At 45.8% G+C, this 62,432-nt stretch overlaps 1 protein-coding gene across 1 annotated transcript; it reads right to left on the bottom strand.

Annotated features, from left to right (window-relative positions):
* Positions 1-20,966: 20,966 nt before the first annotated feature.
* On the bottom strand, positions 20,967-54,817 carry LOC128331291 (semaphorin-6A-like). The gene is made up of 16 exons (XM_053264641.1): positions 54,709-54,817; positions 51,124-51,244; positions 47,741-47,801; positions 47,048-47,110; positions 42,237-42,338; positions 41,089-41,179; positions 40,466-40,585; positions 38,677-38,765; positions 34,408-34,625; positions 33,518-33,649; positions 27,938-28,093; positions 26,710-26,886; positions 24,351-24,491; positions 24,160-24,234; positions 22,832-22,890; positions 20,967-21,143 (listed from the first exon to the last, which is right to left on the bottom strand). The coding sequence occupies exons 1-15, from the start codon at positions 54,815-54,817 to the stop codon at positions 22,833-22,835; spliced, it is 1,713 nt and encodes a 570-aa protein (XP_053120616.1). The 3' UTR covers positions 20,967-21,143; position 22,832.
* Between the last annotated feature and the right edge of the window lie 7,615 nt (positions 54,818-62,432).

Here is a 62,432-nt window from a genome sequence, read left to right as displayed (position 1 = left end):
GGCGCACGCACATCACCAACCCATCACGACGGCGCAACTGCAAGGGGAGAGGGCACAATTACAGGCAGGAGGAGGAGGAGGAGGCGAGGCAATCCTAGCACAGATTTGAAAGTTTAAAATCCACCAGGACATCTTCTAGAATCTAGACTTCTGTTTTTTCTACCACCAGCTGTAGTGTCTAGTTAGTCAGTGTGCTGTGCAGCTGAGCTGAGCTGAGCTGTGTGTGAGGAAGGATGATTGTAGCTAGTTCTTTAGTTTCAGCAGACTGAGCATTGAGCATGGGCAGTGGCCTTGGGAAACAACACAATTACACGACACTCACCTGCTGCTGCTGGTTCTAGAAGTTGCCTCTTCTCGTCTTTTCACCTCTTTGTGTGTGTGTGTGTGTGTGTGTGTGTGTGTGTGTGTGTGTGCAGTGAGTGCATGCCTTTTGCCTTGCTGGAAAGAAATGCTTCTCTGGTCCACCACCACATATTTGCTCAAGGACACAGAGGCCTAAGGCAGAGGTGGTGGCACCAGTGTGAGTGCATGTGTGCTGGTGGTGTTTGCCACCACAGGTGTTTTGTGTGTGTATGTGTGCGCTGCTAGCTAGGAGGAGGGAGGGAGGGAGGGAGGGAGGCAGGGAGGCAGGGGGGAGGAAAGGGGAGGGGGAGAGGGATGTAGAGGGGATTGAAGGGGGGAGAGTCTGGCTCAGAGTTGGTCAGCCACATATTTGTGCACACATGTGCTCACGTGTGTGCTTCGGTGGGAGAGACCAGACTCTCATCATCTGCCAGACTGGGGTTGGGGGCAGGTGAGGCGGTGGTGGGCTGGAAGGGAGGGAGGATGGAAGGTGGTGAAGAGGAAGGGGAGAGGATGAGAGGGGAAGGATGGAGGGAGGCATGGGGGGGAGGGAGTTGGGGGGAGGAAAAAAACATGTAGACAGACACACAGCACACTACACACAGAAAGCATCCACACACAGAGACAGTGCTAGGCATCCATTCACACAGACAGAGAGACAGACACACACACAACAGGAAGAGGCAGACTGAGCCTGCACACCACACACACACACAGACCCAATTCCCCCCCTGCACAGTTATCAATCAATATGTTGTGTTGGCAGCCAGTTCATTGCTATTCTGATGGTTTTGGGTTTTTTGCCATCAGCCAACATCAACAGTGACCACAATCAAGATGAACATAAGATGATAATAATTCATTCGTTTCATTTGAAAAAATCATCCAATCATTTTCTCCATGTAAACCAAGCCCCCCACACATGATTTCTGGTAACATTTTCAATAAAATCAATTCATTTGGCATTCATCATTTTGTTCTCCCTTTGTCACCTTTTTTTCTTTTTTTGCATAATTTTGAGGCTTGATTTTAACATGGGCTTTTAAAAGAAAAATGTATTTACATGTTTATTTACATACAGTATTTACATATCTACACTGCATTTTAGAACGTATACCCGCCGCTGCCGCTAAGTCTAGTACTCTGTGGGCTGTGCTACTTTGGGGGTGTGTGCCGTGCCCACGCCAGGTCTCCAAATGCTGACAGGTGGATAGATAAAGGGCCTGTGCTGGTCAGCATTGGGTTTCTTTTTAGGTGGGCGTGGGCATTGTAAACATCTGGCCAGTCGCAGCACTACAACTACTACTACAACTGCATCTCTGTGTGGGCACACTACACGCTGCGACTGGCTGGCACGGCTCAGCATCTGTCACGTCAGCTCAGCTAGAGGTGGAAGGGGGGAGGGTAGGGATAAGCACAGAGGTCGAGCCAGGCAGGTGACCAACCATGGGGCAACCCACGGTAATCACTCGCCCGGCTCAAACTCCAGCTTGGGGTAGCCCAACAGGGGGAGGTTCACCTTAAGGAAGACCAGCTGCTCCACCAGACCAGGGTCCAAGCGGGAGCGAGAGGGTGTCACCACGTCCCCGGCACGTGAAAACACCCGCTCACTCTGGACACTGGTTGGGGGGCAGGAGAGGAGGCGCACAGCCACCACCGCCAGGTCTGGCCAGACTTGGCGGCGGCTCGCCCAGAACTGTGCGCAGTCCACGCCGTCTCCCTCCACAGGCTCCTCCAAGTACTGCGCAATGCATTGCTCAGCACTGGAGGGGGGCCTGGCAGGTCGAGCCTCCCGCATACCAGGCATGGCGCCATAGCAGAACCGCTGAAACCACTGGGCGGATCTCGAGTCGGTAGCAAGTGGCTGCTGAGATGGCGCCACCTGGGATGCCGCGCTGCTGGACTGGGAAGAGGGAGGGGAAGGGGAAGCTGACGCCGGCTGGCCGCCCATGCTGCTGCTGGGTGTGGGTTGGGCCGCGAGGGCTGCCCCCGCACCACTACCAACACCCTGGTCTCTGCGGGCCCTAGCGGCCTCCTCCTCCCTAACCTTCTCGACCAGGATGCCCCTCCACCTGGGCAATTCGTTGGCACTCACGGCATTGCCCTTGAGGGCTGGGTGACAGAGACAAGTGAGGACATACTCCTCCCTGTCTCCCAGCACATCAACGAGCCGCTTGTCAACCCCAGACCTCAGCCTCCCAGCCAGAGCACGACCCTCTGGCGTGGTCAGAGAGATATGGAGTCCACCCATCAGCTTCTCGAGACCAACAGCTGTGGGCAGCGCCTGGCTCAAGGGAGTGGTGTCGCCACACAAGCCCTTCGTGGCAAGCTGGAAGGGCTCGAGTGCCGACACCGCCTCGGACATCTGCTTCCACTCTGCGTTCGAGAAGTCGCAGACATCCAAGGACTCGTCCCTCGCCAGGGCGACAAGGGCTCTCTCCTGCTCCAACAGGCGCTGGAACAGGAGGAAGGTGGAGTTCTACCGCGTCTCCACATCCGTAGGGATGAGATGGCGAGGAAGGCCAAGGTCATCCTGCTTCTGGCGAAGCAGTCTCCTGGACTTCTCGCTGCGGTGGAAGTGGGCAGCCAGCTTGCGAGACTTATCCACAAGCGTGGCCGTGGCAGCAACAGCAGCTGGGATGGGGCGGGCCCCCTTCTCCTGGGACGCCTTCAGCTCCTTAAGGCCAAGGGCGTCCCTGACAGTCAGATGGAGCGTGTGTGCCATACACCGTATGTTCATACAGTCCATGACTGTCTCGACAGCGGCGGTAACGTTGGCTCCATTGTCAGTGACAATGAAGCCGCGGGAGAGGTGTGGACACCCGCCAATCCACTCCTCTATCTGGCGGTCGAGTACGGTCGCCACCTCCTCCGCGGTGTGCCTCGTGTCCATCGTCTCCATGTGCAGGACGGCCCACCTGTGCCGTAGTGCAGCGGGAGCCGCGCCGGACCCGGAAGCATCGCCTGCGGAGGTCCCCTCACTCTCCGGTCCCCACCAGTGGGCAGTGAGGGCCAGGAAAGAAGCGTGCATCCCACTGACACTGGTCCAGAGGTCAGTCGTGAAATGCACGCTTGTCCCAGCCGGAGCTGCACGCAGCTCGGCCGACACGAGCTCCCTGCACCGGTGGTACAGGGAGGGGACCACGTTCCGGCTGAACGTGGTCCTTGAGGGGATGACGTATTCGGGAGCCATTTATTGGAGAATCCAGCGGAAGCCGTTGTTCTCGACCACCTGAAACGGCTGGTCATCGGTGGAAATCATCTCCCCTATGAGGCGGGTGAGGTGATGATGGTCCACGTGAACAATACGCTGGCTGCCCGAGGACTGCGTCCACCGCTGGACGGGCAGTGTAGCCTGCCTGCTGGCTGGCACACTGCCGCTGCCCGCCCTAGTGGCAGATGCACAAGGCGCACTAGCGCTGCCAGCCTGTCCCCTGAGACCTGGGTGGTGACGCTCTATGTGTCTCCACATAGGCGTCGTACCCAGGTGCGCAGGGTCCCTTCCATGGCTGACAAGCATCCTGCAGTGGACACAGCGGGCGTGGAATGGGGCATCTTGAGGGACCTCAAAATGCACCCATACACCACTGCCCTTGGCCTCCTGCGCCCTGGGCGCCGTCCTAGGCCGTTTCTCACGGGGTGGCTGCAGTCCTGGGGGGGGGAGGCCGCCGCTGCCTGCCCACTGCTGCCACCCAACCCGCCCCTTCCGCCCTCCACAGCGGAGGAAGGGCCCGGCTCAACTGGCATCGGAGAGGCAGGCCACTCCTCCACCACCTCGCCAGACCGCTCCCCACCAGAGTGTCGGGCTTCACGAGGGGGGGCCCCACTGAGCGGCGAAAGGATAGGGGGAAGGGGCCCCAGAGGGAGGGAGAACCTGGCTGCATCGCTGCCAGCCGCACGGTCCTCACCGCCCTCTACCTGCTCTTCCACCTCCACAGTCTCCTCCACCACAACAACTGGCGGTACCTCAGCAGCACCTGGTGCCGCCGGCGAGGAGGGACCCGCCACAGCCCTAACGGTGCCTCTGCCTCTGCCGCGATTGGCGGCAGCAGGCGGGGGGAACTGAATCCTGCGCACCAAAGATGGGACCGGAGCGAAGAATTCTCCAATGGGGAGAACTGGGGTGTCCTCAGGCTCCCCGCGTCCTCTCCCTCCCCGTGCCGCAGGCGCACCCCGCACCTGGCCTCTCCCACCTCTGCCTGCCAGCCTTGAGCGATCCCTGCCCGCCACACGGCACTCAGACATGCTGCTAGGTCAGAAGGAGGGAGACTTTAGGAGGAAGGCCAGACAGGGTCAAAAAAATAATTTGGAGGGGCTTATGGGCCAAAAAAAAGGCAGCTGATTTGGAGACGGCGGGGGGGAGTTTGTTTTAAAAAAAGGAAGCCAATTGGGGGGAAAGGAAGACTTTTTGATAATGGGGGGGGAAAGCCAATTGAAGTGAGGGGGAGGGTGTCCTTTTAGAATTTGGGAGTCAACCAAGCCAATTGGGGAGATGGGTCTGGGAGGGTTTTTTTTAAAAAAATAGGGGGTTAAAGGGTGGACCCCTGGTGTGGGTGGCACGGTCAGTTGGGTGGAGTAGTTGTGGTGTGGGTGGCAAGTTTTTAACTTTTTTTTGGGTGGGAGAGTGAATGGGGGGAGGGCACAGCACCTACCGGGGGTGGGGGAGGGATGCAGTCAACGCTTGGGAACCTGCAGATCAAAGGAGGAAACCCTTATTTAGTGAACTGGAACACAAAGTGTGGGTCCTGGGGGGTGGTTCTCAAGTAATGCTCCTGTGGGGGGAGCATCAAACTCAATGCAGCCTATTTAGTGACTCTAAATTGCACACAACCAAAACCAGAACCCAGTCACACCTACACAGAGGTTGAACCCACCCACTCTGTGACTCTGCCCGCCCAATGCCATGGCAAGCAAGCAGCAGCAAACACTTGATGGCAGCCTCATGGATTGAACATCATGATCATCATCATATGTGTGTATTGGCCCAGCATGTAGTGGCAGCATCAGAACCCAGGACCCCACTCAGACTGCCCCAGAGGCAAGGAAGCACTCTGGCATGGCATGGGCCCAGCATGTAGTGGCAGCATCAGAACCCAGGACCCCACTCAGACTGCCCCAGAGGCAAGGAAGCACTCTGGAAGGCACCTGTTCAAAAACCAACTGCAAGACGCATGCAATGCAACGCAACACACAGCAGCAATTTCTTTATTGGGCATGAAGACACAAGTTACAACAGTACATCTCCTCTCCAAGGTTCCCTCCCTCCTCCCCACACCCAAATGCATTTCAAAATAGGGGTGTCCCTATTTAAAACCGCCAGCTAGGGAGAGAAAGGGGCAACAAAAGGTGCACAATCGCACACGCACTAACCCCTCTTCTTCCGGTCCTTCTCCTGCCGCTCACTGCTGGTCACGGATGCGCCGCCACCAGCCAGCCACCCTGGGCTGGGACACAGCAGGGCGGCCGCACGAGGCACACAGGCAACCGGGGTAGTTCAACGATGGAGGGGCAGAAGTGAGGAGACAACACTATTTGTGTCGCTCAACTCACCCCCAAGCAGAGACAAAATCAACCAAAAACTATCAAAAGAAAAAAAAAAACCGATGGCAGCCGCCAGGTGGGTAGGCTACTGTGTGTGGCTGCAGCTGTGGGAGAGGAGGTGGAAAGTGAAGGGGAGCAGAGAGAGAAAAGACTAAGAGAGAGAGAAAAGAGAGGGGGGGCAGGGACAAAGAGAAAGAGAGGAGAGAGAGAGAAAAGAAAGAGAGAGAGAGGAGAAAGAGAGATGAGAGAGAGAAAGAGGAGAGAGGAGGAGCGCAGCGCAGCAGGGAGGGGGGATTCAGGTGTGGGGGAGGACAGCAGTAGCAGCGGTCCAAAGAGGTGGGGGGAGCAGAGAGGGTGTCTGTGGTTGGGGGCTAGTGTGTGGCAGGGGGCCTGGGGTAAGTGGAGAGAGTCAGGGGCAAGGAGAAAAAGAGGTGGGGTGGGGGGAGCAGAGAGGGTGTGTGTGGTTGGGGGCTAGTGTGTGGCAGGGGGCCTGGGGTAAGTGGAGAGAGTCAGGGGCAAGGAGAAAAAGAGGTGGGGTGGGGGGAGCAGAGAGGGTGTGTGTGGTTGGGGGCTAGTGTGTGGCAGGGGGCCTGGGGTAAGTGGAGAGAGTCAGGGGCAAGGAGAAAAAGAGGTGGGGGGAGCAGAGGGTGTGTGTGGTTGGGGGCTAGTGTGTGGCAGAGGGGTGTTGGGGGGAAGGGGAGGGGGCAACAACAAACAGCAAAGGAGAAACTGGAACAACTCGGGCAGCAGCAGCGATTAGGCTGGATGGGGTGGTTGGGGCGGGGGAGGAGCTGGGCCTGGGCTAGGGTCTGGGAGGAGGGAGGGTGGGGGGGCAGGCAGGGGGGAGGAGGAGGAGGGGAGCAAAATATATAAAGCAATATATATCAAGAGAACACAAGCCAGAAGTTTAAAAAAAAAACAATGAAAAGAAAGACTCTAACCAGCAGAAAAAACTCGTGGGTGGGGGTGTGGGGAGGGGGAACCAAACACAGACTCTGAGGGGGGCCACTAAGTGAACAGAGACAATGAAACCACAATTGGTGCAAATTAATAGCAAATAAATAAGTGGGACTGCAAGCAAAGAAAACTGGACTCTGGGTAGCAGCAGCGAAGGCTGGATGGGGTGTTGGGGGGAGGAGCTGGGACTGGGCTAGGGTCTGGGAGGAGGGAGGGTGGGGGGGGCAGGCAGGGGGAGGAGGAGGAGGAGGGGAGCAAAATATATATCAAGAGAACACAAGCCAGAAGTTTTAAAAAAAACAATGAAAAGAAAGACTCTTTTTTTCTAAATCAAAAACCACCAAGAAGAAGAAACTCGTGGGTGGGAGGGGGAACCAAACACACAGACTCTGAGGGGGGCCACTAAGTGAACAGAGACAATGAAACCACAATTGCTGCAAATTAATAATAGCAAATAAATAAGTGGGACTGCAAGCAAAGAAAACTGGACTCTGTTTGGCAGCAGCAAATTTGGGAGAAGGCTGGATGGGGTGGGGTTGGGGTGGGGTGTGGTTTGGACTTGGAGGGGCAAGTTGGGAGCAGGGAACCAAAACTGATTATATGGGACAACAAGAAACAACAACAGAATCCTCTGGGGGTGGGGGGAGGGATTCAGGGAACCAACTCGCAGGGTAGCAGCAGAAACAAACAAAATGGTACAATTTAAGCAAAACCAGCAAGCAATATATAAATGAAACCAATGGAATGCAATGTGAAAATCAAAAAGTTGAACAAAAACAAGGCAGGACAAAGAGCAATAATAAATGGAAGAACTTTTAAAGCAATGAGGATGCAGTGGGTGGGAGTGGGGGAGGGTAGGCCCAAAGGATGAGAAGGGAAAGGGGGGGAGGGGGGGAGAAAAGCAGACAGACAAGGAACAGGGAAAATTGGGGGAAATTAAGAAGAAAGTAAAGTGAAGTAACACACAGTACAGACAAGAGACAGACAGAGAGAGGAGACACACAGAGAGTCACAAAGGGCAGGTGGACAAAGGATTAGAGCACACACAGAGAGAGACAGGACACAGTCAGGGAGGACTCACAGAGACACCAGAGCAGCCAGCAAAGGGCAAGCAGGTCTCAGAGATGATCCCACAACTGCAGCCAAGAGAAGTTTCCAGAGAAGAGGCTTGGGTTTATATAGGTTTGAAATTCCCTCCTTTGGGAGCCCCCACCTTTGCACTCCCCCCACGGCCAACAGGGTGCCAGCTCTCAACAGTGCAACAGCCAAGCAGCCTACCAGACCAAAGGACTCATTCTGGCCAATCAAGGATCAATAGCGCAGCCAATACAATGCCTGGAAATAGCATCACAAAATGGATGCAAGGAGGAACAAAAGTTTCGGGAAGGAGACACAAAATGGAGGACACACTTGAAACTTTTAAGAGACACTCAGAGACTCAATTGCAGGCAATGGCGTTCCCGAACCGGTTCGGGAAACCAGAGCCGGTTCGGTACCGAACCGGCTCGGATTCGGTCCGGATCGGTCCCAGAAGGGCCCGATTCGGTCCGGGATCGAACCGCCGAATCCGGACCGGTTCGGGACGAACCAGTCCGGATCCGGACCGAACCGCACATCACTACATAATGATGCCTCCAGTTCTCTGATCCCCGATTGTGTAGTCATTTCTGCAGACCCATCAACAGTCACAATACCCCACTCCACCACCACCTCTGATCAGCCATCTTTGGTAAGTGCAGACTTTAGCTAGCATTCCAATAAGAATTCTTATATGAATAATATTGCTTTATAACTGCCACTATAAAATCTATAGGGCTCCTTGTGCTGTCTTTGGAAGTATGTTCCTTATGATTTACATTGTAACATCTTTTCAAAACTCTAAATGTGTAAATGGGATAGTGCATATCAACAGGCTGAATCTAAATATTGCTTAAGGTGAAATCCAGTGACAACCCAGGGAGTGTGAAACTTTAAGAAGTTCTACAGGTCCTGTCAAAACTCAAGGGAGTTTCTTCGCTCGAACTTTCTTTCTGGTTTTTTGAGTGACTATTATCCTTTAAGGAATACTCAGTTTAAGTCCTAAGAAACAGCACTGCCCTGTCAAATTAACCGACTGCATTTCCCATGAGATTAATAGGATGTAAATGCCTCATGTTTCTTACTGCTGTTGGGGGGTGGGGGTGGAAATCAAAGATGGAGAAGTGAACCAAAGTTTTACTCCCTGTTTGTGGTATTTGGGAAAGATGCTGTGAGTGCAAAACAATAAACAATAGCCTCTCTGTGGCTTGAAAACTGGACATGTGCAGTAGTTACAAAAATGTATCTACCGTGATTGGTTAATGTGATTGGTTAATGCTGGTCTGAAGATGTACAATGTACGGGTACTCATTGTGACCAAATGTATTTGCATAAGACTTGAGTATATAATCTGTAATCACCATTTTGTGGGATTCTTCTTCTCTCTCACCTCGGTGATTGATGGAGACCCAGTACTGTGAGCAATAAAGTTTTGAAAGGGAACGGTGTGGCCCCTGCCTATAAAGAACCCTAACATTAGGTGAGAATTTTTCCAACACTGCCCAGATAAGCCTCTTGGATGAAGGAGAAAACTGTCCATTGTAAGTGCAGCTGATATATGTGAGTGAAAAAGAAACCTACATATCAGTACCTAAAACATGATTTTGAAAACAAACCAGAAAGCCTTGGCATATAGTCCTTAATCACAGAACCTTCCTGACTGAAGAAGTCTGTCCGGTTATATTTTCTTGTCTATGTTGTTATATCATTTCCAAGCTCTTTCCTTTGTGTGTTAATGATAAGACAGCCTTTATTCTGCAGACATGTCTCAAAGGTGAGTCAGATTGCTACAAAAAATGTGATTCAGATAGCTGGAAATGTTCTGGTTTTTTGCTTATTTGGGTATGAAGCAGGGAAGACAAATTCTAATGGGAAACAAAATACTGAAATTGTTTGGGGGGCACTTTTGCTCATTGCTAACTCAGTGCTAGAGTCTCTCTTTGCATGGAGAAAGTTCCAGGTTCAGTCCCTAGAATTTCCAGGAAAGACTCCTGCCTAAAACCTTGGAGAGCTGCAAGTCAGTGTATACAGCAATGAGCTAGATGAACCAATGGTCTGACTCTGTACAAGACAGCTTCCTGTATTCCTAATTATGGCAATGATACCATACCCAATAATAACAACCATGAGTATGTATGTATGTATGTATGTATGTATGTATTTATTTATTTATTTAAAACTTCTTATATACTGCTTCCTCCAAAGACTCTAGGCAGTGAACAACAACACCAATTAATAATAATAATAATAATAATAATAATAATAATAATAATAATAATAATAGCAATAGCACTTACATTTATATACCGCTCTATAGCTGGAAGCTCTCTAAGCGGTTTACAATGATTTAGCATATTGCCCCCCAACATTCTGGGTACTCATAATAATAGCGGGCAAACACTAGTGAAACAGGTGGGCCTTAATAAGGGTCTTAAAAGCAGCCAGGGAGGGGGCTGGACAAATCGGGTGGGGGGGAGAGTGTTCCAAAGAAGAGGGGTGTCCACAGAGAATGTATACACCATATATTGTATATGGTGAAAGAAGCTTGATTAGTCTGTGCAAGATGTCTAGCCAGGTGATCTGGGTGAATGTGGTTTAGAAAACTGGAACCCCAGTAGCGACCCAGACAGTGGCGTCCTTGTGTCTCTCCTGGCTGTAGGGCTTTGCGGTGACTGGCACAAAATGGGCTAGGAAGCAGCTACTCCAGCTATCTTTTAAGACACAAGCAAAAGAGGGGAAAAGAGAGAGAGAGGAAGATACAAGGCAGTGATGTCACTCAGGGCTGCAGAGTGGATATGAGATCAGTAGAAGAGATTGCAGGCTGCTTCTCCTCATACGCCTTACATGGCATTATTTTAGCCTATTTGTTTTTTTCTACCACCCCTACACTGAGAACTGCTTATTAGAAGTGGGAATGGGCTGCTCGGCAGGTTTTTTCATATTGTCTCCTACAATATAAGGTCTGATCACTCCCAGAGGCCCCCGCCAACAAAGATGATACTAATATGAATAAAAGCAATATGTAATAAGTAAATATATAAAAACAAGTGGTAGGGTGAGGTTGGCTGAATTTCCCTTTGATATAAGCCTCCTAGTTTTCCAGAAATGACTAGCAAAACTCTAAACACGGGTATAAAAATACTCCCTGCTAGGTTTCAGTCAGAGAAGTAAGAATATAATTCATTTGATTTCAGATTTTTAAAAAAGTGTCGTAAACAAGAACTTTAATATATTTGGTAAAGTGAACATTTTATTAGAGTGCATGCTCATTGTAACAAGACTGAGTCTGATGCTGATGGTAATGTTGTAGATGGAAACATAGGAATCTATGACTAGAAATAAGAATTCACCACAATATGTTTATTGTAGTTTTTAACCTTTATTTTACCACAAATGATATGCATGTCAATATTTGTACCACCCATAATCTGCTCGGTGTTCCACATGACTACTTTCATACAGGGAACCTTATCATTGGTGGTCTTTCTTCTCACCTCTTTGACACATATAGCCAAGAAGCCGTCAATGAATATCTCACCATTAATCAACTTCTTGAGTGATGGGCTTCATTTCCCCAGTAAGCTAATGATGAAACTGACTAATGCCCCAATCCTGACCATGTTTCCTCAGAAGCCAGTTCCACTGATTTCAGTAGGATGTACATTTAGCAGGGGTGCACAGTTTTTCAAATCTTTAGAACCTTTGGAATTGGGAAGACATGGAGGCTTGAGGCTTGGTATCTCTTTCTTTTTCAAGTCCCCTGCCACTTTCTTCTAAGGAATCCTCTCTAATAAAACGCTTGGTGTCCGTCCATGGATGGACACCAAGCGTGTGTCCGTGCCTCCCTGCCCTGTTCTGGGCATGCGTGAAGCACATGCCCAGAACAGGGCAAGGGAGACATGATCGCCGGCACCCGGCAGCCATCTTGGGTGGCCAGAAGCGGCCGCCCCGAAGAAGCCGGAGAAGCGGCGGCGGGGGAAAGTGACTGAGGCGGCGGCGGAGCCGCCGCCTCGGCCAAAATAGACAGAGGCCGGGGGCGGAGCGGAGGCCATGTAACTTTAAAAAAAAATGCTCCCGCTGCTGACGCCGCCGACTGCCCACCTTCCCTCCCAGCTGCCGAGTCCCCCTTACCCTGGCTGACTGGTGTCGGCCGAAGACAGCCCTTAATTTAAGAGGCAGAGAGGAGCTCGCAAGCAGAGCTCCTCTCTGTGCAAAGCCTCTTGCCGAACTGCCGCTTTGGGCGCAAGGGACGCAAGCGCCCAAAGTGGCAGTTCGGCAAGAGGCTTTGCACAGAGAGGAGCTCTGCTTGCGAGCTCCTCTCTGCCTCTTAAATTAAGGGCTGTCTTCGGCCGTCAGCAGTCGGCCAGGGTAAGGGGGACTCGGCAGCTGGGAGGGAGGGTCGGCGGCGTCAGCCGCGGAAGCAATTTTTAAAAAAGTTACATGGCCTCCGCTCCGCCCCTGGTCCCGGCCTCTGTCTCCCCGGCCTGGCGGGGGCAAGTGGCTGGGCCGATTTGGCCCTTAAAGGTAGGGGGGGCCGGATGGCGGAGGGAGGGGGAATGGCGGCGGGGGGCCAGGAGCGCCGTTACTAGCGCCCATTATTCAACGGGCCAAAATTCACTTGTGCTTAAATAAGAGATTAGAAGATGATACTCAGACATGGGAGTGCATCTTCCAGTGAGTAGCTTCTGGCTGCAGTTCGGAAGAAAGAAGCTGTAGTGGTTGGGTCCCACACACAGCTGCATGTATTATCAATCATTCTTTACATCCTGCTTTCCTTATAAAAAGTTCGCAACATGATTTACCTAGTGAAAGATATGAGATAATGACCCCTGTCCCAAAGTACTCACAACCTAAACAAACAGAAAACCCACAAAGAAGACATCAGCAACAGCCACTAGAGAGAGAGACTATGCTGTGCTGAATGTAGACAATTCTCCTCGTCCTCCTAGTAAATGTAAGAAAGCCACCACTTTAAAAGGTGTCTCTCTACCCACTTTGAATGAGTGAGCAAAATCCCTTCCCTTCCCTCTGTAGCAACTCAGTGCCAGTTACCAGAGAGGAGAGAACGAGGAGCAGCTCTCGTTCTCTCCCTTACACATTCAAAATTAAAATTCAATTAAAATTGGCCACCCTGCAAATCAAGTGGTGATGCAAATGGCCTCTGTACATGCACGGAGATCACGGAAATGACCTCCAAGTGTGAAGAGGCCCAAACCCTGGCTGCAGCTGGCCTGGAGGCTTTACACACATGGCTATTGGTTAAAATCTCCTCCGGGATGAAGAGTGTGAGTCCACATATCAGCTGCGTTTATTTCAAAGTCCCTTTGGGCTGTCAGGGACCAGTACAGACAGAAGTCTGTTTCCCCCCACAAATTAGGCTGCACATTCTGGCTTAGCCCGATTTTTGTGGTGTAGTGGTTAGAGTGCTCGACTAGGACCGGGGAGACCTGAGTTCAAATCCCCATTCAGCCATGATGCTTGCTGGGTGACTCTGGGCCAGTCGCTTCTCTCTCAGCCTTTTTTTTTTTTAATGTCGTTTTAGAATATTGTTTTAAAATTTTAAAATTGTCATGTTTTAAATTTCTTATTTTTGTTTTTAACTAATGTTTTAATGTTTTATCTTGTTGTAAACCACCCAGAGACGTATGTTTTGGGTGGTATAATAATATGTTAAATAAATAAATAAATAAATAAATAAATAAATAGATAAAGCCTACTTCACAGGGTTGTTGTGAGGAGAAACTTAAGTATGTAGTGCCCTGCTCTGGGCTCCTTGGAGGAAGAGTGGGATATAAAATGTAAATAATAATAATAAATAATAATAACTGTCCAACTTAAAATAATCCTCTATTTCCAGCGGCTTTTGAAAAAAGCCTGTTAAGCCCCACTGCTTTCCCTTGATGTGTGGAGTGGTGTTTTTCAAAACTCAGTGTTTTTCAAAACTCAACAAAGGGGCATTTGACAGCTGTTGGGTATGGTCTGCTCTCAGCATTTGCAATTGCAAGTGCTGGCGGATACGGGGTGGGGGGGGGAAAGGGTTTTTAGCAGACTGATGAAATTCTATGGAGGGAGTCCAGGGGAAGAGGAGGGAGAAATTCCAGAGTTAAATGCAAGCACAAACTGCAAAATGTGGGTCTTAATATAGGCTTTAGATATGCAGAATGACTACTACAGCCTGATGTAATCTGAGCCCTTTTTTTTGAGCTGATTCGCCTGCATTTTTCTTAATGACAGAGAAAGCAATGGTTTCTATTTTAAACCGCCCTGCCTCTGGGGTGTGTGGGGGGGGGGGGGGGGTGGGGGGTGGGGGGGACATGAGGTGATGAAGGCATTCATTCACAAAGGCAAGTTCATTCTAAAAATCAGAAAAGATTTGGGTCAGATTTGGCAGGCTCCTGTTAAACATTCTGCTGTTTGATCCCTTGGCATCTTGTCATGATGTTCTTCCGCAATGCTGTCAAACGAACAAAACAAAACAAAACAAAACAGTTCGATCACCTCCTCCTCTGTGAGGATTAGTTGGAGGAAAAACCTGGAACCAGCGGGTGGGAACACACAGGAAAAAAGATCTGCCAGGGATTGAGGAGAGGAGCCGACACTATGTGAACTGTCAATTTAATGCCCCAAATTAAACATTTTGCGAATCTGCTGAGAAGCAGATTCGCTCTTCAGATACCCCAAGGCATAAAGCCATGTGTGAGTAACCTCCTGGGCTTTTTTCCAAGAGGCTGGCAGGGGTTTGGAGGAGCCACCACCGCCTCTGCCGAAATCTGGGAAATCGCTGGATTTCCCTTTACAACTATATCTCCCCAACTGGTTTGGAACTCTATCTTTTAAAAATACATCTTTACAAGTATATCTTTTAGAACCGGGGTCAGTCCAGTTCGAACTCAGACCAGCTGAACTGGTTCACCACTTAATCCCTACCCCCAATCATCAGCTACTTTTTTGTAAGTGCAGTATTTGGCCAGGATTCTAGGAAGAATTCTTATATGACTGATATTGCTTTAAAAACAATTAAACAGTTTAAAATAAATTTTAATTAAAAGCCTGAGAAAACCAGTGTGCCACAAGCATCTTTCCAAAATAAACCAGAGATGGAGAAACTATTATTATTTTGACAGGGAATGCATTCCAAAACCATGAGTTGTTTCCAGATGAGCCAGTGGCAATCATAACCAGACCTCCCCAGATTATCTTAATAGGTGGTAGTGTTCATGACAAAGAATGTGGTCTCTCCGGGTTGTCACAGAGAACAACCTAGCTGCCGTATTCTGTACCTGTTGTAGTTTCCGAACAATGTACAAAGGCAGCCCCACATACAGTGCAATACAGTAGTCAAGCCTGGAGGTCACTAGCATATGTACTACCGTTTTAAGGTAATTTACCTCCAGTAATGGACGTAGGTGACATATCAGCCAAACCTGATAAAAAGCACTCCTGGCCAATGCCTCAGCCTGAGAATCCAGAGAGAGTTTTGTATCCAGGAGCACTCCAAGCTCTTTCAGGAGGAGTGTAACCCCATTGAGAACAGGTAGATCTAAACCATCTCTCAGGTCTTGAACCCCACAAGCAATACTTCCATCTTATGCACAATAATACTATGATGACAGAAATACTTGCCAGTATTATAGCATTAGACATGTTACTTATTGTATCGAATGTCTGTTGAGTAATTATTACATTTCAATGAAGTAGACAGTCTTCTTAAGCCTGGCCAGCAAGTGAGCCAGAAAAAGAAATTTACTGAAGTTAACAATGTTATTGAATTAACATTCAGTTCGTGCAAATTTATATCTGAAGTCTTAATATCTGAAGTTTTCCAATGCTTTTAACGTGACTACAGATATGGGAAAGCTGATAAATTGCACTAGTCTCATGAAAACCTTTTGCACTTTTCTTAAAGTTCTTTGGATATGTCGTCTGAGAATTCACTGTGAAGTTTGATTCAGACAAAATCCAGTGATAATCTGGGATGTTCAAAAATACCTTGAAAATTTTGCTGGTCTTGTCAAAAAATGTCTGGTTTCTCTCAAGTTGTTTTGATAGTGGATAAGGATAGTGGAGAGATGGTCTTGTGGTAGCAAGCATGACTTGTCCCCTTAGCTAAGCAGGGTCCACCCTGGTTGCATATGAAAGGGAGACTAGAAGTGTGAGCACTGAAAGCTATTCTCCTCTGGGGATGGAGCCACTCTGGGAAGAGCAGAAGGTTTCAGGTTCCCTTCCTGGCTTCTCCAAGATAGGGCTGAGAGAGATTCCTGCCTGCCACCTTGGAGAAGCCGCTGCCAGTCTGTGAAGACAATACTGAGCTAGATAGACCAATGGTCTGGATCAGTATATGGCAGCTTCCTATGTTCCTATGAAATGCTAACTTCACTTTAAGCAACAATTCTGTGGCAACCCTAAAGTGTAACCAGTTTCAGCTACTAAGACTTATTCACACAACTGCTGGCAGTGTAGGAGAAGAGCCCAGCCTGAGTAGGAGAGCTGAGGACACTCCCAGTTTGCAGTTGTGTGAACTCTAAGTATTCAGATAGGAGGCAGGGTGCATGATAGTGTGTGCAGCAGCAGCTGGGTAGGGAAGCTTTTCCTCGTACCTTTGTAAAATGCTGGGGGCGGAATCTGGGTAGGGCATGCTCATCTTACCTAGCTGCCTCCTTGCACACTCCTTGCCTCCACCTTAATTTTTAGAGTTCACACAACTGCCCATCCTGTGCATGCCTGGCTTTTCTACCCAGGCTGGATGCTTCTCCCACCCTGAGCACACCTGCCTCTCCTACTCAGGCTACGGGCTTTTCCTACGCTGCTAGTGGTCATGTGAATGGTCCTCATGAGTAGTGTTGGGTAGGCATTTAGAATCCAGTTACCTTTCAGCTCCATGAAAAACAGTTGAGATAGTTAGGGATCGCACAGCAGTCGATAAAGAGACATCTTCCTCAAGTATCCTTCCGTGGAGCCAACTGACGAGGAAGGTGAAAAACAGGAAATAGGAAAGAAAGCCAGTTCCCTCCCTGTCCCAAATTCTGTTTGCAGATGGGAAAGTTGACACTGAGAGCACTTATTTGCATGTTCAAAATTGCCCTGTGAGTTTTAAAACACAAATTTCAATTTAAGTTTTCCAGTTCTAATCTGATCAATTTGATCAGTTGGGCAATTTTCTCCTCCTTTTTTAAATATCTTTCTTTCTAAAAGTACAGAACAAATATTCTCAGCAAGAACCTAATATCCCAACTCAGTTCAAACTGTTCTCCTCTCTTTTTCTAAAAGGTGTTGTCTTCTTTTCATAACTACCAAGCAAGAAGCCCAATGCCTAACCAATCAAGAGTGACTGGATTCCTTCTACATGGATATGCTGATTCTCAGGAATTGCAGTCATTTCACTTCATTGCTTTTCTATCTGTCTATTTGGCAGCCCTCATGGAAAACCTCACCATAATCACAGTCATTGTTTCTAGTCATCACCTCCACAAACCCATGTACTTCTTTCTGGCCAACCTGGCATTCCAAGGCCTTGGCTCAATATCTGTCATAGTCCCCAAATCGATGGCAAATTCTTTCATGAACATCAACTCCATTTCCTACTCTGGATGCATCTGCCAAATTTTCCTCTTCCTCTTCTTCACTGCATCTCACTTCTTCCTCCTTGGCATCATGGCTTATGACCGCTACATTGCCATCTGCAAGCCTCTGCAGTACGAGACAGTGATGAATAAGAAAGCATGCATCGAAATGGCAATAGGAACATGGATTGGTGGCTTTCTCCTTTCCACTATTTATACTGGAAGCACATTCACAATACTCTTCTGTTCCAATGACATTGGCCAGTTCTTCTGTGAAATTCTGCAGCTATTCAGGATCGCCTGCTCTGATTCATATCTCACTGCACTTGGGGTTATCATTGTTGGCATGCCCATGACCTCTGCTTATCTTCCTTTAATACTTTTTTCTTGTGCTCAGATCTTTAGAGCAGTTCTAAGAATTCCCTCCACCCAAGGAAAACAAAAAGCCTTCTCAACTTGCATGCCACACCTTATTGTAATATTATTATATTTTATAAGTGCTTCATTTGCCTACCTCAGGCCACCATCTAGATCCCCATCAATTACGGATCTCGTAGTTACCATATTATATTGTATGCTGCCACCAGTAATTAACCCACTGATCTATAGCACGAGGAACAAAGAACTCAAATTGGCATCCTGGAAATTGACTGTCAGAATTTCTTCGTCATTCGCACACAGTTATAACTGGACTGATTTTAGGAAATAAATTCTTCTGTCCAGATTTTTTCATTTATCTTTTAAAAGAACATCTATTTCTTTTTTTAAAAAAGCCTCTTGCCATCTTTTCTTCTCTGGCAAAGCATTCTTTAAACTCACCATTATCTGAAATGCAAAAGAGATTCATCTGTCTAGAGACCATTAGTCCAGAAGCCTTGTGGGTCATCCAGATACCAAGAATCATCCAGAATCAAAAATTGAACTCTTTGGACACAATCACAAATGTTCTGTTTGGCAAAAGGCAAACACTTCCTTCAAAAGTAAGAACTTCATCCCAGTTGGGGCTGCTTTGCTGCATTAGGACCTGGATGGCTTGCCATCATTGATTGAATCACGAATTCAGAAGCATATCAGAAAATTCTAGAGGACGTCATCCATACGTGAGTTGAACCTGAACCAGAAGTGGGTCATGCAGCAGGACAAAGACCCTAAACATTCAGTTAGTCTACCATACCCAGAATCATCCAGAATCAAAAACTGAAATTTTTGGACACAGTCACAAATGTTTTGCTTGGTGAAAACCAAACATTGCCTTCCAAAGCAAGAACCTCATCCTGATTGTCAAGCATGGTGGTAGAGGCATCGTGGTTTGACGCTGCTTTGATTCATCAGGACCTGGATGGCTTGCCATTATTGATGGAGCTACAAATTCAGCTGCATATCAGAAAATTCTAGAGGACAGTGTCAGGCCATCTGTCTGTGAGCTGAAGCTGAGCTGGATGTGGGTCATGCAGCAAAACAAAGATCCTAAACATTCAAGTAAGTCTACCATAGACAGAAGTTCAGCTAGATAATTTCAGACCCTGGACCTAGTGGCCTTGCGGCAACGTCTGCCCCCGCCCCCCTGGTATATTATGTTTATGACTTTTATTATGTTTGTTAATTATACCGATTATGAATAAAAGTTCTCAAATTTTTTAAATAAAAAATGAATACAAGACAATTAAGATAAATTAATATGGGGTTCCCAACAAGGGGCACTAGTACTATTTGTGTTTGTATGTATATATGTGGCTGGTGTGTGCACATATGCACACACTCATAACTGTGTGGTTATGAGATGGGCTACTCCAGTCACTGGTTTACATCCAGACTAAGTTACTCATCAGCCGTCTTATTGAAATTAATGGGGCTAGATTACTTGCCCATTAACCTCAGTGGGAGTACTCATGCATAACTTACTCTGGATGTAAACCAGTGATTGGAGTAGCCCATCTCATTACCAGTGTGTGTGTGTGTGTGTGTGTGTGTGTGTGTGTGTGTGTGTGTGTGTGTATAGACATACACAGGAAAGCTCTAGGGAGTACCTGAGCTGAAGGTTTCTGACAGGCTGGGAACTCATGAATTAATAAATAATAAGTAAGAAGAGGCGATTTGACTAGAATTGGAAAGAACTGAGTTCAAATCCTTCCCCACTCAGCTATGAAGCTCACTAGAAGACCTTTTGCCAGTCACTTTTTCTCATCTTAACCTATCTCACAGGATTGTTGCAAAGATAAAGGGCGGGGGAGATAAAAACTACAATGTTTGCCACCCCATGCTCAGTGGCTGTACTGGGACAGCATGAATAAGAAAAGGAAAGGAAGCAATATAAGAAAAGCACAAAATAAAAAAGAGGAATCCATATTTGTTCTGGAAGGGCACCACCCTCACCCCTCTCAGTTGCTGCCCTAATCAAACCCAGCTTGAATTGGCAAACTGGTCCACTGCAAACTGGGCTCAGTTCAGTTCGATTGCAGACCGTCTCCCTTTCCTGAACGCCGGTCTGGTTTGCGATCGAACCACTTGAACTGGCCTAGTTTGTGGCAGACCAGTTTGCCTTGAGCAGTTCATGCACACCCCTAGTATTTACCAGTCCACAAGGACCAATGTTTACTGCACATATACTTGTAACGTTAAGAAACTTAGAAAGAAAGCTGAAATTGTGACTTTACTGCTTCTCAGAGCCTTGAAAGGGACATGAACCCCATTCTCCCTTAATAGTATTATTTCCGCAAAGCTTCAATTGCTGCTTTACATTTGGAGGTAGAATGCAAAGCACCTCTTTCACCATTTCTGAGTTGTTCTCTATTTAACATGAAACACTGACTAACATCCTGTCTAATGCTGCATTTGCAAAAGACTGTTGTGCTAAACCTTTAGCCTGTGCTAGCTCATACTTGCTCATGCTTGGACAACAAAATGCACATCCTGTGGCATGCCTCATGTGTTTTGTGTAATAGTACGAGAGCATGATTCCAAAAAAGAAGCCATGTTTTTGAGCAACTACACCATCTTCTTGCACTAGAACACCTTGGTTTGGTGAACAAGCCCAGCATTAGTTGTCAGCCATGATTCCCCACACTTAGAATAGGTAAGAGATCTTCACCTTGGACTTGCTGTCTTTTTGTTACTATACTTGCAAGCAGATGCCACTTGCAAATTTGACAAGCACTGATGGAAAACGAGTTGGTTTTTTTAAAAAGATCTGTTTGCTTTAATTTTAAATGGAATTTCTCTTGTCACAAACAGAAAAAAAGATGAATGGAAGAGGGATGATTAAAATGAATGACTTTGTTGGACCATTGCTTTACAAAAAGAGTTTCCATTTCTTATGGAAGCTTTTTTAAAAATAAAAACTATTCTTTCAGCGTAGGAGAGTGAAGAGGTAATGCATGTTGATAAATGTGGTCTCCTCACCAAACGGAAAAGTCTTTTAACTATACTGGAGCCTGAGATTTTTCTCAATATGATTCCCATCAATCAAATCAAAAGCATAAGGAAAATGGACAAGGGCAGTGTACAATTCATTAGCTGGACTTCCCCCCACACTTGTAGATTAAATGAATAAGAATTAAAACTGAATTTGTTCTGCTCTTCCCTTTCTGGAAGCCTTCGTGCTCCTCAGCAATGACATGGATTTCTTCTAGCCATGCCATTTTGGAAGCTTCATAGTAGAAAGGTGGCCTAAAATAATGATAGAATGAATACAAGATAAATGTACTGTGTCGTAGACTGTTCTTGGCTTGTTCTTTGGGTTAAATGCATGCTAGAAAAATATATACTACAATACATTATAAATTATTCAAAACGAGCAGCTTCAAGCTTCTGTTACATGTGAAATGGCAGGATTACTACATGAGGCCTAAATGCACAGGCCTTTACATACACCTTAATTCAGGGTCCCCAGATGTTGGATTACAGAACTGTTACCAGAGCAATGGCTGATCAGGGGTGCAAATAATTTACTCTTTGGAGTTCTGCAAACTGAAAATGAAGAAGGGAGCTTAGTGTGCGTTGGGGGCACATGTCCCTGCCGCATAGGCATTTTCATCACTCACCATCAAAAATCACTGAAAGGGAGGGCACATTTCATATGAGAGAAAATGTTTGTGAAATGCACTTATTGCTAAATGCTCAAATCAACTCAGGCATGGTGCAAATGTTCAAAAACAATCCTAAGAACAAAACACTCATAAGAACGTAAGAAGACCCCTATTGAATCAGACCAAAGGCCCATCCAGTCCACCATCTTATTTCCACAGTGGCCAGCCAAAAGCCTCTGGGAAGTCCACAAGCAGAAGTTGAAAGCAATAGCCCTCTTATGTTGGTCCCCCACTTCTGAAGTCTTGGGTTTGAGTGGCATACTGCCTCTGAAGATGGAGGTTAAATGTAGCCATCCTGGCTAATAGCCACTTGCTATTATTAACTCTATCCTGAGTCAGAAGCCCCATTCAGACTTCTTTTTTTAAAAAAAACCCGCTCATTTTTAAAACCGTTTTTAAAAAGCATGCTCATGGTTACAGTGCCAAAAGCAGATAGGAAGTCCTACCCCGATGCTGTCACTCACCTCCTCTAGCTGGCCTGCTTATGGTTAAGGCACCATTTGTGTGAAGATGGAGCTGTCATAACCATGATCGGCAGCCTTGGGTGATCCAGGACCCAAGATGCCTCTAAGGATCTGGGGCTTAGAGAAATTCATGGCGAATATGTCTATCAATGGCTAATAGTCTGGTGGCTAAAGGCCGCCTCCAGCCTCATTGGTAAGATGCCTCTAAATACCAGCTGCAGGGGAGCAACAGCAGGAGAGAGGGCGTGCCCTCATCACCTGCCTGTGGGCTTGTCAGAGGCAACTGGTGGGCCACTGTGGGAAACAGGATACTGGACTAGATGGGCCTTGGTTCTCATCCAGCATGGCTGTTCTTATGTTCTTATCATGGAAGTGCTGTCCATCACAGTTATGATGCTTCCCTCTTCATATAAATAGCATCTTAACCATCAGTGGACTTTTGCAGGGGTGTGTGTGAATGATAGCACCAGGGGGGTGGGCTTCCTACACACTTCTGGCACTTTAACCATGAACAGGGGGCCTTTTAAATATTTGAATGGGGCTACTATTTAGGTTAGATCTATAATTCAAGCTCCTGGATTTTAATTCTAACATGCTTGCCATTTAAACAGATAAGATCTTTTTATGTCCACTTTCCTTAAATACTTGTATCACTGTTTTTAGGTGCATTGTTCTAAGTGCAGTTTGGCACTACTGTAATGATTGTCCATCATTACCTTCACTGATTCCAAGCAAGCAGCATTCAAGCATTCATACAGAAACCCTAATGTTAGAATAAATGAAAGGTTAGAACATTATTGCCTACTTTAACAGTCTTCCAGGCCATCCGTATTGCCATTCAGAATGTCCTGCTCAAATTCTTCTCTAAAAACAGAAAGAAAAGAAAACACAGAAATTACTGAATATATAGCTATATAGCTTGTAGAATCTGCAAGTGAAAGAAAGAAACAGACAGAAACCAGCTTTTCTTATAGCACTTGCATAATGCAAATACATGTTTTCCCCCTCTCCGGTAACTTCTTTGGATAAACAATACTTGTGAATATTTTCCTACTACTATCAGATAGATACATTAACGCTTCAGACATATAAAGTCCAAAGATACAAATAGTCCAGTCAATGATCCGAACCACTGAGAAGCGACCTAAATATTGCTCACATGCTATTTCCAGGTGACATTTAAATGGCCCCTATAGTAAATACAGTGGTCCCTCGACTTACAAACTACTCGACATAAGTATTTTTCGAGTTACAAACGGCAGTTTTAGATCCGGTTTTAGATGCGGTTTTTTCGACTTACAAATTTTTAGATGGGGTTTCCTCGACTTACAAATTTTTAGATGGGGTTTCCTTGACTTACAAATTTTACATGCGGTTTCCTTGACTTGCCTGCCTGTTTACTGCCTGTTTATTCTTGAAAAGAAATGTTCCTGTGCAGTTTGCAAGCCTTACTGGGGGTCTGGGTCTTTTTTCTAGGCTCCGGAACGCATTAATCCGTTCCCAATGCATTCCTATGGGAAACCGCTTTTCGACTTACGAATTTTTCGACTTACAAATGTGCATTCGGAACGGATTAATTTCGTAAGTAGAGGGACCACTGTACTTTAATACCTGAGCACAAGCACAGCAATATCCTCACACAATTTTTCATCTCCACCTTCTGGTCAACACTTGCTTTCCATGAAGCAAGATTACTATAAAAGCATGATTAGTGTTCTGGTGAATGGTGGTTCTTCGCAGAAAGCAAAGCAACAGCTGACCTGCAGATGGTGCTAAGGAAATTACTCTAGGATTCCTGCTGCAAAGGACAATGCAAGCCTGCTGGAGTGTGTGGAAAGAGAGTAAAATCACACATGGAAAAGAGCTGCCCCAGAATGTCTTATTGTTGTCTCTCCCTAGACTTGGGATGGCATTTTTGGTGGCATCCTGTACTTAATGTAATATGCATTGCCAGCAATCAGAACGAAATCTGAGCATATTGGGGAAGCAGAGAGAATGAAAGTGAGAAGAAAGTGAATATGTATCACCATCTTTTATCTTGAAACTCATTATTGCCTATTAGTTTCCACCAAACAATAACTGAACATTAATGTTAGGAACCATCAAGGATCTTCAATGCCAATTATCACTTACGTAGCTCCAGGTGAGAGTTGTACACATGACTCATTCACCCATCCACAATATGGGTCACGAGAAGCTATGCAGGTCCTTCATAGAGAAAACAAATATGATTTATTCTAGAATCCCTTTCCAGGACTCTCTCTGCTTGGTATGATTTTAAGAAAGGAAATGGCAGAGAAAGAAACCATGTCAAAAATACCTACTTTTTGCATGCACCATGACGCTCGCAGTTTCCCAGAGGAGCCTTTATTATACAGTTTGGAAATGCTACATAAAGGGCACCTTGTTGCTTGTCCAACTCCATGGCTATAATCCTTGTGTCATCCACCCCTCCTGAGTTGCACCTGATTTGTCAAAAAAACCAAATCCATAATTCTTGGTCAGGTTGATTATAACAATATATATTTCTAAATCAGAATAAAATCAGGAAAACAATTTTTTTCAGCTCAGAAAAAATATATTTGTCTATGACATTAACAACAACAACAACATTTGTCTCATATGTATGTATGTATGTATGTATGTATTTAATTGAATTTATATTATCAGAGAGGGTCTGGTAAATATTAAAAATGCTTCTCTGAGGGAGGGCAGGATGCCTCCTTGTCTTAAGGAGGCTATTATTAGACCACTTTTGAAGAAACCTGCATTGGATCCCTTGGAGTTAGACCTATTTCTAACTATCCATGGTTGGGCAAGGTGACTGAGTGGGTGGTGGCCTCTCAGCTCCAGGCAGTTTTGGATGATGCAGATTATCTAGACCCATTTGAAACTGGCTTTTGTGTGGGCTATGGAGTTGAGACTGCCTTGGTTGGCCTGATGGGTGGTCTCCAACTGGCTATTGACAGAGGGAGTGTGACTCTGAGGTTACTTTTGGATCTTTCTGCGGCTTTCAGTACCATTGACCATGGTATCCTTCTGGACCGCCTGAGGGAGGAGGGATTGGGTGGCACTGTTTTACAGTGGTTCCACTCCTACCTCTCTGGTTGAGTCCAGATGGTGTCGCTTGGAGACTGTTGCTCTGCAAAGCGAGACCTGAAGTATGGAGTTCCACAAGGCTTCATACTGTCTTCAGTGCTCTTTAACATCTACATGAAACCGCTGGGAGAGATCATCAGGAGGTTTGGTGTTGGGTGTTATCAATATGCTGATGACACCCAAGTTTACTTCGCCATGTTGACCCCATCAGGAAATGGCATATCAAATTGAGGTTGAATCCAAATAAGATGGAGGTACTGACTGTGGGGGTTCGGGGCCCAAGAGATAGTTTAGATCTGCCTGTTCTGGATGGGGTTACACTCACCCTAAAGATCAGGTACGTAGCTTGGGAGTGTTCCTAGACCCAAAGCTCTCCCTGGTTTCTCAGGTTGAGGCAGTGACCAGGAGCGCTATTTATCAGCTTCGGCTGATACGTCAGCTATGTCCATTTCTAGAGGTTAATGACCTTAAAACAGTGGTTCATATGCTAGTAACTGCCAGACTTGACTACTGTAATGCACTCTATGTGGGTCTGCCTTTGTACATAGTCCAGAAACTACAATTGATACAGAATGCAGCAGCCAGATTGGTCTCTGGGATTACACGAAGGGACCATATAACACTGGTTTTGAAAAAACTACACTGGTTGCTGATATGTTTCCAGGTGAAATACAAAGTGCTGGTTTTTACCAATAAAGCCCTTAACAGCTTGGGTCCAGGCAATTTAAAAGAGCCCCTCCTTTGTCATGAACCCTCCTGCCTTTTACGATCTTCTCGAGAGGTCCAGTTACAATAGCAACCAGCCCGTCTGGTGGTGACTCAGGACTGGGGTTTCTCTGTGGCTGCCCCAGGGCTTTGGAATATGCTCCCTGCTGAAATAAGAAGATCTCCTTCTCTCTTTGTTTTCAGGGAAACCCTCAAGACTTTCCTCGCAAGCTTTTAATTAGAATTTTAATCATTTTAATCATTTGTTTTATATTATTTTTGTTGTGTTTTAACCTGTGGTTTTTAATATTAAAATGTGTACACGACCAAGAGCCAAGCTCTGTACCTCCCTCCCTTGCCAGCAGCAGTGGTGCTTTAGAGCAGAGGAGGAGCTTTTCCAGCCCCTCCCCAGGCCCTTATACAGACAGAAATTTCACAGCTATAAACAAATTTAAGGTTGTTATCATGGAAAGCTGAGTTGATGCTGTGGAATTCCTTTTTGAAGGTCTTTCAGAAATCATATCCCAGATTTCATTCTTTGGATTTTGTTTACTTCCAGTGACACAAGAAAGATGGCACTTGTGAACATGTTTTCTGTGTAGTTAGTGACTGTGTGTGAGAGAGAGGGAGAAGGAAGGAGAGAGTGAGTGCAAAAGACAGAGAAGGAGAAAGAGAATGAATTGTTGAGATGTGATAACTTTAAATAAATCATTCTTTCATTACAAAATTAATATTTTCCCTCCCATAAAATACATTTTAAAATGTAGAGGCCAAGTTTAAAAAATACATCACCCCCCCCCCCTCCATGAAAGCAGCACTACAGTTGAAAATGCAGAGATAAGGTTGTTTGTTCAAAAAACCAAAACAGAGAATACACACTTTTCCGGATTATAAATACTCATCTCTTCGAGGAAAAGGCCGCCATCTTGAAAGTGACTTTCTTTTGTCATGGCCAAGAACTTCATAATCTTTCCCTTCTCTGATCCAACAAAAATAACATGATAATCCTGATTGGGGCCAGCTTTACTATCTGCAATAATTTTTGTCAGGCGGTCTCTGGAATGACAGCATTAGATTTTTAACCACTGGATTCGCTTGTCACTTGCTTTATCATTCCTTCCACTTCATAGGTAAGTGTTTAGCAACCTTATAGGCAGAATGTACCTGTACATACATAATACAATTTCCCACTAAAACAGGAAACGTATTTTTACGCAGTATTTTTACACAGCATTTCTACGCAGCATTTCTACACAGTACAGAACTTTTGAAATATCCAGAACAGAGTCTATTTGTGTCATTACTCCAGATTGGGAGATGAGGTGGACAGTTCAGGAAGACCCTACTGTTGGGATTTGCTACAGACATTGTCTTAGTTCTGTGTATGGGGCATGACTGTCTATATTTGAATGTAGCTATATACTGCCTTCACAGTGGAATATGGGTTTGTTTGCTTCTTCACTTGCTGCCTCGAATTCAAACTGAGAGATTCTCCCTTTCTCTGCATAAGAGACTGTTAGTCTGTTTATTGTTTTCTTAGTTAAAGTTGGCTTCCTGCTCAATTACTTATAGAGGAAAAATAATTTCTCTGCAACACCTACAACTCAGACCCTGGGCAAACGCACACTAATGGAACCAAAATGCACACATCAGGAGAACCAGAGGACCCTATCCTGCACTTTCTTCACAAGCTGAGGACACAGGCCTGCCATCATCCTCAGACTTGGAGGAATACCCTGAGGACCTGCCAGCCCTAGTAGAGGTCCCCTTAGATGATCAGGCAAGTCTCCTTCCCTAGGGAAGGGAAGGGCTGATTCACTCTGACTGGACAGCAGCCATAGCAAATAACAAGCAGCCATCGGAGCATTGTCCCTCTTATGTTAGTAGACCCAGCTCTTCTGGTTTCTGCTTGGAGCTAGCCAAGGTCCTGATTCTTTTCTCCTTGGAAATGTCCAATGTCTACAGTCCTCCCAAATCCCTGCCTTGGCAGAAACCCCAAATTGGCTTAGAAAAGGATAATCAACAAATTGGGTGGTGTGGAGTGGGGGGGGGGGACATAAAATTTAGCTACTTTTTTAGGTACAGAAAAGGTACCAATGGTGTTTACCTGACAACTGTCCGCTGAAACCATGGCTTAGAAGTAATTGAGTTTACTGATTTATCCATGAGAGTATGTGTACTGCTAAACGTTAGAGTGTCATCTGGAAATGCATTGGAGGATGTGTATTCTTCAAGAGATTCAGAGCCAGCACAAGATCCTGGCCTAAGTAAAAGAGAGCATGGAAGGAGATGTAATTCTCAATTGTATTTGTGTCAATAATCTACATGAACTGTTTCCCCCCGCTAAGCATCTGTTATTAGGTGAGAACATGCCAGAGGCCTTGAAGCACAAACAGAAAAAATGCATGATGCCACCAGTTGCAGCACTCTTAGATATCCCCTGGATGTTGTCATGTGACAACACAAGTTTAATATTCAGAAACAGAGCTGAATGTTGCCATTCTACTATTTGGTCCTATTAGATCGGATAATTTTCAGATTATGTTTCAAGAGCCAAGGAGGTGGACAGGTGTTTGGAAATCTGAGAGTTCACATGTGTGCTCAGTCCTTGCCCTGAATCAGGGTGGTGGCACCCTTCATGTTAAAGGAGGCAGTAATGAGACCACTCCTGAAAAAGCCCGCTTTTGGCCAGCCATTTTAAACAACATCTGGCCTGTTTTTTACCTTCCATTCTTGGGCAAGGCTTTGGAGTGCATGGTGGCATCTGAGCTCCATGCAGTCCTGGAGGAAACTGATTACTTGGCTCCTTTCCAGTCTGGCTTCCAGCCTGGATATGGGACAGAAACGGCCTTGGTTGCCCTGGTGGATGACCTTTGCCAGGAGATAGACGGGGGAATGTGACCCTGTTGATTCTCCTAGATCTTTCAGGGGCTTTCGATACCATCAACCATGGTATTCTTTTGGGCCTCCTCTCTGGGTTGGGACTTGATATATTGACTCCGGTCTTATTTTGAGGGTCACATCCAGCAGTTGGTGCTGAGGGATGCCTGCTCGATCCCTTGGCCATTGGCCTATGGGGCACCACAGGGTTCTATTTTGTCTCCCATGCTGTTTAACATATACATGAAACCACTGGGAGAGATCATCCATAGGTATGGGCTACAGTGTTATCAATATGTTGATGACACCCAGCTCTTCCTATCATTTAAGTCAGCTAACAGCAGGGAGGCAGTGTCCTGAACCGATGTCTGCGTGTTGTTCTGGATTGGATGGGGAGAAACAAACTGGAACTTAATATAGATAATACGGAAGTTCTCTGGGTCGGTAAAACTGATTATCCAAGTGGTGAGGTAAATCTGTTCCTGCATGGGGCCACACTCCCCCTGAAAGACCAAGTTCACAGCTTGTGGGTACTTCTGGACCCGATGCTGTCCTTGGAGACACAAGTGGTGGCAGTGTGCAGGAGTGCCTTTTACCAGCTATGGCTGGTATGCCAGCTGCTATCTTACTTAGAGAAGTAATATCTGACCTTAGTCACTCATGCACTGGTAACATCCAGATTGCATTGCTGTAATGTGCTCTATGTGGGGCTGCCTTTGAAGATGGTTTGCAAGCTTCAACTGGTTTAGAATGCTGCTGCTACGATGTTTGTGGGTGCTGGTCACTCCTCGAGGATCACACCTATCCTGTGGGAGTTTAACTGGTTGTCAGTTTGCTTCCAGGCCCCATTCAAAGAGCTGGTCTTGACCTTTAAAGTCCTACACGGCTTGGGGTGGGGTGTCTGTCGGACTGCATTCACCCATATGAATCTGCCAGGGCTCTTCATTCCTCATTTCCAGATCCAGACACACTCTGGATCTGGTTTTTGCCGACCGGGAAATAAATGATCTGGAGGTGGGGGAATTTGAGATCACTCCCTTGTCATGGACAGATCATCACCTGGTGGGGTTTAGTTTGACTGTTCCGTCTGCCCTCTGCAGGGGTGGTGGGCCGATTAAGATGGTCCGCCCCAGAGGCTTATGGATCCGCTTGGATTTCAGACGGCCCTCGGGGAGTTTCCAGTGTCCAGAGCTGGTGACCCTGTCGAGGCCTTGGTTGATCTCTGGAATGGAGAGGTGGCCCGGGCTGTTGACACGGTTGCCCCCAAGCGCCCTCTCTGGCTTGGTGGAGCCTGTTCTGCTCCTTGGTTTTCCTCGGAGCTTAGGGTGATGAAGCAACTCGGACGACGGCTGGAGCAACGCTGGAGGAAGAGTCGTCACGAATCTGATCGAACACGGGCTAGAGCCCATTTTAGGGACTACGCCGTGGCAGTGGGGGTGGCGAAGAAACGTTTTTTCTCCGCCTCCATTGCGTCTGCTCAGTGCAGGCAAACAGAGCTGTTTTGTGTGGTGAAAACATTGCTCCACACATCCCCCCGGACAATGGGGGAGGAGTCATGTATGGCTCTTTGTGATCGGTTTGCCTGTCGCTTTGCAGATAAAGTCGCTTGCATCCGTGCTGACCTGGACTCCAGAATTTTGGCAGTTCTGGCAGACGTGCCTCTGGTACCATCTGGTCCCGTTGTTTTGGATTCTTTTCCGTTGGTGCGGCCTGAGGATGTGGACAAGATCCTGGGCAGTGTGCGGGCGACTTCGTGCGCTCTTGACCCTTGCCCTTCATGGCTAATAAAAGCTGCCAAGGAGGGGACGGGCAGATGGCTGGAGGTGATCGTTAATGCTTCGTTAAGGGAGGGCAGGATGCCATCGTGCCTTAAGGAGGCGGTGGTAAGACCTCTATTAAAAAAGCCCTCCCTTGATCCCTCCAACCTGGACAATTATAGACCTGTGTCTAACCTTCCCTTCTTGGGCAAGGTGATGGAGCGTGTGGTGGCGTCCCAGCTGCAGAGGGTCTTGGATGATACGGATTATCTGGACCCTTTTCAATCTGGCTTCCGCCCCGGGTATGGGACTGAGACTGCCTTGGTCGCTCTAGTGGATGACCTACGCCGGGAACTAGACGGGGGAGTGCGTCCTTGTTGGTTCTGCTGGACCTCTCGGCGGTGTTCAATACCATCGACCATGGTATCCTTCTGGGACGCCTCTCGAGTATGGGGATCGGAGGCACTGCGTTGCAGTGGTTCCGGTCCTTTCTTGAGGGGAGGGTCCAGAAGGTGGTGCTGGGGGACTACTGCTTGGCCTCGTGGCCGTTGGCCTGTGGGGTCCCGCAGGGTTTGGTCTTGTCCCCCATGCTGTTTAACATCTACATGAAGCCGCTGGGAAAGGTCATCCGGGGATTTGGACTGAGTTGTCAGCAATATGCGGATGACACTCAGCTCTATCTCTCCTTGTCATCTGATCTTAGGGAGGCGGTGGATGTCCTGAATCGGGGGCTGGAGGCCGTGATGGGTTGGATGTGGGCTAACAGACTGAAATTGAATCCGGATAAGACGGAGGTACTGTTGGTCAGTAGGAGAGCCAATCGGGATGAGGAGATTTTACCAGTTCTGGATGGGGTTGCACTCCCCTTGAAGGAGCAAGTACGCAGCTTGGGGGCACTACTGGACCCGGCTCTGCTTTTGGAGGCTCAGGTGGAGGCGGTGGCCAGGGGTGCCTTTGCACGGCTTCGGCTGGTGCGCCAGTTGCGTCCCTTTCTCAAGAAGGCAGATCTGACCACGGTTACCCACGCCTTAGTCACGTCGCGGCTGGATTACTGTAACGCGCTCTACGTGGGGCTGCCCTTGAAGAATATCCGGAAACTACAGCTAGTGCAAAACGCGGCAGCGAGGGTTCTATCCGGAGCTGCCCGTTGGGAACATATCACCCCCATTTTGAAAGAGCTGCACTGGCTGCTGGTTTGTTTCCGGGTCCAATTCAAGGTGCTGGTTTTGACCTTTAAAGCCCTAAACGGTTTGGGCCCGGGGTATTTGAGGGACCGCCTGCTCCCAAGGGTTGCTGCCCGCTTGACTAGGACATCTGGGGGGGGCCCTGCTCCGGGTGCCGACAATGAGGGAGGCCCGGCTGTCGTGCACTCGGGACAGGGCCTTCTCTGTTGCTGCCCCTAGACTCTGGAATGCTCTCCCGGTGGCCATTCGTTCCTCAGACTCCATCACAGCTTTTAGAAAGCTTTTAAAGACTTGGCTTTTTACCCAGGCTTTTACATAATCGTCTTTTACTGCTGTTCCTGTGTGTTTTTATTTGTTGTCTTGTTTTTATGCCTGTTTTTAGCTTGATGTTTTTACTGCTTTTTACTGTATGTTTTTAATTTTTGTAAACCGCCTTGGGGTTTTCTTTTAATGAAAGGCGGTATAAAAATGTAAAAATAATTAAATAAATAAAAATAAATTATCTCTGGGCTTAAAGTAAGCCCCTCTGCCCCTAACGTCAAATGTAAACAACATCCATGGGTCCTCCACGAAAACAACTAAAATTCCAGCAAATTGCTCAGCCCAAACCCTTCAAGCTCAGAAACTGGATATATTGTGAAAATCCCTTTGTTTAGTTAGCAGGAAATAGAAGTTAACAGTGGGCTGAACCTGATGCCTCCCCAGTATCCCTCTGCCCCCCACAAACAGAACCTTTTCAGTTACTTGCTCTGTCTTCTGTAGATGAGCAGCAAAACAAAAATGACAGAGATTTTGAATACTCACTGGAACACAAGCCATTACATAGACCATTACTGGGACATAGGTCATTAGGAGATTGGGAAGGTCCACAGCAGCCCCTCTCATCATCTACTTTCATGGCAGGCCTCGCTGGGCAGCCATGCCTCCTGCGTTGACACGAAAAGCACATGGGACATGGCCAGCTTTGGGCATGGAAGCATTGCTGGTTGGTGTCTTGTAGCCAATGAGGCAAGTGCTTAGTTTGCTGGTTGGGTGCTGTTTTCCCTCTCTTGAGAGAAAAGAGCACCAACCAATGAACTAATCTTCCAACTTGCCAGTTTGGGAGAGACCTATCAGTGGCACTTCTGTTCCGTGCTTAATGCCTGCCATGCCCTGTGTGTTGATATGCTTCTGACATCTATGCAAGGGAAATGACTGGCACTGGGTGGGGAAGTACTGCTTATCTCCCTCTTAACAGTTGGAAAGCATTTTGTTCACCAGCTGGGTGTCTGGGTGAAGGGGTAAGTGGGTGCCATGTGGGAGGGGAGGTGCTGGGTGGTCCCTAGCCAGCCCCTTGACACAGGGACATTTGTTCCCCCTTGTTCAAAGGTGGCTCTGCCACTTGTCAAGTCATGTTCATAGTTTAAGTTCCCTTCCCCCTAAATATACCTGAGTTCACAAGATAGCCAGAAAAATACTCCTGTGTACAACTGTGTATGGCCTCTCTTGTACCATTAGAATATATTCCGCAGGAAAGAATGATGCAGACTAGCTGACCAAGTTTTTAACTTTTGTCTGAGCAAACTTGTTTTCAAGGGGAATATTGACTCGTGGAGAAACCAGCAATGAAATTTATCCAATGTTTCTCCTTGTAAGGAACCTTGAAATTCTCAGTGAATTCAGTTTCTCCTAGGAAGAACCCTGACATAATCTTCTGAATTTCAATTTGGAGAAAAATTGGTTCCAACCCTAGGGTTACATTTCCACCTATTCTGCATTTGTCTCTGTGTCTTAGCCAATGCAATGTACAATGAATAATTGAGCAACCATTGCTAAAAGAACTATCCAGCTCCTTCATTGATGTGCACTTAGCAAATCAGAAAGTACCTGGGTGTAGGCACTTGATCATCAGGAACTGTTGTCCATACTGAAAGGGAAGACTTTTGTTCTTTGAATTGACCAGCAAATGTTTGATCAACTGTAGCCATATCAAAAGCGCAGACAGCAGAACCAGGGATGCTGCAATGCAACATTTACAGAAACAATTAGTCATTCTGAAGTTTAGCATACATTATTGTCTGAGAGAGTGCATAGAAGAACTTGGAAGGAAAAGATTGTCTCCATGTAGCCACACAGCCATCAGAAATGCTCCAATGGGCAACTAGTTCTTGTTAGTACTGCTTGCTTCCAAAAGATGAAAGAAATAGAGGTTGTTCATACAACTGAAAACTGGGTAGGACAAGTGTCATGCTCTGATTTGCATTTGGATGAGTGGCAACATATGAACACTGTCTGCCATAAGATATTCCCCTCAGGCGATGGAGCCATAATTCAGTTGTTGAGCATATTTCTGGGACATGCAGAAAGTCCCAGGTAGGGTTGGGAGAGAATCCGGCCTGAAACTTTGAAGAGTCGCAGACAGTCAGTGTAGACAATACTGTGTAGACAATAATGAGCTAGATGGACCAAGGGTCAGGCTCACTAATAGGCACTAAATGCCTTCTATTTCCCTACAGAACTGATTGTCACGGCAAGATTTAATGTGTATTCCCAAGTCATGTGGTTGAACAAATATGGGTGAAATTCCCACTGACCATGCTTTTAGTGCATATCTGTTCACCCATGTGACTTAGTACATAACTGCACTTTATACAGATGTAGCAGTTTAAGAACAATTCATGTTAGACTTTTCTCTTGTTGATTGCATTAATGTCATGTCAGCAGCATACAAATTTTAATAGGTAAAATATGAGAGGAGAGGCTCCTGAAGAAGGTACCTGTTAGCAGGGGTGGAGAAGGTTGCTAAAACCATATCCATGCCATCAAGACTGACAACATCTGTAACTGAGTGTAGCATGTCAAAGTGGAATGGTGGGTCACCAGGAACTGAACATTCCAGTCGAGCCTTCAGGAAGGAAGTCCATTCTTTTTCAAGCACGGCCATAGTTCCACCCATGTCATTCTTGCAAACTCGGGCGACTCTGGATACGATCACCTGCCGTGAGTGAAGTGGCATTGGAAGGGGGGGGGACAAAGTAAGAGAAATATTTGCCTATCAAAAAGGCTTGAATTGAGTTCTCTCTTTTTTCTTCAGAAAAGGCAGAAATGACAGTGCAAGGTGCATAATTTGACCCTCAATGTCAAAAAAATCTGTAACAACCAACAAGGAGAAGTGTTGGAGATGCAACTCCTGAACAGCATCTACTCTTAGCACCAGGAATTGACCACTAGGCGCATTCGGGATAGAGATAGCCAGTAAGGGCATTCCCTCTGTGTCAAAGCTTTCTCTATTCTGATTCCCCATGGTCATATTGATAGCCTCAGGTTTCATTCTGTTTCACCTGAGAGGCAGACTCCCTTCTTCTCCCCCCCACTTCCTGTATGAAGCTAGCAACCAGGCATTTAGATCTTATCTATCTCCTTGATGGATTTCCTAAATAAACTACTTTATTTATTCATTTATTTGATTGATTGAGTTGATTGATTGATTGATTGATTGATTTGTATACCGCCTTTCCTAAATGGCTCAGGGCAGTTTACAATTAAAACAAACCACTAAAACAGTAAAGAGCTAAAACAAATTAAAAAACATAACAATTAACAATTTAAAACATTTTAAAACAACAATTAAACAAATACAATGATTAAAAACCCCAAAATCGGGTTTTGAATTTTAAAATAAACCAGATATTAAACCCCCCAAAATTTAGGAAGCTGAGAAAGCTTGGGTGAAAAGATGGGTTTTCAGGTGTTTTTTGAAAATTGCCAGAGATGCAGAGGATCATATCTCAGCAGGGAGCGCATTCCACAATCTTGGGGCAGTGACCAAGAAGGCCTGTCTCTCTGTAGCCACCAAACGGGTTGGCGGTAACTGGAGTCGGACCTCCTCAGATGACCTCAATGGGCGGTGGGGCTCATAATGAAGATGCTCTCTTAGATACTCAGGGCCTAAGCCATTTAGGGCTTTGTAAGTTATAACTAGCACTTTGTATGTTGTCCGGAAACCTATTGGCAGCCAGTGTAACTCCATCAGTAAAGAAGTAACATGGTCTCTCCGAGATGACCCAGAGACCAACCTGGCTGCCGTGTTCTGAACCAACTGAAGTTTCCGGACTACGTACAAAGGCAGCCCCATGTAGAGCGCATTACAAAAGTCAAGTCTGGAGGTTACCAACAGATGTACCACAGTTTTGAGGTCATTGATCTCGAGAAACGAGCACAGCTGGCGCATCAGCCGGAAATGATAGAAAGCACCCCTGGCCACCGCCAACATTAAATTCCTCCAAGGTTTCTTGGAATCTTACTGGATCCAATAACCTCTTCGGGCGGACCATTCTAATGGGCCCCTCGCCCCTGCAGAGGTGGGAAGTGGTTGTAAGTCCAACCTTAACCAGATGGTGGTCCGTCCATGACAATGGGGAAATCACAGGAGTCCCCACCCACGGAACACCACCCTGATCAGAGTAAAAGATCAAATCAAACATGTGACCTGCAATATGCGTCGGTCCAGAGACCACTTGGGATAGGCCCATAGTTGTCATGGCCGCTATGAACTCCTGAACTACCCTGGGCAGACTGGTCCCAAAGTGAACATTGATGTCCCCAGCACCAAGAGTCTGGGAGACTGCAACGCAAGTTTCGCGACCAAGTCCATGAGCTCAGTAAGGGATTCTGCTGGGCAGCGGGATGATCGGTACACCAACAGAAGTCCCAATATATCCCTGGTCCCCAAACTCAAGTACACACATTCAATATGGTCCGATACCCTGACAGGGACCCTGGTAAGGGAGATGTTATCCTTATAGACCACAGCCACCCCACCTCCATGTCCCCTCACCTGCTCCTCTACAGAATATCCTGGAGGGAGAAGCTGGGACCAAACTGGACCACTAGCCTCCCCCAACCAGGTCTCGGTAATACATACCAGGTCGGCCCCTTCATCCATGATCAAATAATGGATGAGTTCAGATTTATTCTGAACCGATTTGGCATTACAGAGGAGCAGGGAAAAGCTATGTGGGTTGTTGGAAGTGCTCCCCGAGGTCAAAGAGCTGGCAGGACAGCTGGAAGGGGAGACAGCTATTAAATTTCTGACTACTCTTCCTGTGGAACAGCCCGCTGACCTGCCAACATTACTTCTTCTATTCCCCACCACCGCTGGGATAGCTGCCCCATAGTCAACGAAGGCGCCCCCTGTCCCCCCCTCTTCAGATGAACCCAAACACATTACAGCTTCAACCCAAGTCTAAAACAGCTTAAAACTAATTAAACAGAAGCCCTCTAGCCCTCGTTCTCATTCTCCCCCAAAGGGGCGAACTCCTTTGGTGTCACCCCTTCGGTGGCAATCCCTTTGGTGGCAGGCCCACCGCCACAAGGAGCCTTCCTATAAAGCCCAAAATTGAGCAGGTGACCCGAGGAACAGCTGAGTCACTCAGGGGCTGGTCCCAATCCTGCCCACGCCTCCTGCAGATGTTAAGCTGAGGCTGAAGCCCCACAGGGGAAGCAAAGGCAGGCAGGCAACAGCAGAAGGAACCCCAGCACCCACCTGGTCTCTCACTCCAGGCAGCACTGGGTGGGAGGTAGATGGACTCTCTCTTTCCCTCTCTGCTGGGCTTCTAAAATTTATTTATTTACATTTATATCCCGCTCTTCCTCCAAGGAGCCCAGAGAGGTGTACTTGAGTTTCTCTTCACAACAACCCTCTGAAGTAGGTTAGGCTGAGAGAGAAGTGACTGGCCCAGAGTCACCCAGCTAGTATCGTGGCTGAATGGGGATTTGAACTCAGGTCTCCCCGGTCCTAGTCCAGCACTCTAACCACTACACCACGCTGGCTCTCCATGTCTCATGACAATATCCATTAGCAGTGCTCCCTTACCTGTGAACGTCTGCTGTATCTGGGGCAGATAAAGAAATCTCCCCCCCCCCCCGAGCTCTCTAACAAGAAGAAGTTTAGCTGTTGCACTGTGTGCTATGAAATATCACCCTGTTGTGGTATTTCATATGTTCATACGCGTATTAGCCGAAGTGTGTGTTCAGACATTTCATGTCTTTTCCCACAAGACATGAAATGAATAAGTTCTGGTCTAAGCATATGTGGACATGAAATATGACTACAGAACTTTGATGACATTTTGTGGGGTTTCTTTCACCCCTAGAATTATACGTTCATAGTTTTTCTCAGTTCACATGGATTCCAATAAGGGTTGTCAACACCTCAATATCTGTAATAATAAAAAGTTCACTTTTAAACAATATTATGAAGAGGTGGTGGATGAAACACCACAAGGCACTTAAATTCACCAAGATTGATCCTGACCTGGAATATAGAATTGGAGAACATTAAACACAAATTTTATCATTTTCCCCTTCTCAGATGGGCTATGATAATTGACCCCAATTTCAACTCAGGGTTAAAGTCGGACTTTGAACTCTGAATTAATTGAACTTGCCATATTTATTTTATTTTATTTATTGTTTGTTTTATATACTGCCTGTCATAAAACTTCTACACCTTAAGTGGCGCAGCGGGAAAATGCTTCACTAACAAGCAGAAGGTTGTCAGTTCGAATCCCTGATGCTACTATATTGGGCAGCAGTGATAAAGGAAGATGCTGAAAGGCATTCATCTCATACTGTGAGGGTGGAGGCAATGGCAAACCCCTCTTGTATTCCACCAAAGAAAACCACAGGGCTCTGTGGGTGCCAGGAGTCGAAATTGACTTGACGGCACACTTTACCTTATCATAAAACTTATCCCAAGGCAGTTTGCAAAAGTTAATACAATACAATTCCATAAAAAACACATTAAAAATTAAAATCATTTTAATATGCATTCTATGTTAATGGGAAGAGGGTAAAAGCCTTCACATCTTGTCGCCATCACATCATTGTTTTATATCAAGGTTATATTCCACACTGTAATCAGCCTTTGGCATGAGCTGCAAGGTCCTCTCAAAACAATAACCATCTCAATGTAATTTATGGCTCTAATTTCAAGAGCATTCATTCCTAATTTGCAACCTACAAGGAGAGTTTTTAACCCCCACCTTTCCCACATTCAGTTGCTCCACTGATACTTCTCGAAAGAAGAAGTAGATATAGTCACGAACTTCCACTGCATGGACAAAGTAAGGCTCTGCAAATAAAGCAAAATCTTCTAATAATGCACACATAACATGAAAAACAACAAATATGGGCAACATATATGAAGCAAAAGAAGCAACAAATATGAGCACAGCAAAATATAAATTTGGGGTGAATTCTAATTTCCATGTATGTGGTAAGAGCTTTTTTCCTTGCAAAAGGAAAAGATTGGGAAACAGTAGATCTCAATAGGATGCTAATCAGTCACACACAGTGGAAACAATGTTAACTACAAAATAGTGATGTTGATGTTTTGTTTATTGATTTATTTATTCATTCAACAACCATATTTATATACCATCCCAAACTCACATCTGTGTGTGTGGTTTACAATAAAATAAAACAAGAATTAAAACATTAAAATGTTAAACATTACAACAATTTTTAAAAATTGCTGCATTAGCATGTAATGCTGAATCGAGGGTCTAATGGACCAGTGGTTCTACTGCAACCCCCGTGTGCTTACCTGTCTGCATTTGGATGTAACCGCCAGGACCCTAAGTGAAGTCAGGGAGACAGCATAGAGGAGGGGGAACTGGCTGTGCAGGCGTGGGAATTGGCTGCGTGTGTTTCCTTCTGGAATGAAGGTCAGCCCTGGCAGCCAATCACAGCCAGAGCAAGGGAGGAATTTCCTCCCTCAGTTCCAGTTAGTGCAGTGTGCTGCATTCTGATGTAATGATCTGCAAAGGAAATCCCCTTCCCCCGAAGAGCTGGGGCTTGAATTTTTTAAAACCCAAGATGTCCAGGAGGGCATGAGGCAGAGCCAGGAGCAGAGTGGCAGGCAGAGGGAGGGTTGATGCTGGTCTTGGTGGGTGATGGCAAGAGGGGCCTACTCAAGTCATCTCCATTGCATGCAGGCACTCCTTTCAAGGCTGTGAGTGAGAAATGGACAGTGGCAGCGCTCTCTCTCTCTCTCTCTCTCTCTCTCTCTGTAATATTTCTTGGTGATTGCTGTGATGAGCTCCATGTCTGGCCTTGAGAGTAACTTCTGTTTGACTCACTGCTCTGCTCTGCAATCTGCATTGCAAGGTGTTGTACTCAGACAAAAGGTGGCTAAAGTTGCTTTAGTTGAGCTTATAGCTAAGTGTGCTGCTAAGGGTGCTGCTGTGGCAGGTTGCAATTCTAGGAAATAACACAATTGTCATAAACGTTTGCGAGATAAACTTGTACCAGTGGTCTTACTGCAACACAGGCACTGAGGCTGGCAGTGGATTCTGGGTCAGTATTATTATCATTATTATTATTATTATTTTACATTTTTGGACTGTGTTTAAAATATGTGTGTTTGGTGTTGGGAGGGACAAATTTCCTTTTACTGTGTGCTTCTAATCTGGACTGTTTTTTGAGGCAAGGTTGCAAAATACATTGCAAACTGCAATCTAATTGCTGGAGTTGATAATTTCTCCTTCTCCAGGCTCTCAAAGCCTTTCCAGGGCCTGGAACATGTGAAGCAAGAGGAGTGCCTTGGAGTTCTTTAGGCCACAGACTGCTTCCTACTTGCCCTCACACTACAGTTCCCAAGTAGCATTGCAAGAATACACATGTTTTTTAAAAAAGAAAGCTAATTTAGAACTCTTTGTGGGGCTTAATTGCAGGTGAGTGAGTAGGGGGAACTGTTGCCTCCAGGTTGGTTCAGGCTTGCAATGCAATTTTTACAGGCTTGATCCATATGTACACAGGCCTATTACTCACCTTTCAACCATCTTGAATCCTGTTTTATTGTTCGCAGGCGTGGTTTGTCTCCAAGGCTCCGGTAAATGACTGCATCTAGTCCCATGAAGTCTGACGTAGTGGCAGAATACAGATCTCCATCTTTGGGGTAGGAGTGGAAAGAAAGAGGAAAAGGAAAGCATACAATTGCATTCTTCTTGAGTCAATGAATGAAACTGGCAGAAATTATCCAAGAAAACTATTTGAACGAAGGAATGAAAATTTAATCAATCTCATAGAGATCACAGAATATGGTATTTCTCATATTCTCATAGTTGGGGAGTCTCTCAAATATGCAGGGACCACAACTTTGCTTTGTGGGCATTGGGGGTCCATTTCCCTTCCAGACTGAAAGGCATGATAGACAGGTATTAGAAGGATGTTGATTATGATTGATGATGATTCTTTTCTAAACTCAACTGCAAATAACCAAAAGGTTTTTGTTTTGCTTTGCTTAAAAGTTATTTAATTCCAAGCAATGTTGCATCATAACAAATAATTCTCTCTTGGATCACCTGCTGTACCACCTTCTGGGTGTGAGAATAACTTTACTATGGTAAACCAAACTTTAAATGAGTATATTTTCCTTTTTTTTTTTTTACTACCTGAGAACAATGCAATATTGCCATCCTTTTGATTATAAGGACACCTGCCATATCCTTTGATGGGTTCTCCTTCAAGTTCCAGACCGTTCATCTGAAAATAACAAGACGGAAACTCTTAAGAAACTTCACTGATTTTCCATAACCTGACCACTGATGACATTCGTTTTTGAGTAGCCAACAAAATTCTTTCTTTTGTGTCTTTCTACTTTTCAGTAGTTCTTGGTGTGTATTCAGAATATTGCAGAATCACCAACTCCCTAGGATGACCCAGAATATGGAGTTGCAGAATACTGAATACAAAGTGTTTGGAACTTTTTTGTTCTCAAATGGGGTACGATCCACTCCAGTTTCAAAAAAGGGTTAGAGACAGGCTGGAGACTTCCTTCTTGGCTGGAGACATGGAATATGCCCCCATCCCCTTCTGTTATCTATCTCATTATTAATGCATCTTATAGCTCTGGAAAAATATTTAACAGGGCTGAAAGTGCCATTTCTTTGTACAGCATTTATGGCCTGATGGTTTCAAACGATGCCCATTCAATTTTTAGAATGGTAGTACAAGAAGGTGTTAGAGTAATGTTTGCATATGTACAGTAATGCTGAAATAGCAGATACCTTTCACTATTTGGTATGTGGTCCCATCTATGACCTCTCAAGGAAGAAACTGCTTGGAGAGTGTTTTAATTCATATTAGGGGTGCTGACGATTCTGAGAGAAGTAAGGCTTTTCTTTCTGGTTGTAATACATTCAATACAATGAGAATGACCAGATTTCCTGCCCAAGTCTGGAATCTTAGGGGGGAGATCACACAGTTCCAGGGATCAGTTGTCAATTTCATTATCTATATTAGGGTTTTTGCCATCTATTATGTGCTTAGATCATGTTGTTTTAATGCTTTATTGATGTAAATTGTCAAAATGTTTTGGCTAATTTCATAACTGCTTCCCAAAGACAAAGAAATATAATGCTGATTTAACTAAGGCTTTGTTCAGAAGGAACTCTATTTTTCTCCTCTCCCTCCCTTTCCTTTCTGATTCCACCTCCCACAATTGCTACAGTATCCCCACTGGGACAAACAAAACACAAAGAGCCGGGTCTCACGATCCTTTTTCAGAGGGCATATCCTTTCTCACTAATTCAAAACGTACCTTTAAAAACCTGCAGTATGGATTTGCAGCATATGTCCCACATATAAGTAAAGTTTCGTCATTTTTTCTTAGAATAACCTTAATAAAATTATGGCACTCATTCTGCAGAGGGATGGGGAAGACAGGAAATAAAAATGTGATTTCAGCAAATGCATTTCAAATGTTCTTGTATATATTTCTACAAGGAGATTTCATTGCTAAAACTGTGAAACCGGCCACTGCAAACAATCTATTCTGGGCGTTCCTTCAGCATTTTAAAAAACAGAACTGTGATTTATTTCCATCAATGCTATGATACTCATAGTAACTAGCTGCTGTGAACTGAGGACATGATATTCATGTTGGTCTACTTTTTCATTAGAGTAAGTGCACTTTAATGGTACCCCTTTATTTAGGAATTGGGTCTTTAATTAAGAAAGGAAGCTTAAGAATAGGTCTCCAGTCCCTTATGCTGCTGTAAAACTCTAATAGGTATTAGGTTACTGAAAAAAAAATCTAGTGAAATAAAAAGGAGACCTATTCACATGTTATGTTCAAGATGTATAATATGTGTACAGTGCATGCACACACAGATCTGTAGACACAGACATTTATTCACACATTACGTTCATTGCACATAATAGTGCACAAAGTACACTTTCTGTTACCTGTTACCTGCATTTGAGGAGGCTTGTACCCAGGTTCACTTTTAAGACATGAATGCATAAAAACAGTCATTCACATAAAAACATGTACATATGTACAGACATCAGTAAGCATGTATAACATATTGGGCTAGACCAGCTGATACAGTAGGCAGCACTTTACAGGTATGGGGTGTATAGAAAGCACAGGCCTATTATGACGCCCTCCACAGACATCCCAACACTCTTCTAGTAGCGTGTCCCTTTACTGTATGTGAGGCTGTTATTTATTTATTTATTTATTGTTGCATTCATATACCGCCTTTCATTAAAAAGAATCACAAGGCGGTTTACAAAAATAAAAAAAAATAAAAAAAATAAAATGACAATAAAAGTATTAAGCTAAAAATATAAAAACAAACCAAATTTAAAATCTATAAAATAGAAGCATAAAAACGATACACAGATAAAAACACATAGAAGCCACAATAAAACAATTATGTAAAAGCCTGGATAAAAAGCCAAGATTTAACAAGCTTATTATTGAACAATATGGTACAGTGCCCACACACGTAGTCTCCCATTCAAATACAAATCAAGGCAGACCCTGCTTAGCAAAGAATTCGTGCTTGCTGCCACAAGTCCAGCCCCCCTCCCTATAGCTGGTGCATGCACCAACTGAGATCACTAAGTACAGTTTGGGATGCGGATTCTGTACCTTAGATAAGTGCAGTTAAACGACGTCTTCTGGATGAAGCACCTTCCCTCATCACAGGGTTGCAGTGGTGGGAGAAACGGCAGCAGTCAAAGTTCTCCCTTCCACAGTGCATGGCTTGAAGCCCATCGCCTCTCTTTGCTCCCCCACCCAGCTCCCTGTCCCCTGTCCCTGTTCAACTGAACATCCTCTAAACCAGGCCTGCTCAACTTAGGCCCCCCCAGCTGTTTTTGGACTACAACTCCCATAATTCCCAGCCACAGTGGCCAATAGCCAAGGGTTATGGGAGTTGTAGGCCAACATCTGCAGGAGGGCCGAAGTTGAGCAGCCCTGCTCTAAACACACAATGTACAGTACTGTAGTAAATGTACAGGACTTGTTTATACAAGTACTTGGAGTGCATGTTTAGCAGCCATTTGGATGAACAGCCTCATGCAGGGATGCACTGGGAGGGCATCAGCATCAGTGTCCCCTCTAAGACAGTGGTTCCCAAACTGGGAGCCTTCAGATATTGCTGAACTGCAACTCCCATCCACCCCAGCTACGTGGCTGGGGATGATGGGAGCTGTAGTTCAGCAACATCTGGAGGCTCCCAGTTTGGGAACCACTGCTCTAAGGTGAGCACACGTTCACTTGCTCACAGATTTTTTGATATCTGCTCAGTTAATTTTAGATCCTGCTCAGGTTGAATCAGGAAGGCCTGGAATGAATCAGGTTGAATCAGGAATGCATGTGCACACACACTGACTGCCTTGATACTGCCACACAGAACAAAATTCATTCTGCACACAGATGAAAATAATTAGAGAGAACACTGATCAGGATGTCTGTGGAGGGTGTTGCAATGGGCGCTCTCTGAACATCCCCTTCCTGTTCACGTGTGCTGCCAGCTGTATCAGCTGGACCAGCCCAATATGTTATGTGACACTACAAAAATGTATTCCTGATGTGATGGCATATAATGCATTAACACTCTGTAGTGTGTTACAAGTGCACACTTGTTTGAATTGATTTAATGCTGCAAACAAGGCAATTGTGATTGTATGTACAGTTGTTTTAAGGTTCCTTTTTGTTTTTCATCAGTGCACAATGTATTAATAATAATAATAATAATAATAATAATAATAATAATAATAATAATGATGATAATTCGATTTCTATACCGCCCTTCCAAAAATGGCTCAGGGCAGTTTACACAGAGAAACAACAAACAAATAAGATGGAACCCTGTCCCCAAAGAGCTCAAAATCTAAAAAGAAACATAAGATAGTTACCAGCAACAGTCATTAGAGGTACTGTGCTGGGGGTGGATAGTTGCCAGATTGGCTTTTTAAAAGCCAAATTTTGAGTTACGGCCCATTTGACCCACGAGTATACCCCTCAGGTCCTAGCAACTACTCTCCCACTGCTAAATAAAGAGAATCACCACGTTAAAAGGTGCCTTTTTGCCAAGTTACCATGGGTAACTAACTTGTATCAATGTACAATGTATCAATGGCTACTAATCTGAGGGCTCTAGGCCACCTCCAGCCTAAGTGGCAAGATGCCTCTAAATACCAGTTGCTGGGGAACATAGGAAGCTGCCATATACTGAATCAGAGACCACTAGGTCTATCTAGCTCAGTATTGTATTCACAGACTGGCAGCAGCTTCTCCAAGGCTGCAAGCAGGAATCTCTTTCAGCCCTATCTTGGAGAAGCCAGGGAGGGAACTTGGAACCTTCTCTCTTTCCAGAGCAGCTCCATCCCCTAAGGGGAATCTCTTACAGTGCTCACACTTTTAGTCTCTCACTCATATGGAACCAGGGCAGACCCTGCTTAGCTAAGGGGACAAGTCATGCTTGCTACCAAAAGACCAGCTCTCCTCTCCATGAGGGCATGCCCTCACCTCTTGCCTATGGGCTTCTAAGAGGCATCTGGTGGGCCACTGTGGGAAACATGAGGAAAGGAAGGCAAGAAAGGAGGTACCCAGGCCAGGGGAGAGCATAACATTGCCCCCATAGAGACCAGCTCTGGCCTGTGAGGACTGTTGGAGCAGCCCCACCCCCACCCGCCACCTTCCCAGGAGTACTGAAAGACCTGAGTGCCCTGAAAGGAAGGCAAGAAAGGAAGTGCCCAGGCCAGGGAGCTCTTGTCCTCAGCTCCTGGAAAGACCAACAGCCTGAGACGTTTTATTAATCTTCTCTAATTTGCTCCTTTTAATACTGTAAGCTGCTTTGGGTGCCTTTGTCAAGGCAGAAAGGTCTCTCTCTCTCTCTCTCTCTCTCTCTGGAACCTTTGCAGCAGAGCACTACAGTGCAGCACAGTTTTGCATATCCCCCTTTTTTTTTTCAGCACAGTGGTGGGATTTTTTTGTGCTAGGACAACTTTGTTCATAATGCAAGTGCTTCACTAGTCAGGATGTCAGGCCATATCTCAAAGAATATTCTCAGATAACAGATAACAATCAAGAAACTAGAGCTAAGCTGAAATGCCCCCCCCCCCAATACCCCATCCACACAGGCGCAAAGCTCAGGAGAGTGGGTTCCTGTTTGCCCCTCTCCCAGGCAACCCCTCATGTGTCCCAGCCACACCCATGTGTGTGATGTCACATACAGGGGGCGTGGCCAGCATCCAGAAGTGCCCGCATAGCCCTCTAGAGCTCCTTTCCCAGCCGGCTTCATTGTTGCCTGGGTGTTTTCTTCATTCTCTTTCACTCAGGGAGAGAATGAAGAAAACACCCAGCTGGCAACTAAGCCAGATGGAAATGAGGCCAGCTAGAATGCAGGTGTGTGTGTGGGGGGGGGGGGAGGGCAAGCCAGGCAGTTCCCAGGAGTTGGGTGGCTCATGTTCTTTGAACTCGTCCATCCAATTATAGCTCTGCCCCAGCACACACAAGTGGCAAAATAGGGGTTATGTGATTATTGAGGGGGATGGTAAAAGTCAGCCCCTCCACTTTTTTCAAAAAATCTCCACCTCTTTGCCTGTGGGAGGTCATTCCTGTTCTGACATCACTGGAGGATTTCCCAACATGTTTCCTGGGTGTACCTTAATCACATGATGGGGGTGTGTTCATCTGAACTGCTTTTCCACATTTGCACCAGGTACCAGCTATTCAGAGTGCATGCAGGGGGGCATCAAATGAACACTCCAAGCATGCAATGAAGGAATGCCTTGCCCCTACATCAGGATGTTCTCCAGTGATGTCAGAGTTCATTATGCTCTTTAGCATCTATAGGCCACTGGAGTTCCTTTTATAGGTCACCAGCAGGCGCCTCCTACATTTCCTCCCAAAGGGTCCCTTGGTCAATGATATGTCATAACCACCTTCCTGCTGCCACCTGCCAATAAGGCTGTCAAACTTTCTTCAAAATTTCTTCCTGAAATTGACTCCAGTTTCTCTCACCCACCATCCCTGCTTTGGATCCATTGAGATGTTTGGCTCATCCACAATCAAACTAGTATGGCAGTGCTGGAGAAATGAAAATGCCCTACCTGCTTTTTCCCCATCGTGACACATTTGTCTACATCATCCTGTCCAACTTCCCACGACAAGCTCTTAAGGATCAAGAAGGAAATCAGTTAGAGGCCAAGAGGTCATTGTGCTTGATTTTCAAATGTAAAAAGATGAGCTGCTGAATATAAACTTGTTAAAAACATTCTGCCCTATTTGCCATGGTTAACTGAGCATGATAATGGAAGCACTCTGTTATTTATTAGACTGTTGTCTATTAAGAGATAAGTCTATTAACAGAGATAAGTCTGTTCTACAGCTGACATAAAGCACACTTGGTAAGAGGTGTCAATTAAATGCACACCTGTGAATTCTTTCCTCATCTGTTTGGTGAAGGAATGTTCATAATGGATTGTGAAGTGAAATCGCTGTTAAGTACATAAAATATACTCCTCCAGTTTCCCTCAGTGTGATTAACATGCACTATCCTCCTTGATCATGGTAAATTTAGGGGCGATATTGGAAAAGTGTGTGGAAGAAAAGGCATTATAAAACAAATAATTATGGTGAAGTCCAATTGAAATTAAGGGGACTTCAGTTAATCTTAACTAACTGAATTCCTATCAATGCCAATGGAGCTACTATTTTTGTTTGGATATAACCCCGTCTTTTCCCTTTAGCTATCCACTAGTTTTCTACTGTCATTGGCTTGAGATTGATAAAACACGACTTACATGACTAAAATAAATATTGTTTGTATATTCTGTGTCCAAACCAACAGAATAAACATAGTCTCTGTGAATGAAGGAAGAAATGAATGGTGAAAGTTCATATTTTGATTAATGAACTTAAGTAATCAAAATTAATGGTGAAAGTTCATATATTGTAGGAAGAGGTCCTTGGAGAAAGTGCTGCCAGTTTGTGTAGACAATCCTGAACTAGATGGACCAAGGGTCTGACTTGGTAGAAGGCAGCATCCTATGTTCCTTGTGGTCAGGGAAATCATTGTCCATGGTGTGGGAAGCAGGAACAAATATAACAACCAATAAAATTAGGAGGCGGGCCTTCTCCTTTCTTTGCTTTAGAAAAGAAAGCGGAACAAACCTGCAAGTTATAAACTCAACATGCACAGTTGTCTCAATTATATATTTTGTAGATTAATAAGTGCTGTGGGGACTGGCAAAGAGAACTTAACCAATCCACTCTCCTCATGACTAATGAGACACAGGTTGCCTATCTTCTAAGGAAACACACTGGCTGACAGCCTGACTCAATTTACTAGAGGACATCTTCTTGAAATGTAGTAGTCCTTTAGAGGAAGTCCTGAATAGTATTATTCAGTAACTTTGGGCTGATTCAGATGAGTAACAGCCAAGCACATGCTACTTGGACAGGGCCGTGTCAGAAGCGTGTCTGGTCTGACATCACTGGAAGATGTCCCAACCTGCTATCAGGGTGTACCTTAATCACATGATGGAGGTGTTCATCTGAAATGCCCTTCCATGTATGCCCCAGATACCAGCTATTCTGAGTGCATGTAGGGGGGCTATTCAGATGAACACACCAAGCATGCAACTAAGGAATACTAAGGAATACCTTGACACCACATCAGGATGTCCTCCAGTGATGTCAGAATTGATGCGCTCACAGCGTGACTCCATCTTGATTGCTTGTGCTGGATGTGTTTGGTCTGAACCAATGATTAGTCAGGATGCCAGCCACTCCTCCATGCACACCCTGGTGCAAGTGCAGAACTTCTTCTTCCCCTAGGAGATAATGAGATCATTCACACAATGAAAAACTGTGTTCTATTGGGGTCTGGGTGCTGTGTGTGCTCCCAGTTTTCAGTTGTGTGGCTGGAGAAAAACCTGAGTAGCTTTTCCTCCTACCATGCTTCCACACAATCACTTCTACCCAGGTTTTCCTCTTACCTTGCTGCCACACAACTGAAAATTGGGAGCACACACAGCACCCAGACCCAGATAGAACACAGTTTTTCATTGTGTGAATGACCTCAATGACTTCCTGTAAGACCGCAATCATGACCTTAGGAAAGCTCTTTGTAGAATGGTTCCTTACTGTGGCCCATACAGGTACAGCCCAATATGTGGGAGTGTGAAGAGACCACAAAGAAGAATGCTTATCTAGAATTAGACTCCGTAATTAAATTAAATTGAATTAAATTAAATCAAATCATGACAAATATTTTGAAATAAATGAAGTGTACACACTTTTGTTTCTCTTTCACTCTCTGATCTACTATAAATTATGCTTAGTGGTGCATCAGTATTAGTGTTCTATTCTTGAACATGTTAGGCCTCATCCCAATGTGCCCCCGACCCAATTTATTTTGTCATGATGGGGGAGAGCTCTTTAGACATTTCAGTCATGCAGTGTGAAAGTCTGTGAATGTTTTGGGAGATTTTTGTAGGCGCTTGAAATGTGGTCAGCAGCATGGATGTCCCCTCAGCATGTCCCCTCAGTGGCCGTTTGTGGAGGGAGCAACATGCACAGCCTAGAAGCAGCCGTTGCTGACATGGCCTGGATAGCCTGCTGTGGAGGTGGCCCTCCAAAGCACCTTGTCCCAGTGGGGAAAATTGCGGAGACTACTTTTCCCTTTGGCACCAGAATAATACTGTAGTGCCCTGATCTCCTCATGCAGCAGGAAGAAACAAGGAGAGAAGCGGAGCATCACAATAGAAGGGGTTTTGGGGGTGGGTGGGTTATAAGGACAGGAAGGGCTAAAGGAGTGAAATAGGGAGAAATGCTGAGGGAAAAATCGATGGAAATAACAGATATCTAAAGTACAAAGAGAAGAGAGAGAGAGAAACGCTGCCTGGAGCTTTTGAAGACAGCTTACTGCTGGTTGGTAGCAATAGGTGTCTCTTTTAAAACCTTTTTGTTGTTGCTGCACCTTTGTAGGCAGCGACATCATGGAGACAGTGCTGTAGCTCAGTGGTAGAGCACATGCTTTACATACAGAAGGTCCCAGGTTCAATCCTCGGCATCTCTATGTAGAGCTGGGAAAGAGCCTTGTCTGAAATGCCAGAGTTGTGAAGCTGTGTGTAGACAATATGGAGTTATATGGACCAAAGGCCTGACTCAGTAGAAGGCAGATTCCTGTGTTCCTATGCTTCAGAAATAGACTGGGTCTCCACAGTTAGGGAGCACAGTTCAGATACTATTCAAAAGGGGAGGGGGGAAAGAGTCTTTCTCTGGGACTTTCTCCTCTGTTATTATTAGCCCAGGGGTGTAGCAATGTTGCCAGTGCCTTGGGGACAAGCCTCCAAGGCCACTCATCGCAGTACTGCACACTGGCTACACCCCTTCCCCTGCATCATCATCATCACACTTCTTTTTTATTCCTTGTGAGTGACGGGGCACACCTGGCTTGGTGGTGGGAGGAGGGAGGGAAGCAAAGTGGAGGGGAAAGTGTTATAGAGCAGGGATGAGGATTGGCCTTGAGGAAGCAAGAAGGCACTGGCAGCCTTGTGCCCCAGGGACATACGTCCCCGACCACTTGATTGTCCCTGCACATATGCCAGGGGGCACGTACCATGAATGGTGGTCTTACTGATCAATGCTAGGCATCTAATCTTTATACTAGATGGGAATGAGAGGCAATCAACATATTACCAGGCCCGCATGCTAGCTGTTCCCCTGTGGAGATTGTTTTCCCTGTTGCGGAACTTGTGACATGAAGACTCCCAATGATACCGAGTTTCCATGCCACCAGTGTGCAACACTGAGAACATCTGCTGATGATATGGAACTCTCTCTTTTTCCATGCAAGAAGTGGTTGTACATCTTGCCCCTTGGGATGGAAATAGAAAGGGGAAAAGGGCTACAACATTTCGTGAATACACCAGCCCTTAGAAGGGCTTCCAAATAGATGGTATGAAACTGATGTAGGCAGGGAGTTATTTGTGAATCACTAGAACTGGTATCAGTTCACACCATTCTGGAAAACCTTGTGTCCCTCTACCCCACCCATGTGACAGTCTTGCTTAGAAGAATGAAAGACACCTAGAGGAAGTGGAAATGCTAGATGAGGACAACTCAGAAAGGTCCATGCTGTTAAGAAGTGGAAGATGAGAGTATGGGACAGACAACTGACTTAGCACCAATGTAGAGGGTCCGGTCAATGATCTTGAGCAGCTGGATGTCCAGCCTGTCCATTGTTGCAGGGCTCTCTCCTGCCTCATTTTTACCCAAGAACACTGGAAACGTTTCTGTATCTGTGAAAAGAGGAGAGAAGATTGAGAGAAAGAAAAGAAGCAGAGCCTCTCAATGAAAGCATGCTTTATATAGTATAGACAAGGGGTGCAGAACTTTGGCCCTCTAACTACTTTTGTATTACAACTCCCATTATCCCAAGCTACAATGACCAGTTGTCAGGTGTGATGGGCATTGTAGTCCAACATCTGCAGAAAATTCAAAGCAGCACAGCCCTGGTACAGAGAGTCTCTATCAGCAGTTGTCAGATCTGTAGCTTCTGCCCTAGTTTCCTCTCCCAGCACATAGGGTAAAAACATCAAAGCAATATCCCAGTGGATTCATAGCTCATTAAGATCTTCTCAGTGTCTGTTTATCATAAGGTAGAATGCTTTGTAGTACAGAACATATCTTCCCCCCTCCTCTTGAGAAGATAATAATGCTAGGAGTGTGCAGAAAACTGGTTCAGCTTTCCCAAATCAGTTTCTCCCAGTTTGGTTAGAATCCAAACCAGATTTGTACCAGACCAGACAGATTCTATTTTGTCCCTCTCTGAGCCGGACCCTGGTTGTGTTCAAATTCAGGTCAGCTCAAAACCCTACTGGCAAAACGTAATCCAGTGAGGATTCCCCTTTAATGGTAAAGGAGTGGGGAGGGGAGTAAATAGAAGTACTCTCAGATTGTGCTGGCGGTGCTGGCAGCACTGGGAGCAGCGACCATAAGGGGTGTTGTGGCAGCTCCCTCGACCCCCAGTGGCCTCTTGCCTCCGCCAATGGCCCTGGTTCGGGCCATTTTGGGCCTCTGCACAGATGTGGAGATTTTTTTTTAACCTCCGTGCATGTGCACAGGCCATTTGTGGGACTATTTGTGTGATCACGGAGGTAAAAAAATTGCTTCCACACCTGTGCATAGGCCCCAAATGGCCCAAACCAGGCCTGAATCAGGCTATCACTGGCCCAGGAGACTCGGGAGGAGGCTAGCAGGTGTCGGGGAGCATCTACTGCTCCCCCATGGCTGCCGCAGCTGCCACCAGTGCTGCCAGCATGATTTGTGAAGGATTCCTCCAATCTATTTACTCCCCTCTATGGTTAGGGGAGCCCCCCCCCTCATTCCTTTACTTATAAAAGGGAATCCTCACTGGATTCCTTTCTGCCGGTAGGACTTCAAGCTGGTCCAAACTGGTCAGTTCAGTTTGGTTTGAACTAGAAACAAACCAGGCCTGGTTTGGCTGGATGCTGAGCTTTTGAGCTGAGCCAGCTCAGTTATCCTTAAGTACTGCTAAAAGCTCTAGGGCACTCACTTAGTATTTACACTTAGCTTTTGAGTTCTAAATAGCAGGGTTCTGCTTTATGGAAGCCAATCTGTAATTACAAAATTGTCTTAATGGAAGCCAATATTTCTTGTATGGCCATGTTGTCTAGTGTTCAACACAAAGGTTCAAAACTGGCACACCTCTGGGTTCCTTGAATGATTAGGATAACATTGTACCAGTAACTGAACAATTTCAGCTCCCAAAAGACTGGCCCCTCTAACACTGATAGATAGTTTTTGGTCATCATGGAAATGATCCTTGATAGAAAAGCTCTTAACCTATGGGCTTTGGGGCTATGAAGGCAACTTGGGAAGGCAGGCCGCCTTTCCCCAGAGATGTCAAAAGGGGACCCCTATCAGGGAGACACAGGGATCTTCCTTTTCATCCAACACCAACCATCCTTTTCTGCAATATTTGGCAGCCATGCCCCAGAGATCGACAAGAGGGCTTCCCAGTACACCCCCAACACCTGCCTGCACCCAGTAGCATTCCAAGCATCCAAAAATAAGCATCCACCATGACGGGTTTCTCCCCTAGCCCCCTCCATGTGGAGGTGTCGCCTCAGCAATCCTGCCTATCCAAGATTTAGCTCAAACGTCAATGTGTGGCTGTTGTTTTCCAGCAAGGACATTGTTGTGAGTACAGTGATGAAGGAGTTAAAATGTTGTCACCCTGACAAACCTGGCTGGCAAGGCCAGAAAGGCCTGATTGTGCTTGACAACCCTCCCCCTTGGAGATCGTGGCTAATGACAGCTATCTTGATGACATGCTGATGCAGTCTGGGGATGCAAGCGGCATCCGGCTCACTGGAATTCAGCCTTGGTGGGCAAGGAAGAGGGAGGGGGTGCACTTCATGGTTTCAATAATCAACTGCATGTTCATCAAACACTGGTTTCATGTTACTTGAGAATGCAGCCATAATTTCTCAGGCATTTGAAAAAAGAGTGACAATTTAAAAAATCAGTAAAGGTAAGAGAGATTAACCAGGGAACAACTAATGGATCCTCTTGAATTCATAGAACATGGCAGAAATGATTTTCATTGGGTTTTTTTTTTTTTTGAGAGTTTTTCTTTTTCTTTTTGGCAGTTTAGGAATAAGTTAAAATGGGACTAAAAGAAATATTGGTGCTATTCTCACGAGAAGCAAAAATTGGGCTAGGAGAGCCGATTTTTGCTGCTCGCAGGCGAGCCCGGTGGCTTACAAGCGGCCAGCCCGCTTTTGTGGCCCTCCCCTAAGCTTGGGTTTGTGGAGCGAGAACTCCGCAAATCTGGGCTTCCCGATCATGAGTAGCCATGCCGCGTCTCCGCGCCACAGCTACTCACAAGTAGACCCCGAAGGGGAGGCGAAAAGCTGCCTCCTGGCTCCGGGGGTCTCTCCAGTATGCCCTATGCGCTCGCACAAGGCATACTGGAGCTTCCGGGGGCCGCGTGGCCCCCATACTCCTCAGCCCCCGCCAGCTCCATCATGGAGCCGGCAATTGTGTGGGCGGCCGATCTGGCCACCCAGAGCTCCCACCCTGCTTGTGTGCGGGGACAGCAGGCTTATTGTTTTGTTTTTCTTGGGGGAAATCACTGTTTTTGGTCTTTAATAGTCTCCCTGCTAACATGGCAAGGAGGCACCTTTTTAACGTGGTGATTCTCTTTATTTAGCAGGGGGAGAGCAACTGGCTCTTTCTTTTAGAGAGCCCATTGTTTCTTTTTAGAGAGCCCATTGGGGACAGGGAGCCATCTTATTTATTTATTATTTTGAAATGTAAACCGCTTTAGACACTTTTGTTACAAAGCGGTATATAAATATGTGTTGTTGTTAATAGGGCAGAAGCTGCCTACCCTAATTTGGGAGCCAAGCACATCCCAGCTGGGTAGGATGATTTCCCCACCATCACTAACTCACTCAAAAGCTGGGGACAGAATCTGGGTAGGGCATGTTTGTCCTACCCAGTTAAGGCTTCACTGTTGATCAAGCCCCTTGCCTCAAACCTTGTTTTTATCCAATATATTATCGGAACTCAAGATTGCGTCCAGCTCCCGGTGAGAGGCTTCTCCTACACTAATGCTGATCGTGTGAATTGCCCTTATAGCTTGCAATTTTCACTCTCACTGACCAATATGCTGTGATTTGGAGCTTCTGAGCAGAAAGAGTGCCTAATGTATTCCCCTGCTTTTCACACCTACCTGTAACAGGAACAATATTGATGGGCTCAGGATCTTCAGGGAAAAACGCCCCAGTAAAGTGTAGCAATATGAGACTTGAGCAATGTTGCAGGAAAGCTTCTGATCTCATGGTCATTCAGCTGAAGACTTTAGATCTCCACTTCACCTTGTGAAAGGCAAGCAAAGATGTAAGACCTTTCAAAGTTCCTATTTTAGCTATTATAAATAAAAATATGACAAATATTTATATACTGCTTTTCTACAAAATGTCTCAAAGAGGTTTACAGAGATATAAATAAATAAAATGGATCCCTGTCCCCAAAGGTCTCACAATCTAAAAAAGAAACATAAGAGAAGACACCAGCAACAGCCACTGGAGGGATACTGTGCTGGGGATGGATAGGACCAGTTGCTCTCCCCCTGCTAAGCGTAAAAAGAATCACCACTTTTAAAAAGTGCCTCTTTTCTCAGTTAGCAGTTAGTTATGAACAAAAACAAAAGACAAAGGGTATTCTCCTGCCCTTCTGGTTTCAATAAAAAATAAGAAATAGGGTCATTTTAAAGAAGACAACCACTCCAACAAGTCCCAGTGGGTTCTAACCCATACTTATAGCATGATCAATGGAACTGAGGGTAAGGATATCAGATTCCCAAACTGTTTCCAGTTGAACAGCTCCCACCCTCATTCTGCCTTTAACTCTCAGTTCACTCTGTTAGGCCCAGTATGCCACTCTGTATGCCTGGGCATGTTCCATTGTTCCAGATCCAGGTCGGCCACAGCATGTACACCGCTCTGAGCTCTTCGGAGGAAAAGAGGATTATAAATGTAAAAAAACAAATAAAATAATGCCCTCTTCAGTCATTCAAAAAGAAGAGATGCTGTACTCACGCACACTGTCCTACTAACATAAGCATACGCTCAAAAAGCCCGACCTCCCTGAGTTATCCATGCTTATGATGTTTGTCTGAAGAAGCAAACAATGCAAGCAACGAGGTTGTTCCAGCGCTCAGAAGGCTGGGGCATGCTCTCAGGATGCTGTGTGCAAGTTCAGCATCCCTTTTCAAAAAGCATCCTGAGAACAAAAGTGACTTGCTAATATGCAATCCATCTTAGGGCAGCTTCATTTGCAATGCAGACTATTTACTGATTATGCGGGCTTCACTCTTACTTGACGTGAAACGTATTATTTTATGTACAAATTAATTTACTAATGTTATTTACTAATTATGCTGGCTTCCCTCTTATTTAAAGTGAAACTTTTTTTTAAGGTTTTAAGCATTCAAAAGAGCAGCTGTCATACCCCACCATCTTCCAGTCAAGTCCAGTCCAAATGTGGGTGAGACTTTCTCTCTGGAGCCAATGCCTATCATCAGTGATGACGAAAGGGAGGCTATAGACACCGAGACATCCTTCTGCTACCCCCAAGGCTGTACACTCACAAAGGCTGTAAATGCAGGCAACCTGCTACACCCTGATTGGCTCCACCTTCTAGCTAGTGGTCATCAGTACCCTGCTTAAGAGGGCCCCATCCCCCTCTGAAATCACCCCTGGAGCCCCAGAAGAGACAGTGGAGATGAATCCACACAGATACCCCAAACCAGGAGGCATTTTGTCCAGCAGGGCACATCCCTGAGCCCTACTGATGAGGAGGACTCTAGAACCAGTGTGGACAGGGCTGTGTAAATATTTCAGGAAGAGCTGGGCCGCATAAAGAACAGGGTCCCATAAATATTTCAGGAAGAGCTGGACTGCAGCCAAATATAAAAGCACTATACTGGGGCCTAGCAGTTGCTGATGAAACACCTCATCTTGGTCATTTCTCAGTTCTAGATACCTCCTAGTCCTAAGCTAGATAGCTCCTTTATTCTTGTGGAATTTTACTCCTAGGTCTTGCCAATAAGGGGGAAAGAAGGGAGCTGCATGTAAATCAATGGAATACAAGACCTTTGCATACAACCGAATGCTCAATTTGGGCTGTAAGGGGCATAGAGGGGGGCATTGAACTAAATTGGCCTTGGCTCCAACCCAAGGGGTGTCTTGTATGGGAGACATGGGGCTGGAAATCCAAACCTGCTTGAGTCATACTTCTAAAACGAACGCAGGTTACAACGGAGAAAGTAACTGTCACGGATCTCACCATGCTGGTACGGGTCAAGGCAACCAGACCCATGATATTTAAATTTATCCACTGCCACCAAGTAGACTTTTAGACTTTGAAAGCCTAAAGACTTTGCCACCAAGTAGACTTTTAGTCTACTGAAAATAGCCTTCCAACTTCTGTTATATTAAAAAATAAGTAGTGTGGTAAAGGTTTAAGGCATGGGATGGAAAGAACAGACAGAAGCTATGAATTTTTGAATGCAACCAAGAACTTTTACTTTGAAAAAGGTTCAATTTAAAACAACAGTTCCTTTGCAAAAAATTAGTACCAAAAGCAACCAAAATGAGCACAAGGAAGAAATAAAATGTTATCAAAATGCATCCAAACTGAACTGTCCAACACTGGGCCCTAACTTCAAAGTCTTTACCCAGAGTCTTTTGCAATCACCTCAGCTTTGCTAGAAAACTTGGCTTGTCCCTTGTTTAGCCTGAGGTCTTGCACTTACTTCACAGTTCTGGGGTTTCAGTCCCAGACTGCTGGTGAGTGATTCAGCTCTCCAGAGAGTTTGACTCTCTCCTAGTGAATGTTCGGCCCCTATTCTCTGCAATACTTTTCCATTCTTTCTCACTCCAGCTCTGCAATTCTTTCCAGCTCTGGTGTCCACTTGATCTTCACTCTCACTCCTGACTCTGACTTGTCCCGCACTGCACTCTTCGTTTGGAATCCTCAGTTCTCCAACCTGCTGCACTAAAACCAGAGGCGTATCTAGGGAAAATAGTGCCCAGGGCAAGCACTGAAATTGCGCCCCCTGTCTAAACATCTGACACCCATCTTTCAGATAACTTTACCATAATATCAGCTCAAAAATACAAGTCAAGTTTGTTAATCATTTAATATTTCGAGAACTATTTAGCAGTGGACGTAGCCAGACCAAAAAATCCTGGAAAACTACAAATTTCAGTATGCTGGGGCTCATGAAATACCCAAATACTATGTGGAGGTGTACTTGGAAAACTAAACAGAAGTGCCTGTCTAATTCTATACTATGCATTGTAGCATCACTATTACATACGTTTTAAAAATAAATGGAGAATTTGACTTTTCCCAGATACTCTGAAGGATATGCAGAGTAAACAGTGTCACTGCTTGGAATATATTCAAGTATTTCAGAAAGACAGTTAAAATGAGAGAAAGAGAGCAATAAACTCCCAGTGGGCCTTAATACTAAGGATTTCACACTGATTCAAAGACAAACTCACCATTAATAGCTATATTATTAAGAAATCACATAAAACTCACTTATCACAAGAAGCAAAGTAAGAGCAAATGAATACAATACTAGCTCATAAGCTTCAGCTCAGTATTCACAAGCCCTGATTCTCTGTACATAGTGCCAAACTGAATATGTGTACAGTGACATATTATATTAAAGTAAATTTTTTTTAACCTGTAGCCCTTTTGGGGGGATTTCTAAAGGCCGTGGGGGGGTTCTCCCTCCCCCTGGCCTCTAGGGCCTCACAGGGACCATTTGAGCATGTGCAGTGGCCATTTTTTAAAATAATGTTTTTTTAAAAAATGGCCGCTGAAAACAAAATGGTTGCCATGCATGCTCAAATGGCCTCTGTGAGGCCTGGCATGGCCAGGGGCCTCACAGAGGCCATTTGAGCATGCACGGTGGCCATTTTGTTTTTGGCACCCATTTTTTTAAATTTTTAATTTTTAAAAATTGGCGCCCCCCTTCAAGTGGCGCCCGGGGCACATGCCCTGCCTGCCCCACCATAGATACACCCCTGACAAAAACTCTGCCGAAGGCAGCCTGCTTATATACTCTTTTCCCTCCAATTTTTTTTCAAACAAACCAATCAACACATCTTAAGATCCCTCCATTTTTAAAAACACACCCAACCAAATCAAACCCTCTCTTCCCTCCAAAATAAAAACAGTACAATTCTTCTCCCTCCAAAACCAAACTGTAGAATAGGAGCTGTAAACATTTGACCCCTGCATAGCTTTTTAACATAGGGACAAAGCCAAGCCATGCCAATACAGAAGTCTTATATACAAAAAGAGGAGGTTCCGGCCGCATTCCTTCACAGTCAAAGCATAAACATTGCCAACGCATTTTATGATTGGAAGGTTTCTTGGACCTCTTCTAGTCTAACCCCCTGCTCAGAGCAGGAGACTGCTACAGCATCCCTGACAGATGGCCATCCAGCCTCTGTCTGAAAAACTCCAGGGAAGGAGAGCCCAACACTGCACAAAGCTGGCTCTTAGAGTTAGGAAATTCTTCCTAATGTCTAGCCTTACTTGTAATTTCAATCCATTGGTTCTAATCAAGGGTATCTCCAAGGCAGTGGCAGAGGTGGCAAGCCACCCCCCCCCTCCTAAAAGTAGCATTCCCCCCATACCACTCCCTCATTTCTGTTTCCAAAATCTAATATGTGGGATACGGCTCACCTACCCATAAATTCACTTTGCCCTTTCTGTGCCCCGCCACAATGTCCCCCTCCCCTGGTTCTGCCACTGGTTCTAATCCTGCCCTCCAAAGCAACCTCACTTTTTATGTGACAATATAGTGACAACAGAGATTATATTCAGCTATTTGGAGATGGCAACCATGTCTTCCCCTTAAGCTTCTCTTCATTAGGCTAAGCATATCCAGGCCTTTTACCAGTTTCTCATAAGACTTGGGTTTCAGATCCCTCACTATCTTAGTTGCCGTCCTGTGAACCTGTTCCAGTTAATCCATGTCCTTAAAAGGCAGTGACAAGAACTGGCCACAAGATTCCACGTGAGATCTGACCAGCACAGAATAGAACCGAACAATTACTTCTCATGATATGGACACTATGCTTCCGCCAATGCAGCTTAATTATTGCTTTTAACTTTACAAGAGATTATGCTGTTTTTAAAAAATCATTATTGCCTGAAGAATGGAGTAAATGGATGGCACTTTTTAAGCTAACATGATGTTTGACTCCTAAAAACCTTACCAAGAAAGACGTGAATCACCTGGAATTTTGGCATAAAGTTGTTGAATAGGACACACATGGACACACTACACACTGATGGACTTCCAATCATATTTACTCAATTAATTTGCTAATAGTAGTTACACAATACAATACCGATTATAGTTGGTCAAGTCTTCTAGATGGTGAATCACCTTTGCCAGGACCGTTGTCCCCACTCTCAGGTGGCACAGGTCAGGAATGTGTGCATTGAATCTTTTCTCTTTTCAGGTTACGATGCCCTAAAACTGTTCCTTTAATATTTATACCCCTTGATTAATCATTCCCCTACCAAAAGCTCTAACCAACCATAACCAAGAAAAATGAAATGTTTTGCCATGTTCTGGAAATGTTGTAGGTGGGTGGTTCATGGTGCATGCTGGCCTCCTTATCAAAAGGCTATGTTCCAGATACAAAATATTCAAGGTACATCATTTGCCTCATGGTTGTCTTAGGACAAAAAGGAGTTACAGTTCAACAGTAGCCCAAGGTGGGCTACTCACTTTACTGTGAGTTTTGACAAACCTGATTTGAAAATTGAAATGAGAAGGCATTAGAAAGTAAATACTGGACCGGGTCTCATGATCCGTGAGACCCAGTTTGGGGCGCTGAGCGGGGAGGAAGCCCTGGGTGGCCGATCGGCTGCCCACACAATTGCCAGCTCTGAGATAGAGCTGCAGGGGGCTGGGGAGCTCGGGGGCCGTACGGGGTCTCTCCATACTGGGGAGACCTCTGGAGCTGGGAGGCGGCTTTTTGCCTCCTGGTCAGGGGGTCTACTCATGAGTAGCCATGGCGCAGAGCTAGGCTAGGCTCTCCTAGCCCTATTTTTGTTAATCGTGTGAATAGCCCCCTATATGATATCCCTCCTCCATCAGCTTTATGACAAAGTATGAATTGGAAGACAATATAGCAGGATTGTTCTCACAACCATCTATTTCAGGCTAGGAGGCAGTAAACCCAGCTATTCAGGTTCGTGAGGAGCCAAGGGAATCCCTCCAACCCAGCTTTTCCAAACCTGGGTAACCCAGAGTCTCTACCCTGCTCTTAACCCATGTAGGAGGAAAAGAACCCTTACCTACCTTTTCTCCTTTGTTGTGTGGGCACATGTAGCCTTTTCACTTAGCAAAACACTGTGCTGCCCACTCGCCCCACATGGCTATCACCGAGGTGGTTCTCATGACCACCAAAAAGCGGGCTAAGGGAGCCCAGCCCACTTTTTGGCGGTTGTGTGCTGCCACGGGAGCCGAGTGGCTCCCGGCAGCAAACCGCCTAACTACCCCTCCCCTTAACTAACCGGGGCTAACAGATCATGTTCTGCTACAGCGCAGTTCCATGCCATGGCAACTTACGAGGAGGCCCCTGACCGGGAGGCTAAAAAGCAGCTTCCTGGTTTGGGGGTCCCTCCAGCATGCTCTGCGCCCTCGCACAGAGCATGCTGGGCTCCCAAGCCCCCACTGGCTCCGTAACGGAGCCGGCAGTCATGTGGGCGGCCACTCCAGCTGCCCAGGGCAGAATGCAGGATCGTCTGTGGGGAGAGTGGGCTAAGCCCGCTCTCCCTGCTCAACCCCATCTGGCGGTTCCCGCTGATTGTGGGAACCACCTCATAGAGTTCTTTGTCCAGAGAGTTTGGGAGGAAGCAGCTGCTGTCACCGCAAGGTTTTTCTAGGATTCTGGTGGTGCAGTGCATGCTGGGAAGGTAGGGATGTGTTTGGAGGACCATCCACAGCCATGTGGGGCTTGCAGCTCAATTTCAATGAAGTTTGCCACCAGGGCCTCAGTCATATAGTAGCTGGGTTTGCAACCCAAAACAAAGGTCCTGGTTGTCTTTGAGTCATGAGGTAGGAGTGATCTTGCCCTTCTACAAGGTTGGGTTATCTATAACTTGCCATCTTGACTTTTGTCAGATGCTCATGTTCCCCTTCTTAGTTCACATGACTTAGTTCCTGTGTTAGCCAGGCTGAATATCTGGAAGTGCTGAACTTGGGTTTACACTGAGAGCCACTATAGTGCCATGACTAGGACTAAACTCATGTTGACATCAGCAGTCAACATAAAAACACACTAGGCGACCATGTGGTGATCATGATCTAACTACCCTTAGTCTAATCCACCTAACAGGGCTACTGGACCATGTGTTCACTGAGGCTATCTTTAGCCTGAACAGACACAGAGATGGGCACCTATAGTGCCAGTCTCCTTGGGGAGTCCCCCAATGCATCACATGTGTCGTGTGGTGCACTGTGGGATCTGCAGAGGTCAGGACACATCGTCCTGGCCTCTTGAGCTCCAGGTTGCAGGCTCACAAGTCTTCTGGGAGCATGGCCCAGCAACTGTCTGGGGGGAAAGTGAGTACAACCAGCCTCCCCCCACACCCACACACTCGCCCACCACCCCGCCTGCCCAGTCATGACCTCTAGGTAACCATGGGCTGGCAATGCTCTGTTAGCCCAATCCACCTCACAGGGTTGTTATGAAGGTAGAATATATGCAGCTTTGAGTTCCTTAAAAGCAGGGTAGGATAAAGAAAAGTGATCACTAGGGCTGATATCTTGTGCACACTTGCACAGAGTCAATGGGCCCTTCTTCTTAGTTCACATGAATAGGTGAGGGGGAAAGTATCGGGCTTCCTTTT

Source organism: Hemicordylus capensis, chromosome 6 (assembly GCF_027244095.1).
Source record: "Hemicordylus capensis ecotype Gifberg chromosome 6, rHemCap1.1.pri, whole genome shotgun sequence".
Taxonomy (NCBI): Eukaryota; Metazoa; Chordata; class Lepidosauria; order Squamata; family Cordylidae; genus Hemicordylus; species Hemicordylus capensis.
This window is presented reverse-complemented; position numbering and strand designations above follow the sequence as displayed.

Bases quoted from the DNA above. Each gene is read 5' to 3' on its own strand.
- LOC128331291 (XM_053264641.1), bottom strand. From the start codon at position 54,817: ATGAGATCAGAAGCTTTCCTGCAACATTGCTCAAGTCTCATATTGCTA. The intron at 47,111-47,740 runs GTAAGTCGTGTT...TTGATCCTTAAG, and splicing joins ACAATATTTATTTTAGTCAT to AGCTTGTCGTGGGAAGTTGG. The intron at 24,235-24,350 runs GTAGGTATTTTT...TTCTCTATGAAG, and splicing joins CGTCATGGTGCATGCAAAAA to GACCTGCATAGCTTCTCGTG.